The sequence below is a fragment of the Pholis gunnellus genome (genome assembly GCF_910591455.1).
Source record: "Pholis gunnellus genome assembly, chromosome: 11".
In the NCBI taxonomy this organism is placed as follows: Eukaryota; Metazoa; Chordata; class Actinopteri; order Perciformes; family Pholidae; genus Pholis; species Pholis gunnellus.
In genome coordinates, this window is record NC_136538.1 from 15,281,823 (window position 1) to 15,353,911 (window position 72,089).

Genomic DNA, 72,089 nt, shown 5'->3' on the forward strand with positions numbered 1-72,089 from the left:
TTTGTGTACATAAACCGATACCAATATATCAAGCTATAGGCTAACTAATAACTTGATTGCAGGCAAATGCATGGGGATGGAAAGAGTGCTAGAACATCATGCTCAAGTAAAAGTACTGTTACTTAAAATACATTTTACTAGGTTGAAAGTAAAGGCAGGCGTACTTGTGTAGAAATGTACTTAGATAAAAGTAAAAAAGGAGGTCAGTTATATAAGTATGTTATGTTATGTTTATAAGTAAACATTACTGCTTGTGTTAAAGCTCAAGAAGAACAACATCATCGAGTCCTAATCTCCAAACCAAGAGAAGGCACTTTGCAGCCATATTCATCAGACTGATTATAAATTAAAGATACAATCGCCTTCCTCTTTGTAGCTCAAAACAACTCAAGACAATTAATCAAAAATGACCCCACAGTGTATACAAACAACTGTGGAAACCGGCGGCAGGTGAAAGCCATACTAAGCCACATGAATGATTAATGGAATCAACAGCAAAATAAAACATCACAACGACAGACGTTTGATTTGGATCACATAGCATGCTTTCTGGGTGGTGCAGTATTAAATCAGTGATTAATTACACAAGATGCAACCCTTTTTTAACTTGCCGAGGTACAACGGACCTGGTTTTCGATTTATTGCACTTTTGCACAATTAGGTGGAGTAAAAATCCAGATGAGTTCCACACACCTGGACAGTCGGTGCGTAGACTATCACATTCATATATTTTGCTGAGATAAGCAGAGTTCGGTGTTGCCTCTTTAGACCCCTGACCTGCTGTGGCCACAGACTCAGCGGCAGCTTCTTCTCTGCTGCTGATTTGGCTCTTATTTTATAAAGCATTTTCGTATGACTTTTGTGTATAGTCTGCAATGGATAGCTGTGACAAAAAGCACTTAAGTAAGAGCAAAATTAGTAGCCTATAAGCACACAAAAATACTTTGTGACAGTAAGGAGAGTAACCACCCCTGCTGTAATCTTCAGTTCTCTTTGGACCGACAAACAACAAACAAACATAGAGCATAACATATAGCAAACATAAAGCTTTCCTGTGGATGCTGCAGCAGACTTCCTAACCATTGAGTGAGAATACTGTGATCAACATCTATACCTGTTCTATAAATCAAAAATAAGGGCGCATCTTTAAAAGCCAAGGAGTAATTATCATACTATAAAATGTCCGTCTCTACAAATGCATAAGTGGTTTTATGAGCCATTAAATATGTGTGTGTGGTGTTTGGTGTATAGCATCTGTATAAAAGCAGACCAGGGTGTTAATTGATGTTTGAATCTTTTTTATTATTCAATATATCAAAGCAAATTAATACACAGCAAAATTGTGCTGAGGGCAGGCAGTGGCATCGAATTGAACAAATCAGCTCAAAGGGGAAAGTTGGAGTTCTAAGATAGAGTTCAGAGGGGTGGCACAACTTCTTAGCTTTTTATTTATTTTCTTATTAAATTGTATTGGTGGCATGGAGCTTCGTTTTTCACTGTCCCAAGTTTTCAGACAGTAAAGGACTCATAGCATGAGCATGGGTGGTAAGTCGAACGACAACAGCAGTACTTATGGAACCTGCAAAACTTATTCTGGACGCAAGTCCAGAGACTGCAAGCAAATGGAAGAGCATTGAATATCAGAGCAGGAATGTGTAGTTGGTCTTTAAGCTTGGTTGGTTTCCTTCAGAGACAAAACGTATTGGTTTCATTACGGTAGTTTGAGGAACAGTGGTATTTATCAGTATTGTCTTCTTGTTAGAGGACCTGAACCGTGTAGGACCCTGGTGGAGTTGATTGACTCGTCATGTCAGGTGACGTGGCTTCAATGCTTCTTCTTGCTGGACTTCTCGATCATGGTCTCCACCACCATGGAAGTCTCCTCGTAACCTTTAACCTTGCGGCCATTGGAGAACTTCTCCACAGACTCCACCACCTCCAGCTTCTCGTAGCTCATTGCGTCTGGGGTAAAGCTGCTTGAGCTGGTGCTGGTGCTGAAACTGGAGCTGGAGCTGGTGCTGGCACCGCGAGGCGCAGGCTTTGGAGTGGGCCCAATGTCATCACGGCTTTTCTTCGGATGATCGGCGGCTGGGGTGGGATCTTTGGGGCCAGAGGGTGACGGGAGTGGGCTTGGATCTTTAGAGTGAGGATCTCCGTTCTTTTGCTTACCTTTACCGCCGTTGTCCTTACCTTTTCCACCCTTATTATCGTCTTTTCCTCCTCCTCCATTGGAGGGTGGGGTGGGATTGGGAGGCTTGGGGTCTACTATGGGCTGAGGAGGTTGAGGTTGAGGTTGAGGTTCAGGTGGAGGTGGAGGGGGAGGAGAGGGTGTGATGGGTACGTAAGGATCATAGGGAGGCATCACTCCATCTCTGATTGTAACGAAGATGTGGCCGGCTGATGGCGTGGAGGTGTAGAAGCATGGATCTGGGTAGCTGCCGTCGCCGGTGACGAGGACATAACGACCCTTGGTGTAGAAGTCAGCGATTGGCTCAGGCTTCTTGTACTTCCTCATTCTGTCTCTGACGATGTTACACAGAGTGTCAAAGGCCTTGCTGATCTGAGCTCCGTCTGGGACATCCTGTGGAGACACTTCAGTGAACACAGGCCTCTTCTCTTTTCTCTTCACCCTCTCCTCCTGCACTTCCACAGACGGGACCCCCTTTGTTTCTTCATCTGGCCTCTCTCCAGCAGCCCCCCCATTTCTATCCTCCTGGCCACTGTCTATCACGTCTCTCGGGGTCAGCTCTTTCTTCTTCAGGACTTTTTTGGCCAGGATCTTCTGGCGGGGCTTGATGCTGGTGATATCTTGGATAACCTGGGTGATATCTGGACACAGATGAGGCCATAAGTCAACTAGCTGACACTGGTGATCTAAGAAAAGACCCACATTGTGTATGCAGCAACAGACCCAAATGTTATGAGATGCTAAAGACAATTAAGACATCACTTTAGTTAGCTTTGTAAGACTCAAGAGTATAGAGTTGTCTCTAGCAATGGCAGCTTATTGCATGTGCATTCAGAAGTAATTCTCAATGTAAACCAGCTGTGATGTGCTCATGGTGCCCTCACCTTTCCCCCTGCTGGCTGCAGTAGGTGTGTGAGTGTAGCGGTAATTAGTGGTGAACAGGGTAATAGGAGTGCCAATTATCGCCGAATTCAACCTGCAGGGAAGAGAGCAGTGAAATGTCAGCAATGAAACAGCCACGAACTGAACAGCAGATTTCTATGTACAGAAATCATTAGTAATTCATATTTTTCAAAAAAGGAAAAAACTGGTTACTTTAAATAACAAACAAATATAGCAAATCTGAAAGAAAAAAAGACTCTGCTTATTGTTGTGATACGAGAAAAAACATTTCTTGTCACCCAGTGCCATCTGTTGGCTGATTGTGCATTCTACACTAACTTAGTTACAACAGCATGTGAACGTTCTACGATTACACCGAAATTACCCATGACTTTTTTTCTATGGTTAATTCTGATATTCTTTATATATAAGTATATATATATATATATATATATATATATATATATATATATATATATATAGCTTTAAGCTTTTCTGTTTTCTTACAAATAAGTGCTTGTCAAGAGGTAGAGGGAGGTACCTTAAACTAATTCTTTGCAGCTTTTGATCTATGTTTGTGTGAACTTTATGATTAACCTCATGTATCCTTGTAATAATGTAATCATGTAAAAGCAGTATGCATCACCTTTACATTCATATTGGATTTGTTTGGGGTCAAAATTATTTCTCAGCTATTATTTCAGCCTTCAGTGAAGAGCTCCGTGCCATTTTAACCTCTTCAGTCAGACCTTGCATGCCTGTTCAACAGTGTTCTCTGTGTGTGTCAGCAACCAGGTGGAGGCAGTCTACCTGTTATCTTCGTTCTCGATGATCCTCTTGTACCTCTCCAGCTCATTCTCAAGGGATGTCTGGTACATGGCCAGGTGGCGACATTCACTGGTGAACTTCTCGAGGGACTGCTCAGCTTCCTCGATCTCCTTCCGCAGAGTTTCAATTTGCTCGTTGTACATCTGAATCTCATCGTCATAACTCTCCTGTGTGTTTTTGATGGTTTGCTCAAACATTGTAGTCTGTAAGACAAGACAGAGGCAATGTTAATTAAGAAATGACCCCCCCCCCCTTGAGTTGCTAATGAAAGTGAGAAGTAAAGAAAAATGATGAGCGAGGTTGAAAGTAAAATCAGCCTTCTACCCGCCCGTCATAAGGTGGCCACGGCTATAATATTGTGGTGCTTCTGCAGCATCTAGCTATTAGCACCACAGTATGGAGGCTGCAGGGTGATGCCTTTTCCAAGCCCCGCTCAGTGAGTATTATTATTCGTTAACTTATAAAACAAAGTGAAATGAGAAAAAAGACAAATAAAATGAAAATCATTCTAAAAGCATATGCAAACTGAAAAACATGTATCACATGAAACAGTGTAATCGATATATGTATATTTGTTAACTGATTACTGATTGGTAAGCTGACTAAACAACAAGTAAACAATAGTTTCATTTGTGTGTAATTGTATTTTTTCCTTTTCATTTGTATTCTGGTTCCAGCTTCTCATACCTGTAGTTCTGGCTAATTGAGAAAATAATAAATGTAAATTAAAATGAATGTCTGTAGCCCCACTCCAGAGGAGGACAGACTTTGTGAGAGCTCGGTGAAATTGAGAATGAGGTTCACTTTTCGTTTTACTATCCTATCTAAGAGACCACAAGGGATGTAGTTTTTAGTAAATTGACCTTCATTTATGTTGCCAAGCTTGGAAGAGAAGGCAGAACATTTTGTTTTAGACCGAGGAGTAAAATGTTTTTTTAATGGAATGAAATTACTGAAACTGAAACAACTGCAACTGTATTTTTGGTGTCTTGTTAACTCATGAGGGTCGGGCGCTCTCTGTGCATGACACAGAAATAAAGAAATGAATCAATCCTTCAATCAATCAATCAATCAATCAATCAATCAATCAATCAATCAATCAATTACTTTACTGGTGTAGTTCACAACAGAGGAAAGGATCTTGGACTGACGCACTAATTGAAATCCTGTTCAATGTGCCAGTATGTTAATAATAGCTTGGGGGTAAAAGAAAACAAAAAAACATGTGAGGCATTTCATTTACATGAAACCTGCTGTTGTCATGGTGACCGTGTGACCCACCTCAGTCTGTAGTCTTTGTTTCTGGGCCTGCAGCTGACAGAGGGCGCTCTTGTATTCCTCCAGCTGACTCTGCAGCCCCGGCACTTTCCTCTGGGCCAGCAGCTTCTCCTGTTCCTTTAAACACAGAGCACACATCAATAAGGACATGCAGACAAGCACACTTTGTCTTTACAGCATGAGGGTTGCACACAGACTCACGCGGCCATCAGTCAAGTCACTTCATGAAGGCGCACTGTATTAAAAGCTTCACTGATTGATTTTTTTTATTATTTAAGGGCTCTCTAACAATTGCACTGCCCATAGCAGTGTTTTATGTTTCGTCTACTCTTAAAATTAACCTATTGAGTGTGTAGAGGGCAATGCCCACCCAGAATCTGAAATAATAATGACACGTTAATAAGTGACGTAAGTGGCTGTTGTTAGAGCTTTACTCTTTACACCTGGTAGATCTATTGTGTCGTTCTCGGTAATCTTAATTCATAGAGTTTAGAGTGTTTAAACATTGAATGGCAGCAAGTGTGTTTTGTATGAAGCAACATTATTACGTTTTGGATCAATTTCAAATCTAAATCCTGACTTCTAATACTCAATGCCATGATTGAGATGCATCATCTTGTGAAATTGAATGTAAAAAGTTGCATGCAATATGCTTCGTAAACTTAATGACCATTAATGTAATTAGTGACACCAGTGCAAAACTATACTGCCCTGTAAAAAATAAACATTTTATTTCCATAACCTTTGTTATGCTCATCATTTACACCAATTTGTTTAAACCCCTACACATACAGCTGGACTATTAAATGGCTCCATATCGTCATCTCCCTCCTTGTTTGCCTTTTTCATTGGATTTCAGCTCAACACAGCAGCCAAGAGCTGTGGCTCTTTATCTCTGCCCGCTGGGATTTAACTCAAGCAATTAAACAATTTCTGCATCCAGAGCAGCTCTGCCTCTAAGAAATGTTTGCATGAATAAAACTCTAAACTCCTACACACATGCCTGTCACTCTGGCACAGTTGCTCAAAAAATAGCTTGCACAGCTGTTCTTCCTGGCGTTTCCTTCATTATGTGTCCCGACGCTCTCAAACTGCAGGCCTGTCCGTGTGTCCGGGGGACTGTTTGACTGTCTGCACTTGCGCACACACACACACACGTATACACGACAAAACACAGACAAATGCAGGCGACCAACTGAGAAGCCAGTAACCTCGTCAACCCCAGACACGTAGCCAGCGCTGACACACATGCAAACAGCATTGTCTCCCCGCAGGGACTGCAGCACACACACACACACACACACACACACAGTGACAACATTAATGACCTCACCTCTGAGATGCCCACTGACACATTGGGAGCAAGGGGGAGTGTCTGGTTGATCTGCTGTAAAATGTTTACATAGGTCTGGATCTCTGCAAGGTTCTGTGAAGAAAGATAAAAGGAAAACATGAAATAACAAAAGGAAGAGCATCCCTAAGCTCTACCATTTTGCAGTTGAACCAATTTATTACCTCTTGAAAACCTCTTGCATATTTACTTTGCACTTGGGTGAGAGAAATAAAATATCTAATAAAAGGCTTTCACTTAGCAGAAATACATTTATAATTGGTGCTAGAATTTCCTTACAGCAAAGGGAGTTTTTCATAAAAATCCTTTTGTACAAGCGTGATCTCAGACTCAGTAATAAAGAAGAAGAGACATATTTCCTCTCTCCAGAGGGATACTTCAAAAGCTCAGGATTCATGTGAGACGACCCCCTATTCTCTCCCACATAATATAGTGACAGCAGTGCCTTTTGATATGCTATCTCAATATTGCAGAGTCCAGGTTTAATTCATCATCAGTATAGTGATGGGTGAAAACAAAAAAGGCATGAAAGTCTATGAAAGTATGCCTGACGCATAACAGCTTTCATTTGTCTCAGCATTTCTGTGGCCGCTGTGTTGCACCTTCAAGCCACTGAAGACGGTAATATTTCAGTTGTTCTGTATTAATCTGTGCTTTCCTGCCATGTTTCAATATGTGTGAAGAACAGTGTTACATTGTCTCTGTAATCTTTTCCTCTCTCACGTCACAGAAGGTATATTGTTGCTGAAGCCCCAGGTACATTATAACACCTTGTCATTTGAAGAGTCGTGGCCTGAAGCCAGGAGTGTTCAAAAGCAACAGAAAGGTAAACACACACACACTGTGGTCTAAAGTACTATTTTGAACAAATATTCTTTGATGTGGATTAATTTTCTCGACTCACTGTGAATAAATCCATACAAAATATACCACCCAGAGATCAAAGATACTGTCAAAAAGAACGATATGGACACGATTTCAAGATACGGTTGCCCTTTAAAGAGCAATATGTCAGCAATATAAGCTGCTCTGAACAATGAATATGGAACTATTAAAGCGTGAGTGGCTTATATGAGTCCTGTTTCTGCTAGCCATCGATAAGTACTAGAATAATGTGAGCATCAATACAATTGTGTCATCAAAGCATATTGATTTGTATACTGATAAACACTCTCCCCTTGGCCACTGACAAAACCATTGATTTGATATTTATTTATGTTAACCATTAAATGTGTAGATTGTTTAATGTACATAAGCTTATAATTTTCACAGAACAGACTAATACATAATTATAGCATTAACAGACAGATTATTTGCAATACTGTCTCTGTGCAGCTCCATCTTGCTGAAATGTCATTTACATGCTCATTATTTTCAACTGAAAATGTGTTTTGAGAGAACCGTAATGCCACCTGAATTTCATTTTAATGGATGTGTCTGGCAATTTTCTAAATGTTCTCCGTGAATGTATTAAAACATTGACAGGCAACCAATTACATCTGTTTTCCAGCCCCTTTCAAAATAGAACTCACAGCATTTTGATGTAACATTTGTGGTCCTATGTGGATAATATTTACAAATTCAAAAGTGACTTGAATCATGAGACAGGACATACTTGCTTTACTTAAATTTAACCAACGTGGTTGTTGTTACCTAACCAATAGCAGGACTACTGCCATACAAATATATAAAAACCCTAAGGAGAGACCCATGACAAGCCATAGCTACATGTCTGATAACTCTTAAGGACGTATTTCTACTTGGATTTCTTGTTTGAAGGAGGTTTTATTAAAAAGGGAGACATTTATAGCGGGTTATTTTTGTTAATCCTATCAAAACTATTCTTATAAAACATGGCAATGATGAGGTCTCATTGAGATCTTATTGGCTTCCTCTTCAACATCTGAATTGTATTGTAGGTTTTTTTTAGGCCAAGGTTGCACAGTAGTTTCCTTTTGATCATTTACCATGAGCGCCACTGACCTTCTTGTGTCTCTCTTTGGTGGAGTTGATGTCGTCCTGCAGGAATTGTGATTGGATCTGGTACTCCAGGTTTCTCAGCAGGGAATTGTCAGCCTCCTGCGGGAGGAGAGAAGAACAAACAACAATAGGAACCGAACTGTGAAAGTTTCAGTGTGAATTGTATTTAGTTCATCAAGAGCCAAGGAACACTGAAGTGACTCCTAAAACTGTCGTCTTACAAAACGCTTCAGTGTCGTCCTGGCCATGTAAAATCAGTAAAGCTCTCCAATTGTGTTAAACTTGTATATTCAGTAATGATAAACCATTTATCACACTTTTAAGTTGCAACTTAAATCTAGTAAAAATCTAATTTGCTTTATTCATTACTTTTTTAAAAAGTACCATAATTTGTAAATTAAGGTATACTGTCTCTTGTTTCACATGCACAGCTTTTCCATGTTGGAGAATTCGGATGCAGTACAACTAAAATGCTACTCGTGTTAGTTTGTATGATTGTGTAAACACACTTTGTTTGATCCATACAGTACCTTGTTCAATTGTTCCAGTGTGCACCGTAGCTGTTCTTGATAATCACATTCATTTCTATATCTGGAACATAAAACATCTGGATTATGTGTTAAGTCTAATATAGAAGCAGGAGAAGGTACCATTGCATGATCTGTGGTGTGCTTGCAGTAAGACAGGACAGATAAACATCTGTGTCAATAATGTGTCAGCGCAATCAGAGTTGGTCAATAATCAACTTAATTAATAATGTAGTGATGCTTTGCTGCCTACAAACATCTGATTACACCATTTTTGTATAGTTGGAATTAAAAGATTGGTTCATCTAAATAAGAAAAAAACACATTCACTCTCTATCAAATGGTATCCTTGCAGATATTATATTATTGCCCAAGTTTTAAGATGCCTGTCCCAGAAATTCCTTTCACCACATCAATACGTCTGAAGTGAATGGAATTTTATTTTTCGCTGCACACAGCATTAAAAATGTGGTAGTTCAGCTTCATTGTTAACAGTTTTCACCAGAACAACTATTGGCAGTGTCTTCTGTGGACATGTCTCCTAAAAATGAAATTATCACAAAACAAAACTGCATTGTCAATTAAATTTTGAAGGAAGTTTATTTGTTCCCGATGTACGTTTTTGTTTTTTTAATTTTCAAAAATCCGTTTCTGATCAAAGTCTACCTAGATAGCAAGCTGGGGTGAATGGATGGGTCAAATAAACAAGGGACTTTTACCCAGAAAGCTATTGGTGTCCCTTGTGAAAGTAAACTTATTTGAATCCAAACCATCTTTAACTAAATCTAACCACAACGTTAGCTAAGTGAACTGCAACCTTACGAGTTTTAAAAATTAGAATCCATGTACCTCAATTCTACTTAAAGGCATGGATAGTGTAGTGGTGAGTGGGGAAATGTGTTTTTCTCTTTGTTTGTTTGATTGTTTTTCAGTAATTTGGGTGAACTAACCCTTAATTTGACCATTATTTCAATTCATTATTTACTTAGTTTCTTGTTTTATGATGACCAAACGTGACCGTTTTCAGAATAAAGACATTTTTTAGCAAGTTGTATGATTATCTGCTGATAAGGCTGTAAATTGAATTCAAATTTAACTTTAATCTATTAATTTACAGTTCCCATGCTGATTTGCTGAAATTATCAGATTTTTTTAGAACCAGCATCTTCACTTCTTTAGGATTGAGTTTATGCGTCACTTTCTGTCTAATTACTCCTTCTCTGACGAAGACAAGACGAGCCCAACTCTTACTTGCTGGTGAATTCATCCAGCATGCGGCAAGCATCTTTCAGCTCTCGCTCCAGTTTGGCATGGTCAGAAGACAGCTCTCGGATGCGCTGCCTGTTGACATCAGTCTGCTCTGTGAAAGCCTCCTCTAAACCGCTGGCCTCTTCCATCCGCTGCAGCGTCTCCAGCTGCTTGCGGAACACGGCATTGCGCTGCTCCAGGACTCGTGCCCTGTTGATGTATCGGGCAAAGCGGCTATTGAGCTCCTGGAGGCTCTCCCAGCCCTGGATGGCCGAGATGCCGGCAGAGGATTCAAAGTCCACAGGTTCCTCATCAAAGACATCTGAACGCTCATATCTTTCCTTGCGCACCTCGTGCAGGTAGCTGGTCTTGTACATGGTGGTATGCTTCCCTCCCGTGGGTCGGTGGTCTCCCCGGAGTGCTCGGTCCCCTTCCGCACCTTTATTGTGTGAAAACTTGGGTGCTCACCCTTGGCTGTCTCATGCTAGACTAAACGCTCCACAGCACTGGCTGTTGGCGAAATAGCCCCCAAAACCTCCCGCTAGCTGTGGCCACGCACGTTACGAGCCTGGGGCCTTCCACAGTTTATTGTTGCCTTTGTGGCAGAGATTAGAAAAGCCATGCTGTTGATGACAAAGCAGAACCACAAAAACAAACAATTGGCTGGCCCGCGAAAGCACTGGGTGGTCACACACCATTATTTAGCTTCTTAGTCAGCTGCTTTCTAGATCCCCGTTAAATATGGCAGATTGGATGGTGGCCCACCGCAGGACAGAGGGGAAAATTCGTGCAGTGCAATTTGTGTGGACTGTGGAGAACGGTTCCTGCCAGAAGTGGCTAAGTGTTGACACACTGAGTGTGCTGAAAACAAAAAAAGGTTGTTTTTCAGTGGATACTGATCATGTTTGGGTTCATGATCTCAAAAACACCCTAAATACACCCTAAATTACAGAAATGTATATGCAGGCGGTCATACAATTCAATGACGGTTTAGTGGTTGTTTTTCATACAAGTTCCGTCTATAAAATACTAAAACCGGTAGCAAACAACAAATCTTGCTGAGCCAATTAGGATGGGATCCTAAATATGCAACACAAGTTTCAATCTTTCTACACATTATGTTGTTGGCTTTAATAGAAACGATCAAAGAGAAGAGTCTATATTCAAATGTCAAGTATGTGGCATTGTTTGTGTTTTGCTGGGCTTTGGAGCTGTTGTATCTCAACACTTTATTTTTTTTATAACAAGAAAGATATCTTCTAGTTGTAATCTTCAAGGTGCTTTTAGCCCACATGTCTGTATTTCCATTATTTCCCTTACAATAACATTTAGCAGAGGTGAGAGTAGGAGAGAGTGATAGAACAAGGAGGAAGAGCGAGAGGAGCTTTTGCTTTCGCTCTCCGCAGGTTGTGGTGCAAGGTCGGTCAAAATGTCCCTCTCGACAGATCTAGCAGGCTGTAAAACGGCTGAATGAAACACATGTCAAATGGCTTTACATCAGCGTTTCAACATATTTTGGCCCTAGCAAAGCCCACGGCTTAAGGGCTACAAAAGCTGCAGTGTGAAAAATAAGATACTAACAAAACATCACGGACATAACCGAGTTAAAATAATGATATAGAGCTAATTTCTCATTCAGACACTATCGACGTACCCTTTACTTTCACACTCACAGTTATTTGATCAAATAAATATAACCAGAGACCACACACACACACACACACACACACACAAACAAACTATATGGCACAGCCTTCGCGAGTAATTTGGGGTTTAATATCTTGCTCAAGGACACTTATAACATATGGACTGGAGGAACCGGGGGTCCTCAGCAGAACCAACATTTTGCCAAAACAGACTCAGCCTCTGTTCAGATTTAAACCCCTATATTTGTATGGATTTGGTTTCACTGCTGCGTATCCCTCATAACATTGTCCCCAATCAACTATGTCACTATGTGTCCAACCTCAACTGGAGGCCATAGATTATAGGTCTTGTGCATATTCTCCATGGCTAAGGAGAGAATGCCAAAATCACAATGCGGTCATTTCCCATTTATATTCATTGGTTACGAGTGGCAGTAAATCGGAGGCCCGGTTGAGATTAGAGAGCTGCCCAGAATTGGAAATGAGAGCCTAGTGTTTATCCTGCTGGTCAGGCCTCCGGGGGCTACTGTGACAGACACTAGCAAGGCCGAGGTTGTAGCCCCTAATATTTAGAGGGTGATAAAAAACTAATGGGAACACGCAGAGGCACTTCTCTCATCTCTTATGAGCTGTTGAAATTCTAGAAAATAAAATAATTGTTTTTATCATCCTTTGTCCATTGTAGATGACAGGAAGGAAGTTGTCTGCTGGTTCACTCGTGTCTAGTGTTATCTGTAATGATGTTTAAACTGCGCCGGTTATATCTGCCAGCCTGCTGCACTCAACGTGAGAGGACACACAAAACCAATCTCGCCCACTACTGACAGATGATTGTCAGAGGCGGTACAAAACCCAACAGTGCTAGCTTTCCATCACAATAAGGAATTGATCTGAAAAGTCATCAGGGCTGCTGTCTGCGCCTGTTCATCTGCTGTTCAGGATGGTTAACCTCAGAGATTTGGTGGGGACAGCTTTTGGCTGTGTGAGAGAGGGGAAAAAAGTGTTGTATTCAAGGAACCATGCAGTTTATCATCAAACCGCTAAACCGAATGAAAGTCAGATTAAAAAGAAAGGATTTCTAAAGAAGCGCTTTTTTTTTCACAGCAGACGATGAGCTCATGATTATTATTCCAACAGCCACTATGCCATCATTGTCAGTAACAGCCATGGGTGTGAACATCAAACATGTTTCTATCTCAGGCCGTCAGGAACGAGAGCACTTACCCCCACGTGAGACCCTTTACACTTACATGACACTTTAATATTGTGCATTGTACTATCTGCATTACATTAAAATGATAAACACTCAAACTGAAGGAAAAGCCACCACCCAGGACACTCTCACACTGTCATACAATCATTTCAGATATTCAGCCACTTACAGTGCTGGAACATTAAAGGTGCAAAGCTAGAATATTATTTTGTAAACTTATATGTTCAGGTATTTAAAATTGTTTTATTTTGTCGCATTAAAATGGAGTTGATAAATGTGTCAATCCTTTAACTGAACATATCAAGATCTCTTTTTTTGAGAGAGATGCCTGTACATAAGAATAAACTTACAATATAAGCTAACCGACACTATTCAAAGACTCAAAAAACACACACTTTACTCAGTATGGCATTAGCTCCACATTAAAAATGAAAGTGGTTTTGAAAATGCTTCAGCAGGTCTGGAGTTTTTAAAGGCTTCATTAGAGAATGAGAGATTTTTGTGTCTCTTTCAGCTAACTACGATACACCGGAACGAATGTGGATCACCGTCTTTATTATCTACCATGCTGAAGAATTTGTACCCATGTCCTGGTAAGATTCCAAAGCAGAGTTGTATAAGTCTTGGAACTCAGTAAAGCAACGTTCATTTCTGTTCCATATAATAGTCCTTGCAACTACAAAGCATGGCCAGACAAGACAAAAGAAACTAATAACTGCTACGAGGCATAAAGTCATGAAAGTTGTTGGAGAAAGTGCAGGTTGCTTATTTATACACATTACTAAGGAGCAAGCAATTCCCTAGCTTGCAAGCGTTTACTCGCCCACAGCAACGTGACCTCCAGGTCTTTGCCGTCATAACGGAATGCCATTGAATGTGTGTCTTGGGGGGTCAACATATATCTGGCCAAATTTAAATTTGGATGAACTTTGAAAACCTCCGCCCAGGAGAGCACAGCCCCTCTCTCCATTAGAAATGATGGCCTTGTCCCAAGCAATGTCGCCCATCAGCCAGCTCTGACAAATCTACATATGCTACCGGCCCAGCTCCAAACAGACAGGCAGACACAGTTAGCGACAAGCTGGTGAACACAGTGGAGCATTTAGCAGCCAAAGAGCCAGATGCTTCCCTCAGGAGTTACAGACCACAACAAGAGCCGATAGAAGAGTTACTGTCTCCAACGAGGAGCAATGGTGCGGGAAGTGTGGGTCCTGAGGGTGTTACAGCACTCACTGCTTTTTCTTTAGGCCAGTTGTTTAACTGCAATAAAAAATAATAATTTAAAATGAGATATATATATATATATATAACATGTTTTTTTACACCGGGATATTTTGGGTTCAGCAGAAAGGGTGGAGATTTTATTTTCATGTTTGAGTAGCATGTTTTCAAAATGTTAATAATGAATAATATTGATATAAACCAATCATATTTGTCTTTGCCAGTTGCGATGACGCACCTACAGAGGGACGTGTTTTCCTTTATACAGGCAACACACACGAATGAAGCTACAAGTGCATCATAAAGTATGATTGTTACTTTGTATAATCCCCAGTTCATCAGTGATGTGTATGAACTAGCTACACAGCAGACTGGAGTCTCTGATCAAGAGGAAGTCAATGGGTCAGTTGTGCTTAAATACTTTTTGCGGAGGAAATTAGATATGTTCGGGGCGTGGTCTTATAAAACTTGATTTTGTTGATGAAAGTTTAATTGAGGATAGTTTTTTGTTTTAGGGGCTGTGGGGAACCTACAACTTTTAGTTGATGGTTCTTCTTTTGTTCTTGTTGTAGTTGTTTTGCTAATATTGTTTTATATTGTAAACCGCTGTAATCTGTGTGAGTTCTATGTATATTGTTTATATGTTATTAGCTAAGTTTAATAAATGTTTTTGAACGGTTTATTATTTGACCATGACTTGCCCTATATTTACTTTAGAAATATTGATCTTTTTTTTTATCTTGCACTGTTTTATTTTCATACAGTATGTTTGGGTTATCAGTGTCTCAGATTCAAAATCCTGTATGTTATAAATCTTCCAAATAAACTCATCATCAGACTACATCATTTATTTATTCTTGTGACTGTTGTCTGGTTGTTATAACAAACAAACCTCTGACTGACTGTCTGGTTGTAGGACTGATTCTGAAAAAATAAAGCAAATCTGCTTTGCAGTTATTGGGGGGATGACATGGTCATGGTTTTGTGGTGGTTAGACTATCTGCTAAAAGTAAAACAAAATCTGTGAAACTGCTCAACTGCAGTGTTATTCATGAATGGATTGTTCAAAACAAGATCAATTACATAAGGTCAATATTTGTAGTTACTCTTATCAAAATGTCTTTGCTGTGCATGCATTACACCAATAAAGTCTTAGCTTCTCCTTTATTACTTTGCTGACTCTTGAAACTAAATAAGTACCACATCAAATTCCACTCCACTGAGGTGTTGAAGAGCGAGGGGTGTTACTTACACTCAACTGCTCTGTCGAGCAATCTATACTTCTTCGGATATTATGGTTGGAGACACCCATAGTGCTCTGTAATGATTTGGTTGTAGCTTTCCTCTCTTCGTTGTATAAAGACTCATGCCCCAACGGATGTGACAAGTGCAAAGGAAAACAAGTGGGTCAAAGATTGTTGTCTCTATAGTATTTTTCCTGAGATTTCTTGGAATGGATTTTTAAAAATAAAGAAACATCGGTAAACCTAGATTCAAAATTGTAATATTTCGATTTTACCTTGTTGACTTTTTAATCAAAGGAGATGTGTCATACTGCCTGTATAGAATCACAAGCACCTGCTACTACCTGTAAGGGCATCTGATCATTTAAACCTCTATAAAGGCCAAAACAGTGCACTCAAGTGACTAAATGTGACCTTTGTTCTTTCACGACGATAGGGAAAATAAATCAGATACACAACGAAAACTAATATTGTATTTCAAGATGATGATCTCTCTTTCACTTGAGATAACCCGCCATTCCTATCTCCTGTAAAATGACATTCCAGTATCACTAAACTGCAATCTTAATTACATTTTGAGGGACATGTTTCTTCTCTCAGAATACAGTCACAGTTTTAAACAGTTTTAAAGTGTTATTGGATGGGAACTTAATTTTACGAGACAGTGCCATGCTGGTTTGTCCAATACGCTAAAGAGCTGTAACTTTGTTGCCGAATTCTAGTCTGACGGTCTGCATCCGCCTACAGTTCCAGAGATCAATATGATGGGTCACCAGACAGATAACATGGTAGCAAAGAAGAAAAGAGAACCAATTAATCCTGTTTTTTTTACTCAAACCTTCTGTATCTCAATGGCAATAAAAGTGAAGTGATTTTATTTGGACCACAGCATTTCACCAACATATCTTCTCATCTTGGCCCTTTGACCTCTTCTGTTAAACCATTCAATTTCAGATTGAAGTGTGACAAATAAATCAATGAGGTAGGTAAATTATGCTGAGTGTTTAATAAGAATAAAACAAACCTCACTTTATTTTTCAATTGTCATTATTTATTGCCTCATGATCAACACATGCTCACTCTTCCAAGTAGGTTGGTTTCTGAAATTGAATAAAAATAACAAGTAAATACTTGATGTATACAACTAGGTTGCAAATGAACAATGAACATCAAATATCAGATGAACTAAACAGCATTCAATACATCCGCATCAATGTAGATAATTAACAAAGACACAGGTGAATACAACTAAATATATGGTGTAAATACACGTATACTGCCATCTATATAGAAATGGTAAGATTACACTTTTACTCTGTCTCTTTATACAGTCTATGCTTTGCATTCACTAAAGCAACCACACAATACAGTGGACAAATAAATATCAGCGCTAACAACAACTCTGCACACACAAAAAAGACTGATTAAACTATATTCCGAACTGTATTGCATCAAACAATCCATTGTATTGCATTGCATCAAACTATATATTTGTTACATTCATTAATGTATTTTTCTTCTAATGTTATCCTGATATGTGCTCGCATAATAGACTGTATTTCTTGCATACGTTCATTCTATTGCCTTGGCTTTTATTTTGACATACACGTGCTTCCGGGTTACCTGTCTTGCTTTGCGTCTCTCTTCAAAAGAAAAAAACAAAAGAAGGATTTACAAAAAACAAAATCGGCTCGTTGTTTGAGTTTGGTATTTTGAGTTTAAAGGATAAAACAGACTATCAAAACGTACACGGACGATTAGATTTGACAATTGAAGCGGAAGAGTAAGAGACGTAACTTTGTACCCCTCCTTCCTTCGAGGCGCTCCGGAGGAGAGCGGAGCGGACTGACAACAGAGAGGATTTATGTGGGTGGAGGCTGATGGACCGACCCTCTGTCTGCACTGGTTGGGGTTGTCAGATAATACAGCGCTTCTGCTCGGCTTCACACCTGACACACAGCGAGCAAATACTCTCTTTTTAACTATTGTCCTGAGAAAATTCGCGGGACCTTCTGCAACGTGTGCTGGTAAGTGTCTTTTAACATGTTTTAATTAAATTAGTTTTATCATTAGATATTGTTATTTCTTATTATAAATAAAGAGATAGAGTATTTCTCTCATATAAGTCTACATTTAAGTGTTCGTTTCTTTTTCTCTATTGATTTAAATTCACAGACTGTGATGATCTCTTAACAGCTTATGCTCCCTTATTGAGACCTTCTGTTACTTCGCCACGTTTGGATTTATAAACTACCCCAGAGCCTTAATTCAAAGTACATGTTCCTTCTAGCTCTGCATATATTGATATATTTGATGCTATTTTTGCATGTCATTTTATTAAAAAAATATACGATTACCGATCTCCATATATGCAATTACCTATCTCATTAATTTCAATGAAGTACTGACTTAGTGGAGATCACATAAATCATGATTGTAAAACCAAATTACTTTTGGATCATCTCTCTGTCTACCTCTCTTATATTAGGAGTGTGCACTTAATTGCCCTGTTCTACTGTCTTAATACAAATCTGGTATAATCTAGTTGAATGTGTCTTTTCTTCTAATTCATTTGGAATTGTATTTTTGCTTTACCTCATATGCTTGCAGAGGGATTTAAGTGACCACTTCTTGCAAACCTAATGCCCCGCTGAGCCTATCTGTGATGTCAGCTTGATGTAGAGTGTCACTGTCCTAATGCTAGACCACACCGACTTACATTTTTCGTCCAAAAATAGAGAAATGTCACACATGCCAGCATGATTACGGCTGAAGCACTGCGATTATGTTATTTGTTTTGTATCTTGTCTCCATGGATCCTCACCCTGCATGAGTAATACTGAGATGGGAATTCTCTTTTCCAGGTGAAGATGTGCTGCTATTTCCAAGGAAGAAGCCTGTTCAAATTTCCATCTACATACAAACAACTTATTTAATAATTACGCTGGTTTCAAGGATTCATTGGCATCATGTACTAAAAAGTATCAATTTTCACCTAATTTGTTGAATTAAATTGCAGTCAAATACAAGTCTTTCTAAACCAAAATAAGAGCGTGTGCTAAGACATGGGGGACACCAACATCAGCCACATGGTAGCTTATACAGAGACGCAGGAGAGTCTCCCAGCAGGCAAGTTGGATCATTACATGGACAGCTATGATATGGACTATGGGATCCCTCCTGATGAGATCCCAGACACGACACAGGGTCAGGCCTTCTTCGTGGCCACCATTGTTATCGGCATGGTGCTTGTCTGCATCATTCTTGTCTGTGGGTTTGGAAACTTCATATTCATTGCCACACTGATGCGCTACAAAAAGCTCCGCAACCTCACAAACCTGCTCATCGCCAACCTGGCCATCTCAGACTTTATTGTGGCAGTGGTGTGCTGCCCGTTCCTGGTGGACTACTATGTGGTGAAACAGCTTTCCTGGTCTCACGGATTAGTGCTGTGTGCCTCCGTCAACTATCTCCGGACAGTGTCACTCTATGTGTCCACAAACGCCTTGCTTGCCATTGCAGTTGACAGGTGAGTGTGTTATTTCTTTCATACCTCTGTGGGTTTATTGGTTCAATCCAGCAAGCCAATGCTTGATCCTTCCAGCATAGTCTATGGAGACTTCAATTGATAAAGCTTTCATGTTTTTATCCTGCAATTTTTTTTTCTCTCCTCAGAGAGCCCAACAAAAACCATATAAATCAGGTTTTTGGTCATCATTGTTGAGATAAAATTCCAGTTTATTTTCTTGCCATATCCTGAGAGATTGAGAGACACAGATGCTTCTCCATCAGATCCAGTTAACTGATTTTAGGTTTAAAGCACACAACACATGTTACCAGTCTTGCTCTTTTCAACAAAAATTTACTGTATTGTAAAGTAAATATTACTACCAAGTTCTGGCAAACTATACTACAAGTTTAATTGCAGTGGTTATACTCCCTCCCTAGTGTTTCATAGCTCCCTGTTACATTTAAACTGAAGAACATACAGCATGCTTACTTTTATAATAATGCAATCCTATTGATGGCACAGACTATGTTAGTTTCCCCCCTGCTACTCTGCTCATTATATGCAACAGGTAGATATCCTCTTATGATGAATCTGTATATCTTCATCTGTCTATGTCAGGTTGTGGAAAGATCACCTTGTACTCACTGTACTGTCACGGCTTAATGCACACGTGAATGCGACAGAGCCCTTGTTGGTGAGATTAGCAACACCTGTGTTTTTCCTTCTCCAACAAGTCAGAAAAGTCTGCTGTGGAAAAAATAGGCCTATAAAATATAAATTGACAAGGCCTGAAGTGCCTTTCACATGTTGCGTTTAAAAAAGCTTGGAAAACAACAATCATGCCGCTTTCATATTTTGTATCCAAGGTGCTTGGGGGGGGGTTGCGCTACAGTGCTGCTACAGTTGCGCTACAGTGCTGCTACTAAGCTACTGGTATAGCTCTGGGTAGTCCTGCACTAAATTGATTGACTTCCTCTTCATGTATTTACCGTAGGTATTTAAGGAAAACAGAATAGATATCTTCCAGCTGTAATTGGTTGTTCCTCGTCACGGGACATGCGGTGCGTGCTTCAGCTTTCGAAAATTTCATTTCTATCTCGGGGCCAAGCCATCACACCTGAAAAGTAGGCGCTTGGGGAAGATAGGCATTGATCTTTTGAGTGCGCCTTCTGCGCTTCTACATTAACAATGGATCTGAGGGTGCAAAAAACTTGAGATGTGGACGGCCCCTTAGGGAGTTTCAAAGCTCAATAAACCATGTTAAAGACCTTGATTGCTTCAGAAGAGGCACAGATTATTAGCACCATATGTAAACATAGCACTTCCTCTCTCTAATTGATTGAACTGACTGTTTCTTTGCCTACACCTGTGCCTTGGACATTAAAGGCATTGGTGAAAGTCTTAGCAAAGCAAATGGTTGCTATTGATGTTTGCCTTCCTTGTGAAGACACTTGCACAATAGAGTTTCATATTTTAGGCTTTCCCCCTGTTTTGTGTGTAAAACGTTTTCTAATCTTTACAAATGGAGACACTGACTTCTAGTCAACCCAGGTTTCCAGAATTCAACCTCCAGCGTAGCCACTGCAGTACTCTTCCTTGCGCTACATGAATGTAACATTACTACACTGCCTTGTAGTGCACACATGTAGGGAGACACCTACTTGTATGCATGAGTGCACACAACTTCCACAGATTCACAAAATAAGCTTTTGTTTAAAATTCAAGAGGTAACCTGAAGGCTGGATAACGAGTGCTTAGTGTGCCAAAGTGATCATTATAATATATTGTTCAGTCAATAATCCACCTGACTTTGTGTGAGCCCACTACAAACAACAGTTTACTGAGCGCAGCCGGTTCCACAGGAATCCACAGGAATCCACAGGACTGTTGTCAAGCTGGTTGTTAATTTACTTCTTTGAAGGTAGTGCTCTGTATTTGAATGTGGCAGAGGCTGCATATTTACAATTTTAAGTATATTCTAAAGTAGTGTGAATGGTTATGCTGCAAGAATACAAAAATGTATCAATCAGTTATTGCTTTATCACCAAATTAACCACTCAACTATCTTCTAGTTGTTATTTAAGATCGAACTCAAGATTGCCCATTATCACTGAAGTATATCAATGGAAATCTAATTAAGGGGATGCTGTGTAATGATGTTGCTGATTAACATCTAGTAACGTGAAAGTTTTAAACCTAAGTGGAGTGTGTGTGAACCATTTGTGAACAAGTCTTGGCGTAACATGATCAATACAGAGAGAAGCGGAGACGGTGAGTCTTCAAAATAGCTGTTTTCAGATTTCTATATTAGTGCAGAGTAAACAAACCAGATACAGAATCTAACTAAAACAGCTTTGCAGGCACTGATAGGTGTGTTATTGAACTTCACCTCCCAAAATTAACAAATTCTTTGAGTTGCTTTAAAGTCAGATTTCCGCACCGCGTGACAATGTCAAATGTTTTTTAAATGTCTTCGTGGAAATATTCTAGATATCTTGCACATGATTTCATTTCAACATTTTTAGCTTGATTTATTAAAGAAATCTTTAAATGTGATTTGTTTGACTGTATGAATTATATATGATACGGGTGTATCCACATTGAAAAAGTTGACCTATCAATATTAACACTGGATATGTTTTGTCTTTAAAAACAGGTCGTGATTGAACATACATACAGTATATAAAGTAAAATACATAGGTTCAAACAAATTTGAAAAACTTGAACAATTTGAAAAACAGTTTTTATGTTAGTTTATGCATTTACCTCCTGCTTTACATATAGATAGGAGAGGAGAGTACAAGAAGCAATACGCCTCAGTACCTTTTAACTTCCACTTCTATCAAGATGAGAAATGCAGTTCACTGAATAATGGAGTGCCATATATTGAACTTCATTCTTCCACTAGTGACTGAGAGACATTTGCAGAATCCCTTGACTTCACACAGCACTCAGAGTGCTCAAAAGGGCAGTTTGTAGTATGTGTTTGTTTCCTTCCTCTTCAATGCAACAATATGTCTTTGTTCTTCCAGGTACATGGCTATTGTCCATCCTCTGAGGCCTCGCATGAAGTACCAAACCGCCTACTGCCTGATTACAGGAGTCTGGATCGTTCCCATTCTGATATCAATTCCCTCTGCCTACTTTGCCTCTGAGACCATGTACCCTCATGGTGGCACCAGCCCAACCACACACAAAGTCTTCTGTGCCCAGATCTGGCCTGTTGACCAGCAGGCCTACTACCGGTCATACTTCCTGTTCGTCTTTGCTGTGGAGTTTGTTGGGCCTGTGATCGTCATGGCAATGTGTTACACCCAAATTTCCCGCGAGCTCTGGTTCAAGAATGTCCCCGGTTTCCAGACTGAGCAGATTAGGAAGAGGTTGCGTTGTCGCCGCAAGACAGTGATGGTCCTGATCGGGATCTTGACGGCGTACATCCTGTGCTGGGCGCCGTACTATGGCTTCACCATCCTACGAGATTTCCACCCAACGCTCATCTCCCGCCAGAAGAACGCCCTGGTGGCCTTCTACATCATTGAGTGCATTGCCATGAGCAACAGCATAATCAATACGTTCTGTTTTGTCAGTGTCAAGAACAACACAGTTAAGTACCTGAAGAAGATTGTACTGATGCGCTGGAGGTCAACGTATGCCCCCAGTAAGAATGTGGATGAGATGGATATTAGGACCTCCTCCATGCCTGTAACGGAGGAGATTGAATGCATTCACTTGAGGTGAAGAGAGGGAAGTCTTTAACATAGCAGTCATTTAGATGTGGGCTGTTGGTATACAGAAACTACAATGTTGACAGGGATGATTTTGACGTGGAACATTTCTCCCGTGTTCAGATCACATTTTAGAACGGTCAAACCCGAACAGTATAGAGTATAGATGTACACTGATTAGTGGGGCAACATGGCTCAAACTTTGTTAGCCAGCAGAACATACAGGACGTCCATTTGAGGTATTATGGGAGTGTAATTGTTGTGCACAATGTGACTACACTGTGTTATTTTTAAATGTTGTAGCATGTGTATAATAGATATTACATGTAAGACTTGTAAATACAGCTACTACTGCCCTTATCAGCACGTTGTCATCCCAACTCGTCACATACTGACACTTTGTCGGACCCCTTGGCACTACTTTTTATCGCACAGGGTAACACAGCGCACAGTCACAGAAAACAAGAAACAACAACGAAAACCACTTAGTAAGGTTTAATGAAAAACATCATAACTGGGCTTAAAATAAGTATGTAAACTAAGTAAAATTCAAATACGTAACATAAATACATAATACACGTCACAGACATCACAAATGTAACTTAAAAAATGACTCAACACTGATCTCAAGCACCGGTCTGTGTATGTTTGACCCACTCCCCCCCTATCAGACTATACTTTGTCATCACACATCCAGAGCATTTTCTCTGAGCGTCTTAAAAGGATGCGGATGGGTTGACATTGTAGTTACTTGAAAGCCTGAAGCATTAATACTAATGCTAAAGGGTGCCTTGTGCGTCGGTATCAGATGTCGAAGGTGCGTGACAAAGCGTCAGTATTTAACATCCTGGGAATGAGAACTGGCTCATCCAAGATGATACATAAGTACCTGTGGTTAATCTTTAAAATGCCTGTATGTGTTTCCATTTATATTGATTGTAAGGTCAGAACACTCTTGTTACTAAAGAAAATGCATTTATATATTACTTAATTTGTCCTTTTAAAATAGTTGCATGCTTTCTTTGATGAATTTAGTTTATGTGTGCTTACTGTAATAAACAATGAGACAACTGAAAGGAAAGCTGCTTTTTTTTATTGAGCTTTACTTTTATTTGCTTTTTCTCCGTTATGAAAGTTGCCTTTAACATCCATGGACTCTATTATCAGTTGTAAGTCTGCAAATGCGTAATACTTCAGTATACTATATATGTAGACATATATAATTAGTGGCTAAAGAACAGCCTGGATTTAAGGATGAACTGATTATTGACAATTTCACACAAATATCTAATAGGAGGAGAAAATTATGAAATGATTGATTGATCGTTTTGCACAGACAGCTTTGTTTGTGTTATCAGTTTGTTCTAAGTATTCCAGAGAATCAGGATTTGTGGGACAAATCTGTTTGTCATATTAGCCAAACATATACTGGAACACACTCAGACTCTGTTAAGCATAAGTGCCGTTCCTGCACCTTTGGGAGGCACCTGGGAGTCCCGGGTCCTTAGATTGACATTGTAGATTAATGAGTTTCTTTAATTAAAGAAGCACAGCGCACAATACAAAATGATTAAAAGTTTCACCTTTTTAAACATCAACAGAAAGCCTCAGGTTTTGGTATCTAGGGTTTCTTTATAGATTTGATATGTGCACTGACACTCGACTATCTTTTTAATTTCAAATCCTGAAACCAACTAGACCAGCTCATGAATTTTACATATCAGTATGCGTCTGCCGCTGAATTAAACTAGCAAAGGCATGCCCCCTTCTTTATGTTATAAGACACTTTGGGAATATCTTATAAGAGTCACTTCCAAAATACATTGAACATCCAAAAATGTTATCTTTAAATTTGTTAATTAAAGTATCACAATGTGGATCTCTTATAATGCAGAGTTAGTTCACTTTCACACACTCATCCAGGTGGAGGATATTTACAAGAACTTCAATGAGAACTTCTCTTCATGTCAAGAGACAGTAGTATATCTATATATAGTAGTATTTGTTACCCTATGTCCTTTGATTCTTTTTTGATAAGGATTTGAAAAGGAAACCCACCAAAAAACCCATGGGAAAAGTGGAAGAAACCTCAGGAAGAGCAACTGAGAGACATGCAATAATAGATGCTGTGTAATTGACAAACAGCAAAATAACATTGAGGACAACCTGAAAGCCTAATCTCTATAACCAGATTATGTGTTCACATGTGGAATCTGTAGGCAACGGGACACGATTTAGGGATCGGAAGTGTTCTGGTTTCCGTCAGTAGTCAGAGTAGTATTGACCAATCGCGTTTGAGTTTTGGTTGAATGCAGGTAAACAGTCAGTGTGGAGAGCATAAGACGTTGAAAGCACTGGCCGAAACACAATCTAGGAACACACCTGCTATCATCAAACGATGATTTGGTTTTTTATTGGTTTAGAATTAGCTTGTAAACTGGCTGCCTGTGAAGGAATCCGGTCGTACACGTCGTCTCTCAACTCCATTCTCTTCACCGGAGGCAAAGCTCAAGCAAACCATTCTCACAGGTAGGAGCAAACTCACAGAGGGAGGTCGAGACAAGGATAACAAGCAGAGGGGGACAAGAAGAAAGGCTGAAGGTTAACAAGGATAAGGAGGAGAAATAAGAGATGGAGAGCGAGAGAGAGAGAAATATATAGGCACGATTGATCGACAGATGACGATTGACATTTATGTGTCGGCCAGTATAGGATCCATGTTTTCGGCCCTCCCCTTTACAAGCTGCGAACAATATTAAAAGTGGACCATATGTAGTGGTAGGATTATTTTAGGATAGTTTTAAGATACAAAACAATGAGATATTGATCATATCAATACCATTACAGTTGAAATCAATAGTGATGTACACTATAGCTTTTGATCATTTGAACTACAGTAAGCCCTATTCTATATACAGTACTGCACTGCATTATAGTGTATATGAGTCATACACCGCAATTTCATTTGAACAGTCATTTGAAAAGCATTTGAAACAGCTGTTACCAGTCATTAAAATCAATAAAAAGTGAAGCTGAGATGTTCTGCATCAGAAATAAAGAAAAAGAAAAAGAAAATGTTATAATAATCATCTGCTTGTAGTGATATTATTTGACCTGGGCATAAGTGATCACTGACAGACAAAGCAGCAAGTAGTGAAGTACTAAGGAAGCTACAATATTTCCGTATGTAAATCACTGAAGTAAATGTAATCAGTATTACTTTAACACCATGAAGCTGGAGGTGGAAAATGTACTTTGCATGAATTAATTTGCACTTCCTGCTTTTGTGGATGGCGAAGACTGCATCATTAGATTTCCATAATGTAAGGCATGGTGACCTGCTGATTGCGTATAACAGCTTTATGTAAATTCCCAGCAGTGGACGAAAAAGGTCATTTACATTCAGATTCTGATTCTCATACACCTTTTAACAAGCTGCAAACCATTTACCGTGAAGTAGGAACAGCAGCTGACCTTTTTTTCCTATCAACCTCATTCCACAGTGTACATCAGTCTTATTGCTTTGCAATTAGCTTAGCCATGCTCCTCCTGATTTGGTCAATAAGTTCTTGTTTACAATGTCAACAATTTGTAAAGATTGTCGCCTCTTATGCACATTTTCTTACAGCCTGTTGTCTGAAGCTGTGAAATGTTGTCATTATCAGGGTCCTTGCTTATTGTCTACGTTAGTCTCTGTGCTCTGGCCCCTGAGGGTGAAGTGTCAATAAGTGTAGGTGTGCTTTTTTCACTCTGTGTACCTTAATTCCCTGGAGAACGAACATTTTCAAACACATAATTTGCTGTCAACAGACAGCTCGGCTTCTCATTGTTTGGCTCTAATGGGCTGTTTCTCAGGGAGTGTTTACACATCCTCATTTCTCCTCCAGGTTGTATTGTCCACTTGCTCACAAGCTGTGTATTCTTCACAGACGTTTGAAAAAACATTGCACTTTCTCACTTTTCTTTTTTGTTGTCTTGTTAGTGTCAAAATTGAAAATCATTACAGTTTTCTAACATTTTGCTTACTTGAAAAAAAGGAAACTACACAACAGGCTTGAGTACCAGCATGTCCTTTTGACAGAACTAATAAAAATATTTCAAGAACAGACAGTTCCCTCCAATAAAAGACCACTTTTGTGACAGCTCAATTCAAACAAAACATATTCATAAAATGAGGATGTTTGACCATGAGTTTTTTAAGACGAACAAATCTAGATCTGTTTTGGATTGAATTACGTTTTTCATGAAAAAAATCATGAAAAAAACAAGTCTATGATTATAATCATTTATTATTTTACAATGGTCAGAATACAACTAACTGCACAAAATCCTCAATTGAGGCAAGTTATGGAAGGTGTTGTTTCAAGTTATATATTTGAAAGCCTCACCTCATCAGTGAAAATGTAAAAGAATCCTTAATCTCAGCACTTGAGGGTTGAAATCGTTGTTATTCTGATTTGTATCTCACTCAATGGTTGCATGCTAACAATAACCATGCAGCGCTAACTGGGGTCATCGCGGCATCATGGGGTGGAATCTCTGAATGAAGAGTTAAGAATACAGGCTGGATATTGTAGCAACATTATTGAAATAAGTCAACACTTATGGGATGAAAAGGTTCTTTTCTTTTACAACCTGCGATGAATCTTGGACATTTCTTTTTTTCCAGAGCACCAGGGCTTATGCTGCTGGCAAAAATCAATTTGCAGATGGATGGCCACCAGCCATGAAGAAGCACATGCAACTGGCAATGATTTCAGGATAGACGTTTTATCCACTGCAGGATGTATGCATTAACTCGTAGGATTTCCTCCATTCTTTATTCATTTCATCAGTGTAAACAGCAGGAATCTGGTCTGAATTCAACAGATCACAAAATGGTTTTCTCACCTGACGGTGTCCATTTGGTTGTTTCCTGCACCCAATGCAACTGAGCCTCCTTTTTTGTCCATATCTCAGACATTATGCATGTTAAATGACAAATGAGGGGGGTGAAAAGGTTTGAGTCAACCCCCTTTGCGATCGTTCAGGCAGACACTGGATTCAACATAAATTATTATTTACAAACTCAAATTATTGTCACCCCATATAATTAAGACGACATGTATAATTTCCGGCATGTTGAGGAGAATTTGAAAATGTCTAAATAGTAGCAAACATTTTGTAAAATTGATATCTCACTTTATGTAAAAAGGGTATTACTGTATCCTCCCACCAGGCGGTATACAGTCTGACCCTGTGTATAAGTGTGTGTGTGTGTGTGTGTGTGTGTGTGTGTGTGTGTGATGTTCATCTGTGAGAGCACTGATCTGTTTCTTCACCTGCCAGCTGACTCTCAGTTTGACCTGCCAAAAGGAGAAGATGGCTCGATCCAGAGAACTAAATATGACAATACATTTATTTCTAACGTTTATTCTTTCCCTGTGCTTGGCTTGAACTCCACTAGACTTCATGTTAACCTATTCCTTACATAGAAATGTGTCTGAGGTGTAAAAAAAAGTTTTCCTTAAATGGTTGAGCAGTTTTACTGTCATCAGAAGCAGATTCAGCAGGATGACTCTGTCCAGGAAGCCTCATTTGACTTTAACAAGAAGTTGCTTCTTCCTGTCTTTCTTCTCGTCCTTGCTGAATGTGCCTGGCTCATTCTGCTCAGGACTTCATGTTAATCCATTCCTCAAAACAGAGATCCTTTCTTTTCCTTAGATGGGAATTGAATTTCACTTTTCATAAAAATTGCAAAACTCACCCCAACTATCTGCTCCCCATGTTATATTCATTTGCAAGGCCATCGACCAGCCAACTCACATAGGCTTGCCTGGCCGGTCCTGTTTTGATTCAGTGCAGTGGTGACGTGCTTATACAAACTGAGAAAGCAGGTGTCAGCAAGACTTCCTAAAGTGTCTTGAAGGTCTTCAGCATCAGCAGCATATCTTTATACCACAAAAACTGTATTGGCGTTCAAATTACTAACAGAAAAATTGAGGCTTGCGCCTTCCGGGGGCTCGAATAAAAGACCTCTCCATCCCAAAGTCCCGGGCTAGATTTTAGCCAGAGTCTTCCCCTGTCAATTGAGAAGAAAAAACACTTACAGATCTCAATGATACCAATTACTGTGATAAAATCTACTGAAAATCTATATTGGGAGTATAAAATACAAACTCTCTACAGGCTTCAAGGGTTGCTCTACAGGCGTGTAGCTTGCTCATTCATGGAGGACAACAGTGGTAGTCAGTTTGGATTCACACCAATGGTGGCCTAGACTCACGCCAAAACCGTAACTTCACCCATAGGTTTCTGAAGAGCCGTTGGGAAGTTTAAAGTCCAGCCATCGACATCCTGGCAGTGACGATACAGCCTAACTCTAAAGGTCTCTAAAGGTGCATCGTTGGTAAAGCTGAAGCTTGTTTTTAAAGCCTATATGTCAAAACGTAGAAATATCCATACAGACTTTTCAATCCATCTGCAGCAGAATTTACTTATATGTCCTTTATCTGTGTGTTCAGTGTGTTCCAAACAAATCTCCACAGCATGGTTATATACAGTCCAGTGTTGAACCATTGCCTTATCATAGCTCTTAAGTACCATATTTGTTTTATGTCAACCTATTGGGGAAACCAGGACACTACCAACCTAGTGGGGACAAAAACAAATGTCCCAACTATGTCATCTATTGACATGCTCTGTAATTATGTGTCCATAATTCAGACTTTATAATGTGCATCACAGCTCAGTGAAACACATCCAAATGCCAAATACCCAATCTTTGTCTAAATCTATGATTGAATAGAGATGAAAAGAGACTCAGTAAACATTTACAAATGCATCCATATGTGCATCATTCCTGCACCATTGCCATACAAATTGTAGAGAGAAAATGCTCAGTGTTGGTGGATTTGCTCATTTCACAACTAAACAGAGGCAGAATCACCTCTTTAGATCAACAGGTGTAAAGGTCTTGCCAGGAGCTAGCATGTTCAGCGGATTAATACATTTTGGACATCTTATCCAATGCTGTTACGACCACCATGCCTCTTAGAAAGCAGTTTAATGCGATGTTTGTGCACTTCCCTTAGTTACATTGCCTACAGCTTTGCAGGCGAGAGACATCCTGTGACAGAAAATCGATCCTGGTCATGAATAATGATTCTGTTAAGAACAATTTGATCAATACTGTTCATTTCGCAGATCAAATGAAGCACTATTCATTTGTCTACTAAGGTGTTTTGTCTTTTTTATATTTTAAAGAACAATCTTCTTGTAATTTGTTCACACAATTAATTGTCTAAAACTTCAATTAAACGCTAATGCATTCACACACAAAAACATGTTTTTAAATAGTACATTCACATCCAAACTAATTAAGTTATCATGTTTTCTAATTCTAATTTCTAAAAATAGGTCTCTAAAAGGTTCTGTTTCTACTTTAAAACATGTGAAACTAACATTAGCAGAGTATATTAGCACACCATTGACTAGCATTCGCATATGAAAGCTACTGAAGGTTTACTGATGCTGTTTTAGCTTTTTAATGATTGTAACTGTAATAAAGACCTGCCCAGCTTTACATGAGCAGTTTCTGTTACGTTTCAGCAGAATTAGTTGGACCCAAAAGCAGAGGGAGAAGGAAAGACAGTGAGTGCAGATATTCAGGGAGTGCAGTTTGTGACAGTGTGGTAGTTTCGAGAGCATGATGGAGTAGCAGCAGGGGGGCGGGGCTGAACGAAAGGTCATTTTTGTTCTGAATCATCAATCATGAAATTCACATGACCCCCAACGCCGAGCTATAGAACTTACAGAAACAGTAAGACCTGCTCAGTATCGTTGCAGATACCTTGAAGGTAATGCCCTTGAGTCAACTGATGTACAAAATAAATGAACCATAATGAACCATAGCGTAATACGAGCATGGCTCTATTTAGCAATCAGTATGCAATCTGCTATAAATGCTTCACTTATGAGACTCTGTGGGTGCACTGTGACAATGTAACCCTTAAGCCACATGGGAAATCTGATAAAGTTACAGGACATAATTAAATGCGATGCATGTGTGTCATTCTAATTTTTAAGGCAGCATCACATTGGACACCAGGCAGGAAATCAAACAGGAAGCCAGTTGTGTCATTAGTTGTTAGTGTGGCTTAACACTCTCATCACTGGGCCGGTGAAGCGATGACAGGCTGTCAACCTCCAGACTTTACCCACCATGGAAGAGCAGAGAGTAAGAGGCCATGTGTACAAGCTCCCATCACCTATCAACTCCCTGCCAAGACCTCCCATCAATAACAAACCCACCAGCTCAAGTACCAGCAGGCTTGAGACTTTTGGCAATCACACCTTTCAGTTGCTGTCAGCGTGGGCTGAGTATAGGCTCATTGTCAAACATGAAGGCTCTGTGACGATACATGAGATGGATTTATTTGAGCAGAACAGACCAAATTTATGGCATTCATTGGACAAATTAACAGAGTACTTTTCCTCTTATCCTCAAGGACATGCCATTTTACTTTGCTGTTGACAATGATATTGTACTCGTCCTAACAATATAGATCTTAAAACTTTCCTTTGACCTAGACTGTGATCTATTCAAATAGAAATGTAACACATTCATTATTAATTGAAATAAAACAACACATTTGTTTGAGACGAATTAGCTATTAAATAATAACTAGTAGTAGTTATTCTGAAACACTGTTGCGTTACTCTCTTGTGCCTTTGCAAAACTTGTTTTTTTAACGCCGCATTGCACTCGTCATTTTTTCTGACCTGGACACAAATCCATTGAGCCTCTCCGGTGACACGGTGAGGAGAGTAAGAGAATTAAGAGTTCTGGTTTGCTGGCTTCAGAAATAGCTTCTCCCCCACCCCAGGGATGATAAAAGAAAATGAAGGAGAAAAGTCCTTTCCTGTTCTTTGTGTTAAACTATGCTTTGAACTGGAACTTTTAGTTTATATTCAGAATCAAAGGTTGTTTATTGATGAGAGACACAATCAATTACCCTACGCAGTATCATTTGTTATTGAATAACCTCAGAACAACTGAAGTAAAAAGGGGTGATTTCATCCTGTGTGAAACTCCAGAATGAAATACCTCGAAGCATGACCTTTGGAATGACAAATTAGGAGAATCATTTCAAACATCCGTTGACCTTTTGTCTACCTTCTTGTTCGTTGTACACTGAAATATGACAACGTAAAGTGGATTACTGCAGAGGGAGACTGCACTACTCAGAAAAAATGGTCTTGGCAAGGAACTTCCTGCAATAACGACCTTGAATCTCTCAGTTGAGAAAGTAGCGTTAGGGTCTTTTTTCCAGACGCTTAACCAAGTACTTTTAGTTATGTAAAATACACTATGGCTGGCAGATCATGAAACACTCATGAGTCATTTTTTTTCATATCAGTTATGTTGAAAGGAACTGGTAAACAAGCTATTTTGTTTAGTTGTTGGTCTTTTGGAAAAAAGCTTTTCTAACCTTGACTTGTTTCATGAATTACAGCATCTTGTTTAAAAAAAAGATGTTATTCCCTAGAGTGCTGTCAGAGAGATTCAAAGGAAGACTCCTGATATATTTTTGAATGAATCCATTTTGGTTCAGGTGCACTAGGATTGATTGGCTTTCATGTCAGGAAATTTCAGCAAAATCCGTAACTCGTTGATGCATCTAAAATACGCAAATAGTATTGGTGATGGCATGACTGTTATGACCCTTCTCCAAGGCCACAACAAACACGGAGACACACTGTAGGAACCTTAAACAAAATGTGGTGCACGAGTGGAAAATATGTGTATGTGGGTGCAAGACAACATTTTATTTAGAGGCAGAGTCAAGAGAGTAGACACCAAATGATCATTATTTAGAAGGGAACACAGAACATCATGCATTTATTTGTGTACGTAAACAAGAGAGTGAATTGTGTGGAGAGTATCATACTCAGTGTCAAGCATGCAGTGAGGTTTGACGAAGCTGTCATGCTCCTTACACATACACATTAATGGACCCAGCCTTTAGGAAATTCAGTCATCCATCATCTGAGCAATTATTCTGTTATTCTTCTGTTGCAGACAGCTGTTGCTGCATAAAAGTAGGTTATAATTTTAGAGAAAAATGTTTCTCATGTTTCTCGTGACATGCTTAATGCCTTTCACAGTCGTACCCAGACCGTTGATTTGGATGGGTTGTCGCTGTCAATTGTACTTACCCGTAACCAACATTCAACAAATGCAAATGCGTGCACCAGCTAAAATGTAGAGAAGACAAGCAAAGTATTAGCAATTAGAATGCGTAATATTGACCAAGCCTGCGTCACAAAGTGACCTTTAGAGTGGACTTATCTTGTTTCCTTTTAAGAACTGCTCCAGATGCTCCCTCTCTCACGTCTCCCTCTGATTTAACTGTGGATGGCTGCAACCGCCCAGCCTTGTCTCTCCCTGTTTTTATCAAAATGAAAAAATTTAACAACAGACTATGAAGTTTAAGTTTATATGAAAATCACACCCTTTTTTTATACTCATCAGACCCTTCAGTGACCCCCCTACAGCAGGGCCTCTAAAGGCGTTAGACCTATATCCAACAAAAGACCTTTTGCACTTGCTTTTGTGGATTAGGTTTCATCAAAATCTGTTGTCTTTCTGTTTGTTTATGGTTATTTTTGTTATACTAAATCATGAAGTACCTGGAATATATCTTTGCAAGAGGAAGAAAAACATGTCATCTTCAGTACATATTGTGCTAGGTGAGGAGTCAGACATCAGAACCTTTGAAGCTAGAACAAGCGTTTGAACATACAGAACTCATTACAAATGCTGTTTATAGATGACAGGTACAATCTGCAGACACAGTCTGTGTCTGTTGAACAGTTGCTGGAAGATATGGCTTTTAGTCTGTGGAGCTTTGAAGTACTCCACCTGGGCAGAAACTGAACTGCAATCGGACAGCAGGCCACTAATCCAATCTCAAAACCAATGTTATTGGAGAGCAGACACGTATAAAAGACTCTTCTTGGGGAGTCTTCAGTCAAAGGTGAGATAAACTTGGTTCCATGCTGGTCAAAAAACGGCTCTTAAAATAACAGTTTGGCAAAACTCCGGAGTGAGTCAGAGGCTGATGTTACTGACGCCATATCCATGTGAGATCAACGTCAAAAAGTTGAGCGCCTGCCAAACAGGGTTCCATCTGCATGAGAGTATTTTACATTGTACACTGAACAATATAAAAGTGGTCTGCATCCTCCAATTTAGTTTAATGGCAGTTTGAAAACCTCATAAATTGTGCAGCACCACTATCTTCCAGTAAGATGGGCCGGTTTGAAAAAGATGACTGATAACTCTGCTTCGTGTCAGCAGAGTAAAACCTTTGATTCTGTGATCACTTATTTGATGCTTTCATAGAAGTGTTCTATTTGACATATCTTATTCCTGCTTCTGTTGACTACACGAATATGACATCATTATTGACAGTTATACAATAACTACCTGTTAAGCAAAGCTCATGATAAGTCAATGCTGCGTGGAGACAAATGGTAATAGTTGGAGGCAGCATTAACATGGAAGTATAGCCAACTTGGCCATATTTAAACATTCAGATGCTTTGTATTAAATGCAAATAAGATTTAAAAATCATTGTTTTTTTTACTGACAAGCAAATTAAGTAGATGTAGGCCATTTAGTTCTGTTTATTGCCAGTATATTTCAAACACAACAGACTTTAATGACGTTTGGTGAAACGTTAGGTGTGAAGGGAACACATTTGTTATGAGATAGCACCACCTTGTGGTACTTTCCATTTTTAATGGAAACTCCTGGAACATGAGGTTTAAATCAAACTGGATTCTTTGGTAAATCATAATTCAGACCAAACAGAGTTTCTGTAATTTTAAATGGTTAATATTGTATGGCATTTTACAAGTTATTCGTATGCCTTAAGTTTTTTCAAAGTATTTTTTACAGAGGGGATTTTGGATATATATTTGTATCACTGCATGAATCACAAAATATTGTCAACAGCCATACAAATGTTTTCTGGAGTAAGGTTATTTATAAAACAGGCTATGGATTATATATGACCAAACCCCTCTGTAAAAACCTTCAGAATATAGACAGGAATGAGAGTGGGAAGTTTGCTGTAGTAAGAGCTACTGAACTGGAGATTACTATCTCAAAGTATGAGGAAAAGTCATGTTTCACTTTGTACTATAAAATGCCCTGCAATTTAATGACACTAAAGGGTAATACGATAAAAGAAAGTGACAGATATCACCATGGGACTTCATCAGGTCATTACTTACATTAAATAACTATTTTTTTAACTTTAAGTTTTCTGAAATGTTTAAATATGCAAATGAGATATTATCAACGAATTAATTTTGGTAGATTTAGGAGAAATCTCAAGATTCAAATAAACACATAAATGTGTTTTTTGGACACTGCCAACAATATCAATTGAAAATCAACCTATTTACATTTAAAACTACAAAATTTGTCGATTACAATAATTATTTCACTAATGATGTGTTTACATTTATAATTGTAGTTTAGTGACAAGCTTCTGCTGATGGCTGATTCGAAATTTGAGAAACTCAAGACCCTTTATTAATGACTTACTAATATGTCTAACTGCAGACATGACGGCTTTTTGGAAAACGAAAGACACACAAGCATTTTAAGCTATTAAATAATGAATATTAACCCTTCATAAAGGTTGACTTATCAAAACGTAATGCGTTCTGCTGGCAAGCTGAAATAAAAATGATAAAAGAAACACAATAGTGTTATGAGAGAATGTCGTTCAAAATCACAAAAACTCAGTAGGATTTAAAATATGAATGTATCTGTTTCATGTGAACTCCACCAACAAGACTGATGACTGACAATGATGGAATTTAATGAACATCAGTGCAAAGGCTTACAGGCACACAGCAACAGAGCAAATTATTTTTTTTGCGTGCTTGGTTGGACGGTCTCTGCTTTCAAATCTCCATTAACTTGCTCGGGGAGAAACTGGTGCTGGGGAACAGAGATAGCGCCCTCATCTTGTCGAATACACTGGTTTGATTTACTACCTTGAGAAACTCATTCATAGATAAAATATTCCTGCACTGCTTAAGGATGTAATCTGGGTCACCTGAAAGCACTTACAGAGTTGTTCCTGCTCTGAATTGAGCTTGTCCATGATCTGCAATGAGAAGGAAGATAATGCACAGAGAAGAAGTTTGACTGAGAGGTGACATGTGCTTAAAAGTTGATTTGTTTCTTCCCTTCTGTGGAATTCAATTCAAATCTTTCACTCAGAATCGAAAGTGAATAGGCTTTATGTAACTACACAGCACAATGCAAAAGTCTTAGGTCACGTGGGGTATGTAAATATACAGTATTTACATACTTGTTGGACAGGAAAACACTAAATGTAGACCCACATCCTGTTTATGCGTTACAGTTCTCTATATCCTCTGCACTCAAAGCTGAGAGCTGGCTCAAAATATTTCATATGGCATGATATAAGAAATAGTGCCTTTTAATTATATCAGTGTTTTGTTGTGTGTAAGTGTGTGTGTGTGTGTGTGTGTGCTTGTGTGTTTATCATGTCGCCGTCATTTATTGAAAGCAGGATCCCACTTTGCAATGAGACACAGAAAGGTTCGGTTGATATATAGTCCCCTCCTGTGTTAAAATAGTTAAACACGCATGCAGGCAGCCACAAAGTATGTTTTTTTAATGCAAATGGCAATCATTTCTGAACACATTTTTTTCATTATTGTCACATTGGTAGACTGTTCTTCTTATAAATACTAATAAAACTGAAAACAAAATGTAACCAGATGCTCGCACCGTCCAAAAATAATGAATTGGTGTCAAAATGAGACAACAGCAATGAATGAAACGGCAGCAGCTGAAGCCAACGCTTGTTATGTTTCACCATGTTTTATTATGTATCACCACAATGTTGCCAAAGTGATTCCACATATTTCAAGGATAAAAGCGTCAATAAAGTTCAATAAATGTAAAGTAATGTTATGTATTGTGATTGAATATGCCTTGATGGAGGAGAACAGCTTGTTGGTAAAAGATGATCAAATGTTCCTGTGTAAATGAGGATCTCAAGGGCTTATCCTGATATTATAAATATGAATAATTCCACAAGAAAGCTGCGAACAACTAGAGTAAAAACACATGAACAAGGGGATTGATCTGTAAACTGATGATTTAGGAGATAATTCTACCATTGGGCATTGTTTTTTCCTCCAAATGTTTGGCTAGCCTGGGGTGTGTGTTTCTTTCTTGCCCTGTCAGACTTATTTTTCACGTCCCCAGATCTCAGAAAATCATTTGGTAAATATAATAATATTAGTACATAATTGATGGTCAAGGGGGACAAAGTTGTAACAAATAGGACGTTATATAAATAGACTAAATAAATACACTGAAGTTATTATTGGGTTTTTTTTATGTAGTCATACTGCAGCTGAAGCCAGTCATTTTTGCCTCTGATAAATTCTCTCACAGATGCAGCAGGCCTGTAAGCCACAAACTGACACTGAAGTGTGAAGGCGGAATATGATTGAGACTTAGTTTACACTCAGGAACCGAGTGTGTTTGTATGATAGCTCAAACTATCTCAAACTTTTGAAAGACAAGTGAACAAGGGGGAAATCTGAAAAAAACATATTGGGGAGATTAGTAAGCCTCCAACCAAAAACACAGAGCTCCTATTTCCTTGTAACCATTCTTTCTGACCGGATATTATATTCAAGCAGCGTGTTTAAGTTTCTGACTTACAGCCTTCCCCTAAAATAGCTGCTTTAGTGCTTTTTATGAAAAATAAAGTAACATTAGCCTACTTAGCAAGTAAACCACAGCATACAACGTATTATATATCATCAATTAACAGATGCCAGGATTATGAAATTTTGTGTGTTTTTAGATACCACAATGAGCTGTCTTCTCAGGGACATAAACATATTTAACAGTAGGTAATGAGGAGTAATAGCTTGAGTACTACTAGGTAGTATAGGTTACAACATGGCTATTACACAGGTAATAGCGTGTGACAATGACAATGAGGTGTCATTTCTGTAATAGGAAAGGAAGGTTACGGTAATAATAGGACAAAACATAATTACACCATAAGTTAAAAAATTGTGTTAGTATTTCAAGTAGTAAGTATCAAGATATTACTTCTTATTACTCTGTTTTTCCTGTGCTGTAAAATAAAGTGCTAGTGATTTAAAGACATAGCATTTAGGCATTGGTGAAGAAAAAAAACTAAACCGTTAATTTTAACTGTTTTGTGTTTATTTTTAATTAGATATGTGCACAAAAATATCATAATATTACTTTGATAGTGCATAGAGTGCAACTTGCCAGTTACTCTGGAATGACACAGCACTAATTCGGTTTGCTGACACATGAAAACGTCGCTGACACACTTTTATGCAATTAGAGACATTTCAAACGTGGCATTTTTCAATCAATAGGTTCAACTGGGGCTGCCCCACTGCTTCTGTTATTTTCCACTTTTCGACACTGCCTGTATTGCTTTGATCCACTCCTTTCTTTCTTCCGCTGTAGCAGCTTGGAGGAAGTAGTGAGTCTCATCTGAGGTGATGATCTCAAAGAGGTTGCCGTCAATGTCGTACTTTTTGGCTGAAACCCGTAAAAGATGAGGAAAGGGAGTTAAAAGGGACGAGTCGATGAGAAACTACTGACAGTAAACACCAAATAAAGTTCCTGGTCACAGTGGGGAAGCAACAGGGCATGTGTTTCCTGTGACAGTGGTCCCACTCACCATCAGGCACAAACTCCACAGCTGTAACTACAGACCCACGGAGATGGATCGAGCCCAGAGGATCATCACCCTGACACAAAGTAAAGAGACAAAATAAGCCACAAAGTAGGAGAATATGAGTAGAAAAAACTCATATTCTTTGTTGTTTCTTATTTCAGCTTGTACAAGTCAGTATGTTTACCTTGGTTGGATCGTAATAATGCATATAAGCAGGGTCGTCTCTCAGTACGAACTTTCGCACCTTCCAGTTTTTTCTCTTATGTCCCTGTGACAAAATAACACAACATGCTTTTTCTGATTTGTTTAAGATTACTAAACAGCAAACGTGGCATTGTGCAAATAGGAGACTTCCTCTTTCAGTGAATGTGATAAATTAGCTGCCTAATCGTTATAACAAAAAATGTTCCCACTTTGCACCACAGCTTATTTTCATCTGAACGTGGGCTTGAATGTGAGAGCTCGTTTAAAAAGTGTGGTGTTTTGTAGCTGTACAACACAGAACCTGGCTTCTTATCAAGATGTTCTTCTCCTTAATAACACAGTGCAAATTAGAATTGTAAATGCATGCAGGGGAACAAAATCACTGTGGCACTTTTGCTCGCATTCTGACTCACCTGCTTCAGTAAACAGCCCTGTTTTATGATGTTTCCTCTGAATTCTTCCTTCAGAAGCACATCTTCATCACTGGAGTAGCCTTCGCAGAAGAACCCACTGTCTGCCTGTCTCAACGCACATCACACACGGACATTAGTCATCCCCAAACTTATCAATTAAATACGTTGATTGTTCAATAGTAACTTTTCAAACTTACAAAGTAATAAAGAGCAATTGTCTCATCTAAGAAGGCTGATTGCTCTCCACTCTCTGCTCCCTCCTTTGACAGGTCACCCGCAGGCTGGAGAAAGCCCTCATTCAGAAGCCCTGTTGCTAGCATGAGGGCCTCAGGCCTGTTTCTCGCTTTCTCCTTGGAAATCAGCCACTCTACCGCTGTTGCACCTGGGAAAAAATAAGAAAGAAGCGAAAATGGCGAGGCTATTACAAAGTTAAAAAAAATAAATAAATACTTCCACACACCTGTTACATCTATAAAACCAAGACAACAGTACCGGTGAAGCAGTGGTTGAAGACTCGGTTCTCCTGCTCCAGTTTTAACTCTTTTACACCATCGTCTTGATCTTTCATCAGTGTGTATAGTTCTCTGGGAAAACACAATGTAGACATTGTCAACATGTCTTGCTCTACTATCTATCACTAAGCACATGCATTTATCTGTTCACTAAAGGCAGTCCTGTCAAGCTCCACATTTTCTCCACATGCGGTGTTCAGGCTTGTGACAGCGATCGGTGGTAAACAAAGACTCTGGATCTTTGTATCCTTTTTTTTGTAAGTGTTTCCAAAACCAAAGCAGAAAAAGTTACGTTTTAACGCTGGCTAACTACCTATAGTAGTAACAGTAACATTCGTCCAAGGACAAGAAGCATATCTTTGTCTTTATTTTATGTGCGGTTATAGGTAAAGTTAGCCCTTGCAGTCTATAGGAGCGACACATCCACTCTGTGTGCACTGGTCTTATATTTTATAATATTTTATTTATCGAATCCTTATTGCCTTTGGTTGCTGATCACATCAGTTAGTCCTCATCCTCAAAGCCTTTTCTTTTGCAGCTTTAAAAGTGAAACATATTATTAGAGCATAAATCTAACCCCTGTGATTCCCAGAATAAACTAATCCATAAACCAGGTAATGCTAAAGTGAAATCACAGTCTGATCCTTTATATTTGTTGTTGTTTGTTGTTTGTTTTTTGATGTTCTTAATGCCAACTTTTTGTCTGGATCTGTAAGCTTCAGTCGTTACAGTAAGTTTATCTTGAAGACCCATTTACAGGTTTCTTGTGAGCCACAGAATTGTCAACAAGTTTATAGACATAGAGTTAACTGTACAATCTGCCGGCAGCAAAATCAATAGTCAGCGGCAAGAAGCCTGCTTATGTCTGCCTCTTCTAAAATCAAAGACCCATTGTTTCCCAAATGATAAACAATTCCGAGTGATTGCTGTAAACTATGTGCAGTGGGACAATAGAAAGCTTGACAGGTGTAACAAACGTAGCCTAACCAAGGGGGGCGGGCCTTGGCCAAAAGTTCAACTCTCAGAATGAAATGAATCAGTCATATTTGTCTTCTCAAGTAATTGTTTCCACCACCGAGAAGATATCTCAGAACACATACGTCAGGTTGATTTTGTCAGGCAGGCGAATGGAGCGTCTTGTGGACTTCCTGGCAAACTTTCTTCCCCCCTCTAGGCAGGTAAGCGCTCTCCTGATGTCCTTGACCCAAAACTCTCTCTCCTCCACATGTGAGGCTTGGAAGAAGTGATCCTGCTTCCTGTCCGTGGTAATCTTGAAAACCAGCTAAATGGAGCATTATCTGTCAGTCAGTTATAATATGAGGATACAACAATCAATACAGCTGCTATTTCGAAGGGAAAAAAAAGACACAATAGCAGTCTTACATTAATTAAATATTTTTCTCAATCGTAGTATTGAACTCTGTTACTAACCCTATACTAAGTTTCACATCTCTAATCCTTCTTCTAATGCTGGTTTAGATTTTTCATCAGCTAGACATTGTCTTACCATCCTCTTGCCATAATCCTGGCATGGACTGATGAGCGTGGCTCCCTTTAAAGGGATCATTCCTTTCGGAGAACGGTCTGTTTTCTTTTTATAGAATTCCAACCCATCTTCTGACAGCACTGCCCACACGGCCTTCCAGGAGTTTAGCACTGTACCCTGAGGATCAATACTACAGTTGAGAACAAGCAGCCTCGAGCAGAAGGGTGAAAGTATTCGAGGATGTAGTTGTTACCAAAAGCATTTTGTGCATTAATATTTGAACTGAATATTCATTCTTATTTTAACACTTCTTTTTTATCACCAAAGGTACTCATGTCTGTCAGTTTATCGCCAGAAGAGTAAACTTTTTGTTCAGATGATGTAACATGAAAAGTACATTTTTATTTTGACAGGAATTTTCCTCTGTAAATATAAATGTGAGTTTGGTAACATGAAGTGAAATATTAACTTACAGGCTTAAAAAATGAAAGTGTGAGTGAACACATAGGAAAGCAGAAATGAATCTACAGTAGGGAGTTCCGCTAAGGTCATTCGGTATCCTCTGCTCCCTTAACTCCCTTTGTGACTTTTTTCAGCAAGGCATTAGAAATCAAAATGTTTAAAGTTGCGTAACTTATGTTCGAAACAAAGTCTTCCCAAATATATCCGCTATGAAACATATCCTCAATTTAGTTATTAATGTCCACTGTGTGTTTCATGATACTGCACCATTCATACTGTACTTTCTTTCATGTATCACTGTGTATGGTTTTAATACTAACACTCTGTTTATGCATAACAGATTCATAAAGCCTTGTGTATGTCATTAAAATGTGCACTCGTACATAAACCTAATTTCCACTCCCACAGGTATCAACGCTAATCGAAAAGCAACAATAATTTATTACGTCTCTCAGATTTTCCGACCACCCTGCCCAGTCTGTGGCAAACAGCTCAAGGACAAACGTAAAAACTGGACAAAACTAAAATAATTTAAAGGATAATAAAGTTACCTAACACCACATGTAAACTAAATGAAAACAGCAGTAACACTGAATAACCTAAAGCAATTCATCAAAATATCGTTTATAAATGTTCCTTTCATTGGTAGGTCTGTAGAAGACAAAAGGTCACACCTGGCTCAATCTAGAAAAAAAGTGAAAGTGAGAAACAAACACATTGTCAAAACACTTTCTCTTTGTGGCTTAATTCCTGTTTCATGAGGGAAATCCAATCATTTTGTGCAGACACATTGTTTATATATCTGGCTGCCGTTAATTTTGTCGTGTTTGTGGATTTCAAAATATATCCATGATATATTGCAATGGTTTATATTATATAGGTTTTCACTCCAAGTTAAAACATTTTCTATGATTGATTAATGGTCGAACACAAACTACAAAACACGTTACATGTTTTCTCTCTGGTTTCTGGACAGAAGCAGGAACTTGGGTTTTGGTTGCAACTATAGCACAGAAGTGGTGTAATTGTGTTTTAACCAGCAACTATGAAATGAAATGCACGTCCGTTCCTCTCTGTGCTGGTTTGACTGGTTTGACATTCCTCTTTACCAGCACTGTTTCCAGACATTTAGATGTTTATTAATTCATGTCTGTCACAGTTTGCGTGACGGCTGCTTCTGGGCTAACCATGAACTGACATTAACTGAGACACTGCAGCCATCTCCTCTCAGTGAAAACACTCAAAAGTGGTTCTTGTCAAATCTCCTACATTCTGCAATTCTGCATCCTTTAACAAACACTTTTGTTATGTTATGTTAGACTTGTAAAAAAACATGTTCCAGCACTACAGATTCTTACCTTTTTCACCAAGTATCCGTCTCTGATCAGTTGCGGCTCCATGATCTTTGGTACTTTCGTCAAAGTGACTGTCAAAACAGTTTCCCACCTTCTCTCCCTCTCTCTCTCTCCCTCTCTCTCTCCCTCTCTCTCTCTCTCTCTCTCTCTCTCTCTCTCTCTCTCACACACACACACACACACAGACACAAGCAGGAAGTTGTGCTGTTGGGTGTGTGACAATGTGTGATCAACCAGCTTCCTCTTCAGTGTGGTATTATTAGTTACAGTTACAAGAAGCAGTAGCAAAGCTCATCTCTTTAAATTCAAACAGAGAAGGCTGGAAAAGAAACATATTTGAAGCACAGATAGAACTGCTGGGTGATCATACAGTAAATGTGCCCCACATTTAGCCACCTTCAAATTAAATGTTTTTTTTCTTTCTGTTGTGCAGTTTCCTTGACTGGACTTTCCTTTTTATGTTATTATATCTCTCACTTCCTCTTCATTGTTTCAAACTGATATATTAATAAAGTCCTTGCCCGTACTCTCAACCTGACAGGTTTTCTGTTTTTCTTCTAGTTTCCTGTGATTGCCTTGATAGGTTTGTGCTGTAGTTTTACATTTTGCCTTTATACTTCTTTACCTTTCTATAAGATGTCTAACTCTGAGTATTTTTGAATGGCACCAGAAATAAACTTGTGTAACCCTAAGTATTGCGCTTTGGTATTCACAAAAACCTGCTGACCAGCGCGGAACTCTAAATGTAGCTAAAGTATAAATAACTATGAGTGCATGACTTAACTACGAGTGGGTTCATCTCAGCGTCAGACTACAGTGGGCCTATTTCTGGAAAAACAAAGATTCCTCTGAATCAGGCTGACTAACAGCAAAGGGGAAACAGCTTTAAAAAGGTCAGACTGCAGTACAGTCTTATTCGTTTATCTAACTTCAAAATGTATGTAAAAGTACAGCAATTGGAACATAAGACACATGCTACATAATACAGTATCTATTTACTAATCATAAAGATGGAGATGCTTTCTGAATTGCACAGTTGTAGTCCTAACTCTTAAAAACCACATAGACTTGCTGGACACTCAACTGCAGTTGCAACATATGCCACTCACTCCTTATCAGACAGTCACAGCATGTGGTTTCACAAATTGCAGTCATTTCATGACGAGAAAGGAAGTCTTTTTATCTGGAGGTGTCATTTCTCACGAACATTGTGACAGCTGTTTGATTCAGTGGAACGATTCAAGATGAATCAAAGAGTGGCAGGAAAGAAACACTGGGTGCTACAATAGTTGACAGAATTGAAGGGTGCAGGTTTGACTTGTTTACTGAATCAATACACAACATATTTTAAGTAATACTTTTTCCTTTTTTTCTCATACTTTAAATTATTCAACAAACTATAGAATATAATAAAGCACATTTTATACATGCTGTGCCTTCAGTGTATCTGTATTCTCCTGTATTTGCCTGTATGAAGCAATAACACAATAGCATTAGCTAAAAATAATACCTGGTACAATGGTGGAGACAATGTTTATGGTTTATTTTTTGTTCAACCCAATTGTGATTCTGAAAAGTACAGTTTGTGGTAATTCACAGGGATGGCAAGTACAAATAACAAGACCAGTAACAGGTTATTCTTGTGATGTTGTTGCTGTTCCTCTAGAGGGCGTCAGAAACACGTTAGAAGCACAGTATGCTGAAAGAAATCAGGGAGAGACGTGCTGTACTGCATGGAAGGCGAACCCCTAAAAAGAGGATGAGAGAGAAATCAAAAGGCTACAGATGGGAATGATTGAACATAAACATAAAAGTGATGATAAATATATTATAAGAATTAACACAAAACTAAAAATGCATGTCCATCCGCATCATCATATAGGGAAGTGAAGCACAAAAACAAACTGATATGAGATATCTGATGTGTTCATTAATCCTCCCTATGGGAAGAAGGTTTAAATAGCTGCCTGATTTTAATCAAGTTATTTTATGATAAGACCCTGCCGTGAAATGTCACCTTCTGATTATGATCTCATTCTTATGAACATGGATCACACGGACGTTCTCTGTGGCCGTGGCATTTATCAAAAGGGACACTGACTACTGTGTGTGTGTGTGTGCCTCAAATCATGCTTTCCTCTTTCCCATGCTGTGAATACACATCAAGGGGGGGGGGGGGTATTAATAAATCTCGGAGCAGTGAGTTTCATTAACTGTCATCATAAGAGTTATCTCTTTGCGGGGCTCGAGGTATGGAATGTTAATTTCACAGAGAAAACAAAGAGGACACATCGCTCGTTCTAATAAACAGCGGTCGTCATCAAGGACGTTTTTAGAAAGAAAAAAAAACTGCATGGTGTTCTTTGCATGAGACAGATAACGGTCCAATAACAAAAGCTCAGAGAGGCAATCACAATCAAAACCTCCATGTCTCTCCTCTTCATCCCTTTGCTGCCTTCTTATCTCCATGCGGCACATAAAGCAGTATTATGATGACAAACTGTACATCCTGGGAATAGAAAGAAGAAACAGATCAGTTAGCAGTGGGCTTGAAGAGGAGACAAGTAAAGTACTGTAAGCATGATGAAACTGAAGAAACGGGACATCTCCTCAAAAGAGAAGAAGAAAAAAAACATCTGCTCTCTTCCAACCTCATAAACCTTTTTCACAAGGTGAAATGACCTATGAACATCCATTGTAAAACACCTGCAGGAGTACTTATGATGTACCAGAACCATAAGGCACTTTAACTTTATATATAATACTTAATAGAAAATGCTCTTTCCAGCTTCCTAGGGAGTCAGTACAGTTTGCGCAATGTAGAGTACAGGTCAATATCTTGTGGCGCAGACCATTGGTTGCATGACACCCCCACATCGCTCCCTCTCTTTTCTGTAAAACCGTAACACTTTGAAGTAAAAGGTGAAAATTCTCCTCAGATCCTGACTGAAAACCACAAAGTATAAGAGTTCATTTTGCATTTGCAAGAAACAGTCATGCTTTATTTAGATGTTTTGCAAACAGTCCGAAATCTTGTGTTTTTCATTGATTATTCCTTGAGACTGATTGGCTTGCTTCTGATTTCTCAATTCTTAAATCTGGTATACTAAATTAGTAGTGAGGGCGCAAGAACTGCACTTAAAGTTGCTATTATCAATCATTGTAAAGTAACAATGGATCATATGACTACTCGCATGTTTAAGGGGTCGCTCCACAGATAATTATCACCCTACTCTGAGTTATTTAAACTCATTTCTTTGTTTTGTTTTACAGCCTTCAAACTTTAGTGTTTTGAATGCATGTGATTAGCGTCGCCTTCAGCTGCAGCATGATCTAAAAGGAGAGTGGATATTGCCAGATTTCTTCAACCACTCCTAATACAGTAACAGCAGTATAGGATGAGTTCTATGTTGCTCCACTTTTGAGATCACTTCCATTTTTCTTCCTCTCTTTCCCCTTATTGAACACAGCAATAAATACTGCATGTGGTGTTCCTCCTGCTCTCCCACCCTTTGCCATAGCTCTTGTTTTGCAGCCCAGGCATTGAGACATCTTCATCCCGGTCCTCTGTACCTCACAAGCACCATCAATAATTCTGCTAAAGAGTGCACTGAGCTGAATATGGGAGGGGAGGTTGTTTAGAGGGGGGGGGGGGGGGGGGGGGGACAGTTGATGGCTTTTCCATGGCACACTCAATCTCTCCACCTCCTTCCATTCTCATTGTGCCCCCACGCTTCCTAACATGACCTTCTGCTATGTTGTTTATCATCTTGTACTGTATGGACGACAGGCACACGCAGCAGGCACACACAGCAGGCACACACAGCCTTTAGCCCTCACATAAAGCTGGCACTCTTGAGCTGAAGCAGGTTCTCAAGAGAGCTTTTATGTGGTCATATTTTAGATCTGTGCTATTCAATTAAAATTCCGAAAGGTCCAGATTGAGAAAATCTCCTCGTGCAAAGGTCCGGAACATTACAATAATATCTAACTTGCGCTATTTAGTGTCATATATATATATATATTCAAGAAGCCTAGTAGTAGTAACAAAGTATCTGTGTAGTCAACAACTGTCAAATCAAATAAAGAAAGTACACATCAATTACATTTTAAAATATAATATATAATTACGTTTTAAAATTTAACTGGATGGATTATAAATAATACATAGAAATACATAAATACATGTTGTTCTCTCATTTCAAGTAAAATAAGGGCTCCATCTAAAAATAAAATACACAAAAATGAATCTTTGAAAAGCTTGCATCAGAAATTGCTTGATTTTAGAAAAAATTATGAAAAGGAAAAAAGGAAAGTGTGGCTGGAGTGAACTTTCTTTCTTCTCTTTTGTTAAATCCACTTCACATCATAACGGTCTCAGTGAACTTTATAATAAACAATCTCTACACAGTTCAGACTGGAGTGTTTGGTCTAAAGATGTGTGTTTGGTCTTGTAGTGGCGTTTCACATCGGATGATTTACAACGTATATGATTGGTCGGTGTATTTCCTGGACTGTGGAACGAGTGCCGTAAAGGCTGGAAAAGCTGTGCAGGTTAAAATAGAAGCGCTCCGCCAAAATGTATAATTCTCAATTATCCATCAGTTATTCGTCCGGGTCCGGATAGGAAACGTGGTGAATGTCATACCTGATAAACATAAATTCAGCATATGTTGTCCTTGTGGGCTTGTTAGCATTTAGCCAAGCAGAGCCTCACAGAGTCACTAGCATTGCTGTGGACGCAACTCTCTTTTATTAAAGATGAACAGATGTGTCCATTTTCTACAGAAATCCTCCCAGATTGTGACCACCAATGTTAACTTTTTCTTCGTCACAGTGGGGAATCTCAAGGGGTGTTTTTCAATGATATCTTGTCATTAGAATAAACCATTAGGAAAGTAAATAACTGAAATGTCTAACCGAATAACACAACCTACTGTACATTACAATCCAGCACTAATTTGATGTCAAAAGTATTATCAACAAAATTGTACAATATACTGTACTAATGCCATTTTAATCATTCACCTTCATACAAAAATGTTATTGTTTCTTATAAAAAATAGACAGATGCTTAGACAGGATTTCCAAAGTCTGTGCAAACAAGTCCATGTTTCTCTGATCTATAACTTTATATCAAGTCCTCCTACGGTGATTTTTCTTCCAATTACCTCTTGATATAATCATCTGTTAGGGTGTAAAATAAAATGAGGGATGAAGGGCAAAGTCATCATGTTCACAGCCTGAATTGACAAAGTGAAATGAATAAGATGCAGGAGAAGATGGCCCACTGTGGTGGGACTAATAAACCTGCAGGCCAGTTCGGAACGAGGAGGAGGCTCCTCCATCCTGCCAATTAAATGAAGAGGAAATTAATGGATAAACAGTTTCACTGGGGATCAGAAAAGACGGATGCTCCTGTGAGCCCTGCAGGGGACTAAACCCCATCGCCGCCGCCACCACCGTCACCACCCTTGTGTTGCTTACAGCCTCAAGGAACAAGCACACTTACTTATTTTCACATTTATTTCTAATCTATCCGTGCCATTGCCAGCAACACCCTTCAAGAGTTTAGTTCTCAGGCAAAACTGCTAATGTGATCTTTTTTAGTATATTTGCTCTTATGCAGATAAGTCTTCTTATCCCTTGCCACACACCTGCTTTGCTGCTGGCTATTTCTGCCCATTATTTTTGGATTGGACGATTGAGTGCACACACCGGGTTATGGCTTCAAAAACTTTGGTTGGATTTCATATGATTACATGATACCTGTAACTATTGAGACAGCCTCATAGTGGCAACATCAAATGCAGAGGCGGCGAGAGTTTGAGTGTCTTCGTGTGCCTTGTCTAAACCTTTTAAAAGGGATTAATTTGAGTAACAGCCCAGAGCCACTAAAGTGATTTGTTCTCATTATCGGACCAAAGCACTGATGTGGTTTATCCATATGTCTTCCTGTTCAATCTCAGTGCCCTGAAGATTGTTTGGATTTCACCTGCTTTTACGTGAATTCTATTTGATCTGTAGCACTTTGGCAACACCTGTGGACGATGTTGCCATGTTATGCCCCGTTAGCTCTTTAAAATTGAGGCTGACATTCATTCTTGTGGCTCCAGGCTGGGCCATTGTGCCCACATCACTATGGTACGAATGTCAAATTGGCTTTTTTTTTTTCTTGAAGCGGGGATAGAAGCTTGTTCAAACTGCGCATTAATTTGCCTCAGGCCTTGATCTCACTTTATTTGAGCCACACCAAAAAAGCAGATCACAGTCAGCCTCTGCACCCACTGAGATATGACTTTGACAAAATACTTTTCTTCCCTTTTACACATTCTATAATACAAATCCAACCCTGAAAATAGATCGTGGTGGCCATTTACTCATTCTGTACAGATGAAAACTACTCTACAAAAAAATGGAATCTGTGTTTAAAGGCTGTGTAACATTTCTACTGTTGTTGATGATTTAGTTTTCATTAAAAATGGGTATAGGTGGCTGCATGAGAGCGCCGCCATGGAAATAATGTGTGGTGAAGGGAAGGGCTGGCTCGCTCCTGCTCTGGGGGACAGAGGGTAGCAGGGAGTGAGAAGATGCCAAACAACAGACTGAGGCAGGATATAAATCAAATCTCTCTGGAGACAATGGGGCTCACGGCACACACACACGCACAGTGTTTTCTGGGGTCTGCCGGTGCTTCAGTATCTCAGCCACCAGGTTAATGACTTCTAAACTTGTTGGGAACAAAGGCATGCAGAAGTGATTACAACAGTAGAATAGTAATTATAATGGAAAGCATGAGAGATTTGGAAGAAATTTATAGGAACAATGAAATATTATCAGTCAGGTTTGCCCTAGCTTATAAGGTCAGGTGATATAGTGTGCATTATGTTTTATCTATACAGAAAAAAACCCTAAAAGAATCCAACAAAAGACAGCGCTTTACATTTTTTAATCACATGTGAAGGCAATGTCTCCACAGATTAAAGCCTTGTCCAAATTTAGTGATTAGATGCTGTGACTTCACTCCCTCTTTGCCTGCTGTGGTTGAGTGTGTGATTGGGTTCAGAGGCCAAGAGGCTGAGTAAGGACTTTAGGAAATAGTCTATACACCTGAGAGGCTCAGGTCCATTTAAGTGACTTAATTTTCTGATCTGTCTTTTCTGTTCCTACTGGACCTCCACCAGCTAGTTTGGGGTAAGTTTTTGTCATTTTTTAATCTCTAATGTGTGACTTATGTTTTTGTTTCTTACATTCTACGCCAGTTTGCGACAAATGGGGGACTTGTCTAGTACGGATGCAGCCATGTTTGTAATTGTTTGATCCCAGTACTTGGAGTTTATAACCAATAAAAGGGTTTATTCACACAATAAGTCATTCTAATGTATTCCAGCCTATGTACAAAGCTTCCCGTACCAAAGCTTTGGCCGGGCCGGGCGCAGCACACAGTCTGGGTCCTCAGAGGTTTTAATGTGCCACAATATTAGAATCAAAATCCCCTGACTCCTCCATCGACTCCAAAGCCTGGATGGTCAGTTTCAGGCCTCTGTGTTTTTGGCTCCATTAACATTTCCCAGAAGGTCAAATATACTCAATTAATCAGAAAGAAACCAGCAGAAGGTTCCTCATTTGGAGTTCCTTTATAGTGGTTATGGCTCATGCCGCTTTATCGCAATGTCCAAGATTTGGTTCCAGTCTTGGAACCTTTGTTTGTCATGTCATACCCTTCTCATTTCCAGTCTCTGACAAAAATGCCCATAGAAATTATGTTAAAAATTAAAGAATTTTGGTCCTCTAACTTTACAAATTACATCTTCTTTTGGAAAATTCCAGTTTCGCATAACAAAGTCGGCATTGCACATGCCAGCTTTAAATGCAAAATAATCAGAGTTATGGCAACCGCATTTGCATTTCATTTATTATTAATCATTGTTTAATTATGGATTACATGTATTTGACCCATCATATGTCCTGCGCTGCATAATTTATAATTATCACAAGATGAATAACATGATCACTGAGATTGAAGATGAGCTCACTTTTCTTCACAACACATTGCACTGGTTCTTGTATTGTAATGTATCTCATAGTGTAGTTGTAAGCAGATATACAGTGAAGGGTTTATTAATGTATTTGACAACAATTACAAATTATCCAATAAAGTTGTAATCATTTAATGGCAAATCATATACATTCAGTACTTTTCAACACACCTATAGAATGTTTTAAACAGATGTTCTCACAGTTGATAAATACTTGTTACCCACACTGTAAAATTTGTATAAGCCACTATAATTATATCAAAACAATTAAAGAAAAACAACATATCCGGACATAATAAACTATTCTGAACAGTAACCTTGACAGGCTTTGCACACGTGCATAATCAAATGAGAATAAATAAATTTATAACACTATAAAACGTTACCGAGGAATTAGGATATCATTATTGAAATTATCATATTTATGAACAGTTTGAAGTATGTGTGTCCTGCACAGCTGATATGGGTTTTACATTTTTTGATACATTTATTATTAAGATATGGACTGATAGCAATTATACACTGTGTGATAACAGCTTTATTAACTGTGTACATTAAAACTACTGAAGACACAAGACTGTATGTGACTTTTATATGATATGTCATGTTTTCTCCACTGGAAGGGCACCATAAAGGGCACTTCACCGCTCCCCCCTGAGTCTACCAGTGCGTCAGAGAGACTACTCAGTACACGTACAAGTAAAAGATTCAATTTTTCAATTTACTTCTTATTGACTGTTTCTGGGATAGGTAGGGAATTTTAAGAATGCCTCATTATATGATAAGTTTAACTGAGTTCATAAACCAAAGAGTGTCGATTCTAAGCTGGCTGTCACTTGCTCTTTAGTTAAGAAAGCATTTCTTGCCTCCAGTTTCATTACACAGATCGATTCTATTTTCTTGTTGTCCTCTAATTTACTGACTATCACATATTGCTTATATTACATCTATTTTCATTTGCCCTTGATTAACACATTTGTTTTACCATGATGCAGTTTGTTATGTGACATGAATAATCCACATGACTTCTTCCATGCTTTCGTCGTCACCCCTTGCTCTCTGTTCCTGACTGTAAACAATGTGCAATGGGAAGCCAAATCAGTTGGCACATCCATGACTGGCTACCACCTGCCATTGACACACAGTGATTGGCAACCACCTGTCATTGGCCAGGCTCTTGTTTGATTTAATTCTCATTCCAAAATCCATCCTAACATGTGTGCTGCCTTGTGCATACCAAGCAGAGGGCTGCCTGGGAGGTTAAATTGTTCGTTATCTGATTATAGAAGACAAATTGTGGTGTCACGCCAGCAATAATGATAAGCAAAGAATACGATTTTTGGTGGGAGAGACTGAAATTTAGCAAAACACGGTGGATATTTTTTTATCACAGGCTTAACATAGTGAGCACTCACTTTGGGCATGTTAACTAAAATTCACATTTTGTTCTGTGCTGCAATAACTGTGTCATGGACAAGGTCCAAGATGTTAATTAATTATGAAAAATTACAAGCCGTCCATGACAACTTGCGCCTGGTTTTTTTGAGAAACTAATTGAGGGATGGCTATTCTCAGACTGAAACATTGAGCAAAAACATTAATGATTTCCTTCTTTGTATTGGAGCAGCAGGTCAAAAGCATATCACGTAGATTTGAGAATTATTTAACACATTTGAACAAATAGCAGTTTTTGTAGAATCGCCATTCATTCTCTAACATCAACAAAAAAGACGTTTGCATGAAAAATGATGTGCTCTCATGAAGATTAATGAACCACTTAATTGCGGTGGCATTCATTTTTGTACTCTAATCAAACTTGGAGCTTCTACTTCTTGACTGCAGGTAAGCAGATATCAAAGCTGGTTTGAAAATATGAATGGAACAAGCATTCACTTTTCTAACAAGGATAGAACCAACGGGGCTCATGCTACAACAGATCAGGTGTGACTGTGAAAGCTGAATATGTCTCAATTTGCTCATGAGAGAAAGTAATATCTTTCATGTAAATCAGAGCAGTGTTAGCTCGTCATTCAAAGTCAGATGTACAGCTGTGTTATGAACCTTTCAAGTTGTCAAGAAATGCTACTGCATAGTAAAGGAGAGACATCTGACGTCTTTATCTGCATAACAAGGAAGGATGGTGACTTCTTACAGACAAAAACTGCAACATTTCTGTGATATAATCCACATGTTTTATTCATCGAGAGCTTACTGGGAGATTTGTGGTTTGGCCAAGTGCTGCGTGTTGAGCCATTTAGCACTAATTCCCCCTGAAATAGCTGTTATTGTTTGTGCTTTAACGACAATACTATATCCTTTAAATCTGTTGGCTAATGGATCTGTCAGACAAACACAAATGGATTTTAATTAGATTAAACATCTCTCCGCAGTCATTGGCCGACCTCCTGATTGGACCAGACGGATTGAGTTATTATGATTAAGCTCAGTGTTTGTGGACAAATGATTCCAACCTACCTGAAAATCGATAAAGGACACCTCAAGGACGCTTTTCATGAGAAGTAGCCTGTGTTGCATAATAAAGTTTCTCCAGCTTCTGCGCCGTAAGTAATTACATTCAATACTGGTGTCGAGCTTAGTCATTTATTTTGTGTAGAGAAGCCTAAGCTGCTTTAATGCCCATCTCAGATTCAAATATGGCTTTTAATCCCTAATAACTTTCCTACCTGAACTTCAAAAATCGTTTAGACGTATAACATCAAGCACGTCTTTATTTGGGACATTCAGTCACAGTATAGTGGCCATTGCTGAAGGGTTCCTCAGCTTCCCTCTAGCGCTGAATCGAGTGAGAATCGCTTGGCCCCCAAGGGTTCACAAACACCTCACACAGCACATTTGTTTTCCGATAAAAGATCATTATTCACCATTTCATATGACAGTACTGCTCTGCTTCTTGTATTTTTTTTTACAATAGTTCCATAGTGATCGAAAGTCTTGTTTGTTGGCATTGTATATGTGTCTTCCTGCATTTGCTTTTCACCTCAAAACTCATCTTACTTTTCTCTACTTATATGAAAGCGGATTAATTTGACACAGTTATTAGCTTACACTATCTGTTTTTGCCAAACAAAATACTCGAAGCAGGGTTGTTCCTCTTGTAGTCTATTCTGTGACCATGATGGATGCTGCAGTTTGAAAATTACAAATAAAACAATATTTTCTGTTTTTGGACACTCCAATTCATGTCACATGCTTCTGCGGTGTCTTTATGTACCTTAATGATGTGTTTGCTGTTCTTTTATTGACTGTCTTTAATGTTTATTCTGTACGTTTCAGATGTCGCATGGGTTGTGTTCTTCGACTGCCTGCATTTGAAGAAAATAAAGCCTTGACGTTTAAATTGATGATTGGGTTTTACACAAGTTATTAGTGAAAGTCTCACATTATGTAAATGTTGTGTGCATTATACTGTGCAGAAAATTAATTGGTTTATTTGTATTTTGTGGTTTATTTAATCATGAATTAGGATTTATATTATAGCATTTTCAAATTAAGAGACATTTTTTAAGCTAATTTAACAGCTGATTTACTTAATCAAACTTGTGAAATTGCTTTTCATTTTTGAAAATAAGTACTAACAAATTACTGGAAGCCCTGGCCTGCGACATGGTTCACAATACAGCCTCATATAATGTCTATCTTCCCAACACTATTCATTACATAGATGTTTATAACAAGACCGCCTTGATTGGTTCGATCAAATGTGGAGAGGCCATTTGGCTGTTGCCCTCTCAACAGTTGTAATGTCATACAATTATCAACAGGATCAGAGCTTAGAAACGTGGAATAATTAGATCAGTCTTGAATAACATCATAAGTGCATATTACAAGAGTGTTTAAGAGTGTGTCTCCTTTCTTTCGCAGTAAGAAAGGGAACAGTTGAGAAAAAAAATGCTGATGTATTAACATTCACCAGGTTAGGATTTGGGAATTTGCAGATCAGAGCTTACGTTGGATCAGTGTGGGATAAGGTACACGTATACTATACAATCTTATGTGCAGAGTCAGCACTTACATCCAATGTGCTTGACACTGAGGTTGTTTTCCCTCTGCTTAGCAAGATCTACAGTAAGAAATAGACAAATTACAACTGATCTTTCCAATCCTGTCTGATGAATAGATATTATGCAGATTGTCAACACTTGCAAAGTCAGCACACTAAAGTTGCTTCAAAGTCTTTCTCACTCAAACATGAACTCAGTTGTAATGTCATAACGCATACGCAGCTTTAGATTATGTGTTACATAGGAAGGGTCTGATTTAACCTTCATTCTCGACAACCGGTCATTAAAGAGCAACAGGCAGAGCTGGAAATGTCTAGTTTGTCTCATCAAATTGAGAACCACATTGTTAAGACTCAATGTTGTAGGTATTGGATTTTGACCCTAATACAGTAGTCTATGCATAAAACATGATCATAATCTTCAACCTTTTCCTTCCACTTTTCTTTTTGACCTTATTAAAACCCAACATGTTAAAGTAGTAACCCTTTCCTTTGCCACAAACTGGGCTTGCACAATTAATGAAGGTGGCAATATATAGAAATAGACATAGGAATTTGTATTATACCAGAAAAGGAAGAAAAATGTCAGGTCTTAATATGTTATACTGTATATGGACAATTATACTGTATATTCTCTTTGTTTGACAAAGACACATTAACAAACTGAGAAATATACAATATGTTATCCTACAGAGTGACATTACTTATGTGCTCTATTAGACTCCAGAGATCTCTACCTCCCTCTCAGACTAAAACTGTTCCAAAAGTAACAGAAACCCAAATAGACGTATTTGGTATTTTGGAGGTATAGTGCTGCGTAAAAAAAGTAGTCTACAACAACTTTTAAAATAGAGAATAATGAGAGAACATTGTATTTAGTAATGTTTATAGCTGGGATATCTAATTAACACTAACAAATACATAATTTCCTGTGCCTGACTTCCATAACGTGATATCAAAATCACATTTACAAGCGTTTGGTGATTATGGAATTCAAGTAATGAGGTATCACGGTGATAAAACTGTGTTAAATACGTTTTTATGATGTTTTAAGAGGGTCAGGAGGTCTGCAGGACCCCTGACAGAAGATTGTGATTAAATGCAGGACAAGGAAGCCGTATACTTTTTCATGTTACTTTGAGTGCATTCTACAGCTGCCCTTACAAAGTAGGTACTGCTGCATGCATATGCATTCAATGGGGCATACGACTTCCTCACAACATGACACCTTGAACGTTGACCCTCTTACTAATGTATTTGCTGCGCAGAGGTTTGTGGGACAGAATAGCGGTAGAACATCCTGATATGTTTGGCATACTGCATTTGACATACTATGATGCAAACTAAATATTTACTTGATATTTTGATGAGGGAAAGTGCAAAGTTAAAGGCTAGGGAGCAGATTAGAGAATGGACACCAGGTGCGCAGGTGGGCGTGACTGTCACGTGACGGCTAAAGGCAGAAAATACTGCGGCGCGTGAAGGAGTGGTGCATGATATGCTGAGACGCCCGGACGAATTAGTGACTATATCTAACTGACACCAGGAAAACTGATTCTAAGCAATATTAACATCTGGTTGTAGCCATAACACACATTCTGAGGTGTTTATTATTTGGCTCACAACTTCAACATCTCGCTGTTGCGGGCGATCAGTGAGGCTCCATATAGATTTGGCTTAGTTCCATCTCACTGATATTTAATTCATTTGATGCTCCGAGTAGAATAACAATGTCAGAATGAAATCGCATTTCTGCACCAAATGATATAAACCTACTCAACAAAGTGTAATCTCAGAAAGTGTGTCCCTAAATCAAAATTGTAATCAATGGGCCTAAATCCGGTTACAGCGGATTGGGCATGACATTTGGGAATCCTTGAGTGTGGATAAAACTCCTCAGAACAACTTCGGGTGGCGCCAGAGCGCAAGAAGAGAGGGAGAGAGGGGAAATCAACACAACGACTGGCTTAATCTGCCCGGAGAATCGGTTTATGGCTCTGGCCGTCTCCACGTCCCGCTTACATGATGTGTGAATCTTTTTCAGCGGGTGGTTCGACTTGCCACCTGTCGACAACGGTGAACAGGCTTCCTCGCTGAATACTGAGCCGACCTCTCCCACTTTTTGTCATCGGAAAAAACGTGAACATTATTTTGTGCAGGGCTCTCCTGCATTTGAGAAATAAACGCGGAAAACTTTGTCTGCCGGGCTGCGCAAGAGAAGTGAAGTGACAGTGGTGAGATTATGAACGGAGTCTGAGCTCCCCTCGCGCTTTGAAGATTATAGGGTTGACGACGTCTGAAGGACACTAAGAACTGGATTAGGTATTGTGCAGTGTAACCTACTTCTCATCACTCCTACATCTTGTCCTCCGAATATTTGCGCAATGACCTTTGGTGCACTTGGAATACAGCGGGTGCGTCCGTGAGGTAAGGTAACATTGTTATACAGAGGGTATTTTCTTTCCCGGTTGTTGGGATTATTTACATTATGTCAAATTGAGGCAGACAGCTAAATCCATTCTGAACATATAACAGTTGGCGTTTGCAAAAAAAGACGTCCTTTATCGGAGTCTTTTACGCACACAGGTGCCATCGCAAACCCTTTGAATAATAGCATCGAAATCTACATTTATTTGACAGGCGTAGACTTCGTGGAGTGTTATCCCTCACGTTGTCTGGCTGTAGGGACCATGCATTAGTATTTCACACGCTTAACACGTCAGCCTGCTCGAGCGCTCTGTAGCAACACATGAACGCTATCTGTAGAATGTGCACCAATTCAGAACTGATTGACACTAAAGGTTTTAGTCTGCGTTACTGCATGTTTGGTAACCGGGTCAAAGCTGCCTTAAAATGTCTCGACCTACTCTAAACGGGGCATCGAAAAATGAATTCGGTGTGAGCTCCCCTCTCCTCGGAGTGCCACTATTTAAGGAACACATTTGATTTGGACCGTCATTTTTACCTCTCCAGAAGCTGAGGGAGACGTCTTTCTTGTCATAAGATATATAACGTGGAGTCGCTTGAACAGCATTCAACAGCATTAATGAAACACTGAAGAGCATTGCATGTATTCTGTGAAGAAGAACATCAGCATTACATAATGCTCCCCTATAGAGATTTAAATAATTTACAATTAAGTTAATCAATAATGCAGTAAAACCTTAGAAAACACTTGATGAATGTACAGTGATCTTGATCCTGAACAAACTGAGGGCACAGAAAGCATCATCATTTTTATTACACAGCATAGTAATGCATTGTCTCATGCCTTGAACTTCAGTCTATTGATCTATACTGTACAATAGCAAGCATCTGAAGGCCAAATGTATAAGTACAAAAGCCATTGTAATTTGTTTAGTATTGAATGCCATGAATAAAGAACCCCCCTGTGCATCGATCAGTTCAGTGCAGCTTGAATTGGACCATTATACCATAATATGTCAAGTGTAAGTTTACGGAGGACAATAGCACACACTTATTGCCGACCCTGACCCATCTTAATTTCACTGTATTTCTGTGATTGTATGTTGCTGCAGACAGATGGGTAACTATTAATCTCAGGATTTATTCAGTGCAATTAAATATATTGATATAATAGTATTTGCATAGTGCTGCTTATAGTAAGCATCAAGAAAAACGAAAGGAGTTTTTAAAGGTACTCTTTTCTCTCTTGTATACTATGACGTTATTTTATTCAGTGTACTACAGTTCCCAGCAGCAGGTTTGGTATAGTGCCCTGGAACTGTGCAGGGAATACTTTAAAAGCATTTCTCCAGGATGTCTTCATCAGTCGAGGTTTGGACCACTTCTTTCCAGAGGCTCACATTTGGGAAATGAGAGGTGAAGAGTAGCGTGGCTCAAGCCAGCCAGACTCCATTGATATTCTGCTTGTGTCCTGCTCCATAGGCAGCCCATTGTCATGGCTCGCTCAGCGGGATAGCATCTGATGATTGAGGGGTATGCAAGAGGGTTGAAAGCCAGCTCGGATAGAAACTAAAGGTTCATTTGCTGAAGGTTAAAGATCTGTGCCCACAGGAAAGGCCGATAGCTTGTCTGTGTGAGAGTTGCATAGAGATGAAGTAAATATTAAAGAAAGCAAAATATGATATCTAGTATGGTATTTGAATGATAGTTTAGTTTGAATTCCATGACATGCCCTTACTAATGTGGTTTATCATGTATTATTAATGTAGTTTGTTTTTGTTTACTTTTACTTTCTAAGAGTTGAATTGCAATCAGATGCATACATTACAAAATCAAACCTGCTTCTTCAGAACCCCCATGGCCTTTTTTCATTTTTTCCAATTGTGCCCTAGCTGGCATGTCCAAGCAATGCAGGTGCATCCCGAGTTTCAGAAGGTTGAGCTTCCGTAACGTCAGGTGCCACACTGCGTGTCCACTCAGCCCTAGAAGATTCATGGCCAAGTAGAGAGACTTATCCGTCATGAGTGTGTGAAATTGCGATGCTCTGCAGTGTGCTGTCTAGGGCCAGTGAGAGAGACTGATCTGTTATCGCTTTGGAAAATAAAGAAGTAAAAGAGAGGAGTTGCGCACGAAAAAAATAGTGAGCACTAATGGCTGTGCTCTGTGTCAGGGAGAAGTGATCAAGGCCATAACCTCTTTTTTTTAAGGAGGGAAAGAGAGAAAGGAAATGGGCATAAAAACAGCAACCACGATTCCTCTGATGAGTTATAGTTATGGGAGTAACTTTTTAAAGAGTTCCGTGGAAGTTGACACACTGACTTGCAAACGTTTGCAAGTGGCCGCAGTAGTTGGTTTGCACTCTCAGCTCTGCATTGATTATCTTTCCTCACTGTTTAAGGATTTAAACTTTCCAAATTTGCTGCCACTTTGTGTGAAACTCACTGTTGATTTACAACTTAAACGGCTTATAAAAAGTAAATCTATCATGCTTATAAATTGATTGGCTTTTTCTTCTGTTTAAAGGATTGCACTGCGTTGAAAACAGAATAATTCTGATCCTTGTATATCTCTCAATGTGGCAAATTGATATATTTACATACTATACATGTTTGGCTCATGTTTTGAAACTCAATGGCCACAAGTTATAGAGTTTTATCTGTACCATTGTAACAAGACCAGTTCATTTGATTATAGTCATCATTACATTACAGATCAACCAAATTAAAATGAATTTGAAAATGATATAAAACTGTCAAAACAGCCAGTAGTTAAGTTCCATGTGCTGCTATGACCTACAGTTTGAGAATACAACAGAGCAAACAACATTTAATCTGCTTGATCCTGAGGTGTTGTTAATTTATAGACAAAAGCTTGTAGCTGCATTAAGTCTTAGTCGGGCTTGACTAACCGTGGTGGCTGGCAGCTGTAGCAGAAATCTGTGCCCAAGTTCCCCCTCCCACTGAAGCATGAAGGGAGACGGTGGTTTCATATAAGTTATCTCAGTGTGGCAACACCAACAGTCTCAAAAATGATGGAAGGGGGAACTTGATTTGATTATGTAAAACCATGCATATTGAGGCACTGCAGATCTATTCTGTGCTTTCCTACTCTTGTTTTATTTCTGTGGACTACAGTAACTACCGCTGACTGGGCAGCAGTGTGTTGTAGAGAAAGGGAAGCTTAAAGTGCTATACAGTATGTTGTGTTTGGAAATGCTGAGCTTTTGATTGTAGTCAACAGTGGAATACGAGTGCTCATTAGCTCCATGTGAGCTATGTTTGTGTAAGCCAATGCATTTCCTCTATATGAAACTCTCAACAGATGTGTCTGTGAGTAATAAAGAAGCTGCATAATAATGTTTCCTCTTCATTGAATTGCCCATTTTGATAAGAGTGTCAAGCTACAATACCAACTTGCCAATTACACCAGCTGCAAAAGCTAAACATGAGCATTCGTCCTGCAGTTGATATTTGGACCTTTTGCCCTTTGACTCAATCATTAGATGGAGGCTGAAAGCTAATTGTTGTTTACGTGCCCTCCAGTTAAAGTCCATCTAATGAACCAGCGCATCAGTAAGTTAGCATTGAGCGTCATCTCCATCTAGCAGCTCATGTTTTGAAGGGGGAACTGTGTGAGAGAAGCAGATATGGAGACTATTTACATTTATAATTTGTAAGGAAGTTTGTAGTTGTCCATATGTTTGCTGATTGAATTTCTTTTATCATCAATTAATATTCACCCCAGCGCCAAATATATACTGCCGTACAAAAAGCAAATAGAGAGGAAGGATGTGAATTATCATACTATGATAATAGCTTTACTTAACATTGGCTGCACCATTTCAAAGTGTGGACTGATAACATAGTGGCCATGTTTTAATTTCACACTTGAGCAAGAGTATTTATCTGTGGCTGGTGTGGCAGAATATGGTATTATGTTCTTTATCTTTACCATGCAAGGCAATTGCATGGATCCTCTGTGACCTTGCATCTTTATGCACTTCATGATTGTTTGATTCTGAGAACATTGTGAAATACATTACAAGAAAAAATAAAACAAAACAAAGATTAATAACAGCAATGTGCTCTGTCAAAAGTTTGGGTTTTGCAACAAAATCAGAGTCTATCTTCACTATCAGTACAGAAAGCTTTTAAAGCAAAAAAATGTAAAATCGTACTAGGATCATACAGCAAAACATATTTTGTCATGTTGGAAATGTAATGGTAGGCGCATCATCATTTTAATTGACATGATGAAAAGATTGTATTACACCTTATTTTAAACTAACGTTAATTGAGTTTTGGGCACTTGGTGGCAGTGAATTAAGCTGTAAACATAAAATGACATATTATCACCTGATGAAGTGTAGTAGTTGAACAGTCCAATTTTTTCACTCTTTGCTCTGTTTTGGTCTGCACCAACTGCCCGCTTAATGCTCCACTATGTTCACCAGCTAGTTGTTGGTTAACTTTGTCTTTGTACCGTTATGCTGGGCTGAGTTTTTTTTAATGAAAAAAACGCTGATGACAGTGAATCACAACGTCTTGCGCGCCGTAAAATAGAAACAAAGTGATGAAAGACACTAAAGCTGCCGGGAACTGCCGGGTTGGGAGCCAATTCTCTGTGGGTTTGTCCCTAAGAGCAACACCTTTTACATTACACATAGTCGTTTCATATATACTTAATAAAATATTGGTAGTCACTTTAAATTAAATCCATTATTTGTAGTCACCCCTCCAGTTGCAATATACAACAAACAGACTACACTTCTCTCTGCTACGTCTGGTGCTGTTATTTTGAACTGGTCATTGAGTTTGCAACTTTAGTGATTGAGTTTGCAATTTTGAATGCTTGTAAACTCAAGGATACACTCAATCAATGCTCCAGCAGAAGAAACCAGCAATGATGCTGATCATTTTTTAAACTCGGAATTTTGAATAATTCCAAATACACTGTTGGCAATATCGAACAAATTAAAAATACATCAAGACCCAAGATAACCTGCTAAAGCCTGTGAAGGATTTTAGTCTCAGAGGGATGAATCTTGTAGGCACATAAGATTCACCCTCCTACCTCACCAATAAAACATCTGCAAATCCTCATGCTCTCTATCTCTCTCTCTCTTGAACACACACTCAAACACGCAGACTAGCACATACGCAGCTCTCCTTGAATATCTATTTCAAGCCTAAAAATAGTGAGATGCACACACAATACCATGGCGCTCTAAGGCAATCACAGGTCGTGGGAGCACGATATGTGATTTCAGGGTGACAGTTAATTGATTATGCGTTAAGTCCTGGATAACGTAAAGCTGTTGGGATTTTTTTTTTCTCACCACATGATGTGTACAGTTTGCTGAAAACAATCTGACACTTGAAGCCTTGAAGCTCCAGGTAGTGTCAAAAGTAGCCGAGGAGAAATGTTTGGCCTGGTGGTGGCTTAACCAACCTCTTCACATAGACTTAGCTGCTCAGTTTAAAGGAACAGTGAGAGCAAATTAAATGTGCACAAATAATTGAGACATGTAGGGAGAATATCAACTCCAAGTGCTTGATTGACCGCCAATCCGATTGATTCTTGACTATGATGACTAGACTTTGCCAAACTTCTGGTTTGTGATATTTTTGTAATAGGTACTGTTTAAAACGTATGAATACATACAGTACAACAATGGCTAAAATATATTAAAGAAATGTATAACATTAAAACATTTATAACCACAATGCTAGGAGGACTCTTTTAGATTGCTTTTAAGTGAACATATTGTTGGTGAAGTCTACAATTCACGCATGACAGACTGTTCTATTCTTTAGGTGTATACATACTGAATTCAATCTCACTGGACATTGAAAATGCTCTATGGAACATGAAGGAGATTGGTGTCTTGTGACCCAAGAGATTTATAAATTGAGATCACGTCTGATGTATACTGTGGAGCAATGCCATTAAGAGATTTTTTTTTCTCTACCAAGAAAGCTGTGGGTATACAATGGAGGTTTCTGAGCAGCAGAAAGATGTGGTCTGATTTATTTATTTTTTTGTCATGGTTGGAGCGGCTGTCTCTCTGAATGAGCTGTAGTTTGTGTGGCCTTTTAGCTTAAAGGTAGTGTTCATTTTGTGAGCATTTTTTTTTTTAAAAGGTGTAGTCTTGTGTCAAAAGTCATGCAGTACATGCAGTCAATCTCAAACTCATCCTTTTCGCTTTTTTAGTCAAGTTTTAGTTGCCAAGAAGTCTGAGCATTTTAGTCTCATCTTGTTAAAGATAATTGTAAATATTTTAATTTAGTTTTAGTCAATGAAAGCTGAACATTTCAGTCAATCTAGTCTTTCCAAAATATCACCTTTTTTTTTTCTCCCAAGGCGTGTTTTGTCATTGTCAATTAAGGTACTCCGAGTCCTTCTGAATATGGTCATTGTATGCTGCCGGTGTGGTCCTTATATGGCGCAGCACAGGAAACAATACTGCCGTGCATTATTAAAAAAGGTTTATAGTATTTTCTCCTTTTTTTTGTCAACTAAAATACAAAATTAATAAGAACGTTTTAATTTTTTTTAAACTACATTTTTGTCTTTTTTTTTTTTAACAATATTGCATGTTGATATAGTCACAGTTAGTGTTATGATGACATTGGTGCCATCTCAGCCAGCTCATGACAAAGACTCCAAATTCAACTGTAAGTAGTTTTTTAGAGCCAAACAAGCGCTTGATTTGAAGTTGCGTATCGTCAGCATAGCTATGGCAACTAATGTTTGATATTGTCACCAAGGGTTAAGCATACAGTTTAAGTTGGAGAGGTCCAAGGTAAGTCATATTTGCAGGAGTCAAAGCCACCAAATGTGATGATCAAATAAATGCAAGTAATTCTCAGAAAAACCCACTCAGTTTTTCATCATACAGTATCGACCGAGGTACCATGTCAGGTGAATCCTGCATGGTCATTTAATGTGCTGCATACAGAAATTGATTTGCATGCATTAGTTATATGGCTATATGGCTCAGGCTGTACCAAAATCAATACATGGAAACACATCGAGTATTCCATGTTTTTGGTTAAAAGGCTCACCTCAGCAAATGGGAGACAATAATTGGTGATTAGTGGGGCTCCATCTTGGCTAGGACTGATTCATCTATATAGTCTGCATAAAAAAAGAGCTTGAAGCTGACACACCAGCTTCTGCCATGTTTGACTCTGTAAGGTTCAGCAGTTTTAACATCTTTGGTAATTTCCATTGTGCCCTAAAAATAGTCTATTCATTGAGAAACAAAGCTGACATGTTAAATTTTTGTCTCTGTTGAAACTTGTCTCCAAGTGTCTCTCATGTCAAACATAGGACAAGTCAATTGTATTATTAATATTGCTAATTAGTGTCAATATGAGCAGACTCTTAAAACATCAAAGACAGTTGACGTTTGAGGAATGTAATAATGCAATTTTAAATTGGTTTATATTGTTAGCAAGTTCTGTGCTAAAAATGTTCCTACTGAACTTCTACAAGCCAATAATAGACCACAATAAATATGATTTGGATTTTTTGAATGTCACCATAAGTCTACTATCCTTCAGAAATGTCTTTCTGGTTAATTTGGAGAGAAGATTGGGATTCAGAGAAGAAACAGGGAGATCGGGATGTAGAAAGTAAAAGGAAACAGTACAAGAAAATAGGCAATGTAGGCTGAATAAGTTTTGTTGATAAATATTTAAGTAAAACTCTGGGCGAAGTCATTAAATTAATTTTGTTTGTTCTTTTTAGAATTCTTTCATCGATGCAAAAATATTAGAATAGGTGTCTGACCTTGTATGGCCTACAGTATATTCAAATGAATTAGGGCACACATTACAATATTGAATGTTTTTCAATAGGAAACGATTATATGATAAAAATACATAGTTCAAAGTCTTTCCTGAGTTATATTTGTGTCAGTCAGATGTGAAGTTTGCATCATGTAAAGTGAGCAGGCAGTTTTAGTCAAATAGCATACAAACAGCTGAAAATGATATTATGGTTATTTTTAGTTCATTGCAGTCTTGTTGTAATCCATACATCTGTCATGTTTACGTTTCCATGCTGAACAATAGAAGGGCTTGTTAATTTCGTACAGTACTGAGTTAGCTGATGGCCAAGTTCTTTGTCAAATGTCAAAACCCTTCAAGCCTGAGTCGTACATTTTTTCTATTACAAAATCTTCAAAAGCTAATTTGATGACTGGAGGAGTGTGATAATGGTCGATTTTTATTTCAGCGGGTGGTACAACGTCAACATGTAAAACCTCAAAAACACAAACCCACACCAATAAAACAGAAGCTGTAAATAAAAAGGAAAAGAAATGCCACTGTAACATTCATTGCCAGCAGATGGCGCTGGCACAAAAATAACTGCAACAGCTATTAGTTTCTTTGCCAATAGGCGGCAACATTGACATCTCTATGTTTTCTCAACAAAAAGTGCAATGGTAACAGACTTAGCAAATGTTCATGGTGTTCATGAAGCATGTGACTTAAACATCCAATGAACCACCTCTGACTGTAACCCTCTTCACATTGATACATGAAACCTACATAAATGCTGTTTTTCCGTCATGTTTTTGCAGGGTTGATGCTAGAATGGTATGGTCCACAGGGGCGAATGTTTGGGATAGTTTGTTAATCAAGGGATAGGAAGCACAGAATCGGGCAAGTGCCCATCCGGTCCATCTATTCTAGCATCTACCTTTTTTCATTGTTGCACTTTTTCTTCTTCTACAATAGTTTAATGGCACCCGTCTGGAGAATTAGCGCCTCCGGCTGTTTATCTCAATGAACCAACTCCTAATATTTACATTACATTAGTGGAGCAAAATGTGCTTGAATTCAGATTTTCTTTGTTGATTTAGCAAGCCGTGGATTTCAGAATTGATCGTGGCTTTTAACTTCAAACAGTGAGTGAATATTCATACAGTAGCTGAAGTACATACTTTGCCACGGCGTATTCGATTTAATGGCTGTCAAACCGTTCTTGGCAATAAGAAAACGTATTCTTTACTGCTTTCGCACTGAATGTATATTGTTTTTAGTAGTTTGAACAAACGACCAATGCTGGTGTTTTTTTCCAGAGAGACAGAAATAGTCTTAAAAAAGCATCAAGCTGGAGGGGCTCAGTCTATTTCTCTGCATGAAAACAATATCCAACTGTTCGCTGCATGCAGAGAAGGACTTCTTAGCATGTTTCTTTTTATAAGTTTCATCTTCATTATTTATTCAGAGTGAAAAATCACAGAATTTGTATCACTTTGATTGTAGGTGCACAAAAACACACCTCATACCTTGACAACAAAGACATTAAAAAATACTCTTTTGTCCACCTGAGTATTACCTGGCAGTTTAACTGCATGTGTGAAAGTGAGACAGGTAGAAGAAAGAGATTTTGTACAGCAGTCAGTTTCTGTTGTGTTCTGCCCTCTAAAAAGAGCAAAACAAAAAATCTAAATGTACAAGATGGAGATTTAAAATTGCTCAATACGAAATTCACAGCGTATCTTTTCTTCCACAAAGCTCTCAACGTGGCGACGGCTGAGCCTGTGCCTAGCAGCTAATGGTGCTAACAGTGCTGAAAGAACTCATTGTGATTATGAGCCTTTAGTCTGATGTTGCTTTCAGCTGCAAGTGACAAAAAAACATGTTTCAGGTGTGAATATATATAAAGCCACCTAATTTCAGTCTATTCACTGTCACACCGTAGGTCCTTGAGATATGGATTGTTGATTCAAGAGCAATTATCCTTTGTCAGGTTTGGTTTATCTTTAGCGTGATTTGTCTATCACATTGTTCTATGAAATGCCATGACTTAAAATAATGTGTCCCTTTTAGTTCTGCAGAATCTTTTCCAACAAGGCCTTCCCACAGTTGTGTCGGCAAAGTCTTAGATTGAATATTAATCAAAGCATACTTGTGACTGATGTGCCCTGAAAAATAAATTCCCCATTCATCATAAGAAGGGGACATCATCAATTTGATGTCTGCTGATAATCGGGTCAGATGAAGTAGAGCTTGACTTTATCAAAACCAATGTAGATCCTCATCTGTAACACGTAATCCATTAGTCGCCCAACAATGAGCAGACGCTACAGCCTACTGCTGTGAATTTGAGAAGCGTTCCAGTCTTGTAGACATGTTTGATCGTGTATATTTTCCACTCGAGGAAACTTGTCAAGTTATAAACTTAAAGGTTTCAAGATAATTGCTAAGAATAAAGCTTGATCTGTATTGAATTCATTCCTTCTGTGTGAGTGCGTCAGGTTGGGTGACACTCTCACATTAATAATGGCTGTTAAGAATGAGACAGAAGGCAAGGATCCAATAATAAAGTGAAGACAGAAAATCTAAATATTTGGAAATGGACGCCTACTTCACCTGGTTCTTTACCTGCCATTAACTGACTTTAACCATACAACTCTGCTGTTTTATTTCAGTTTTGCTTGATCTTTCTATCTGGATGTAAATAACAAAGATTCATTTTATTGAAAATGGTCCTAGAAATTCTGCACCCAAGGTTATAGATTGTGTCTGGGAAGCTGTAAATTGAATTTGACCAGAACCGAGGGAAATGCATCTAGATTTTTTATTCCTTTACAAAGGATCTTGAATTGTTCAATTGAATGTTCCTGCCTGTGGACCCGCTCATGGAGTGTTGATTGGAGGGAGTCACGAGTGGTCCAACCAGTCAATTAGGTGTACCGTCACCTAATTAACCTGGAGATGCTTCCTGAAGAGCTTGTAGACTGAAATACCATAGTACATGTCTTGGAACTAAATAATGAGAGTCCATTAAAGGCCTTTCAGCTTTAAACGGCTACCATACCTATAGACGACTGCTGTAAGTGGAACATATAATTAGATACTTATTCCCAGGAGAGGGAGACTGAAATAATCCATATAAGAAAAAAACACACTGCTGTTTCTGACTGTTACCCGTCACTTATATGAGACATTTGGTCAATGGGTTCCAGTTTCTGACAGCTGGTGGTCAACTGTGCAGGTTTTGTGTAGGCGCAAAGTTTCTGAGCTGTCTGAGCTGCATAGCTTCAGCTGTACCAACTGGCTGCTGTTAGCAACTATGCAAGCTACTTTTTTTGTTATAAGGAACAACAGGGACAGGACAACAATTTACTGTTCAAGGTAACATTTGACATCCATGGCCACTAAGGCATTTCTTGGGACCCATTTGGTATCTTTAAAAACACGATGAAAATGATGATGCAAGAAATATCTGAGGACACCAGGGCATTTCAAGGCAAGCTGCAAGGTTTCCTCTTGGAAAAATCTATTTAAACTTTTGAGCACCACAGTATGTATTCACAGAAATAGAAGGCCTTTTTTTTACTACCTCATGTTTTTCTCTCTCCAAGTGATAATCACTGTGGTGGTCCCTAGTACACACTGCTTTTCCCTTATTTTGACATTTTATATCAAATATTGTATTAATCCAGCCTAGCAAGGAGCTGAAAACACTGTTTGAACATGACAGGCTCAAGGGGATGAGGAGGGATGGGCTTTTAATGAAGAGGACAAGGTTTTAGCTTGGGAAAATGAACACCAGCTAAGAGTGGGAATTACTTGTCTGTTGCTTTGAAGTTAATGTGAGAGCCTCAATTAAATTGAAAAAAAAGTCCTATTTTTCTGCACTTCGCTCTGCTTAGCAGAAATCCTTAACCTTTTGCGTATCTTTTGCCCACGTGCCTTGGATGTCAATGCTTCTGCGTCTTGTTTCTCACACTGCAAGATGAGGAATTTGGTGTTTTTGCTGTATGTGGGATATGAAAGAGAGAAAGACTGATAGATAGAAAGATGCTCTTACTATAGCGTGCTATTTTACACATCATGGCTCTGTTTGGGGGGTGGCTGGGGTCATGTGCTATGGTGAGTGCTTTTCTTGTGTCACTGGTTGACAGCGGTGTGTAAATGCACATTGTCAAGGCCCATTACCTTACCGCTGAGTGGTAGCGCATTCAATAAAGAAAACTACTTTTTGGTTCAGTGAAATTAAGTGATTTTTTCTCCAAATGAGAGGATAAACACTTTTCTTGCTACAGGGATTGGAAATACATCTTACCAGAACAGTTCACAACCTTTTCACAATAGTCAAAAACATGATCATAACAAAATCGTATTTGCACAGACACGTAATTTACCGTAATCCAAGTGTGCGCTGTTGCTTTGGTGAGCGTTTACAACACATAGTATGCACACCTTTTGCGGGAAACCCATTATTTGCATCGAGCTGACATTGTAGAGGACATCCGGAATAATATATGCATTTAAAACTAACATTGTGTGCTCCCAGTCAGCGATTCAGCAGATTCTACAGAATACCTAGAGATTTGCAGATATCTCTCAAGCCATGCCACGGAATTAAATGCATATTACAATAAGAATGGATTTAGTTAAACATCAGCTCTCTTTCCATCTGAATTACCCTCAAACTGCATCTTGTGTATTTCTGATGTGATCCTACCTCAGGCAGTGGGCTGAGAGCTCATGCTGAGTATATAACAGACTCACTCTGAATTACGAGTGAAACATTTTGTTAGTCTGTGTAGACTCAAAGACAGACTAGGCCCTGAAAATAAAAATTTGGGATGACTGGAGACAAAAAAGTCTAGACAGATAATTTCCAATTACTTGAGATGTATTTTATAAAATGGAATTAGAGGAAAAAATGGGCAGTAAAATGAACTGTAAACTGTATACTGTGTTTTTTTTTCACATAATGAGAGGAACACTAAAATAATGTGGAGCAGATGCACAATTATTTTCGGAGGGTTTTCACAAGCGGCAGCACAAAGAATCACATTTTTAAGCAGTAAGACCTCTGTCATGTTTTGTTATGGTTTGATTTGAGTTGTTTCTTGCAGTTATGCATCAGTGAATGAGTCATTTTGAACATTACCAACCTCATGGCAGTGCACTACAATGAACTGGAATAGTTGTATCTCTTTCATTACAGTAGCCAATTGAAGCTTCATTATTGTAGTTCTCCTGAAAACTTCTAAAAGTCATATTTCCACTTTCCATTGGCCATGTTCTTGTCTGAGTCTTTTCCTACTTTCTGCTCTGAGGAGGACATCTATTAAAGAGGAGGCCAAATCAAACCTTTTTGCCAGAATGTGCTCTTCTTTTGTCTAATCCACCCAACCCTGTACCTCCCTTATGAATTCTTCTGACAACTCCGATAACACCAGGTGCTGGAGGGCTATTTATACACCAAAACTACCATTTGCATCCGAAAGCCAGTTGGCAAGCACAATCACCATTCTCACAACACCCACAACATGGGCCTCCCACAAGTTTGACGGCATTTATTCAGCGGACAGGCTGAGGAAGCAAATGGGTAGGTAACCTTGCATCCCATCGTGAAGGTTAGCATTTTCCCGAGCAGTGTTAGAATATCTTGCAGGTGCGATGACAATTTCACGACCAATTACGCGCTCTCTCTCACTCATCACCACTTGTCATTGTCACCCCTAGATGAAGATGAGGATTTTTACTCCTATTAGAACTGAACTTTCATGCCCTCATCTTTATTACTTTTCTCTCAGACAAATAGAGCTGTACTTACTGTTGAATTCACTCTCTTTTGATATTATATCACTGAACGCTTCTGAAACAAATGGTTAGAAATAAGGCATCTTGTTTGTGCTGTGCAACATATTCAGAGTGAAACTGCTGGGCAGGGCTCATGCTGATGGATAAGCAACTCAAGGTGAAAAAAAAGGGAGTCTGGAGCCAGTGCAGTGCTCGTGCTCACAGGCTGTCAACCTGCCAGTACTCAGCCGAAACCTCAAGTGATTGCATACAGACTTCAGCACAGTCGCACATGGACCACACAGGCCTCATGATAGTGTACATACAGTGTGCAGATGGAATCAATCATAATTGAATGCTGGTAGAAACTGCATAGACTGCAGAAGGCTGTATGCAGTTGGAAGCCAGTGTGATTTATACATCATGTATATTATCCTGAAGTCTTTATTAATTAATCCGACAATTTGTTGAGTTATGCATTAAAACTCACAATGCTAGCTTTGAAAAATGTTTTTATTTAGACAACCAGAGCAATTAACTTGCCTCTTTGTCTACAAACGTGTTTGCCAGATCAAGGGGTATCAGAATGAGGAGATAACATTATGTTCCCACTCATCTGAGGGATGACATTTACCACTCCCCCCCCCAAAAAAGCATATACAGTGAACGTAGCCTTTATCAAAGTAACAGACAGTGACATTTAAGAAAGTGCCACGTTGCACTTGTTTGCACTTGTAAGGCTGATGGCAAAGAGGCTTCCACTCTGCTAGAGGCTTCATTTATGGTTCTCTGAATGTAGAAAAAAGGGCCAGAGTTTCAGTTTTTTTTTTTTGCACTCAGCAGGATTGTGCAGTAGCCATACAGACCTGGTAATGTAAGTAAATTAGCTGTGAAATGTGGAGTTGTGCTGATGCCAGGTTTTAATTGAAGCCCTCTCTTTCTCACTTTCAAGGTGGGCTACTTAAATGTTTCTATTCTTTATGTAAC

General features: G+C 38.8%; 3 protein-coding genes across 3 annotated transcripts; 1 reads left to right on the plus strand and 2 right to left on the minus strand.

Moving 5' to 3' along the window:
* Positions 1-1,825: 1,825 nt before the first annotated feature.
* Positions 1,826-10,659, minus strand: bfsp1 (beaded filament structural protein 1; the record flags this gene model as incomplete). Its single annotated transcript, XM_079169046.1, has 8 exons — positions 1,826-2,829; positions 3,073-3,164; positions 3,881-4,101; positions 5,180-5,293; positions 6,510-6,602; positions 8,511-8,606; positions 9,038-9,098; positions 10,286-10,659. 8 exons carry the CDS (start codon positions 10,657-10,659, stop codon positions 1,826-1,828), a joined length of 2,055 nt encoding a protein of 684 aa, XP_079025172.1.
* Positions 10,660-18,671: 8,012 nt separating this feature from the next.
* On the plus strand, positions 18,672-22,855 carry prokr1b (prokineticin receptor 1b; the record flags this gene model as incomplete). Its single annotated transcript, XM_079168700.1, has 2 exons — positions 18,672-19,135; positions 22,150-22,855. The coding sequence occupies 2 exons, from the start codon at positions 18,672-18,674 to the stop codon at positions 22,853-22,855; spliced, it is 1,170 nt and encodes a 389-aa protein (XP_079024826.1).
* A 15,174-nt stretch (positions 22,856-38,029) lies between these two features.
* plek (pleckstrin) lies at positions 38,030-43,128 on the minus strand. Its single transcript, XM_079168525.1, has 9 exons — positions 43,057-43,128; positions 41,258-41,413; positions 40,851-41,032; positions 39,731-39,822; positions 39,436-39,620; positions 39,239-39,343; positions 38,806-38,889; positions 38,625-38,694; positions 38,030-38,482 (listed from the first exon to the last, which is right to left on the minus strand). Exons 1-9 carry the CDS (start codon positions 43,096-43,098, stop codon positions 38,343-38,345), a joined length of 1,056 nt encoding a protein of 351 aa, XP_079024651.1. The 5' UTR covers positions 43,099-43,128; the 3' UTR covers positions 38,030-38,342.
* Between the last annotated feature and the right edge of the window lie 28,961 nt (positions 43,129-72,089).

Bases quoted from the DNA above. Each gene is read 5' to 3' on its own strand.
- plek (XM_079168525.1), bottom strand. From the start codon at position 43,098: ATGGAGCCGCAACTGATCAGAGACGGATACTTGGTGAAAAAG. The intron at 39,823-40,850 runs GTATGTGTTCTG...GTGTTTTCCCAG, and splicing joins CCTGACAAAATCAACCTGAC to AGAACTATACACACTGATGA. The intron at 38,695-38,805 runs GTAAACATACTG...ACTTTGTGTCAG, and splicing joins ATTATTACGATCCAACCAAG to GGTGATGATCCTCTGGGCTC.